We start from the raw sequence: 72,089 nt of genomic DNA, 5'->3' as shown, positions 1-72,089 counted from the left end.
TATGAAACTGCCGAACTGTCTTCCAAAGTGGCTGTACAATTTTGCATTCCCAAAGTGAATGAGAATTTCTGTTGCTCCACATCCTAATTAGCATTTGGTATAGTCAGTGTCTTGGAGCTTTGCCATTCTAATAGGAATGCACTGGTATCCATGGTGTTTTAATTTACAATTGTCTAATGAAATGTAACATTGGACATCTTTTCATACACTTATATACCACCTATGTACATTATTTGGTGAGGACTCTTTTGCCCATTTTTTAAGTGGGTTTTTCATTTTCTTATTGTTGAGTTTTAAGAGATTTTTTTATATTTTGGGTAATAGTCCTTTATCAGAAGTGTTTTTTTGCCAGTATCTTCTTCCTGTCTGTGACTTATCTTCTCATTCTCTTGAAAGTAACTTTCACACAACAAAAGTTCTGAATTTTCATGAAGTCCAATTTATCAATCTCTTCATTATAGATCCCGTGTTTACAATTAGATCTGATCCTAATTCACTCTCTCCTAAATGGATTTTTTTAATCTATCCATCACTTCTGAAACCTAATAATCTTTTTTTAAGGTTTTATTTCTTTTTTCTTTTCTTTTTTTCTTCACAAGTTTCTTTTTAAAAGTTTTTATTTAAATTCTAGTTAGTTAACATACAGTGTAATATTACTTTCAGGTGTACAATTTAGTGATTCAGCATTTCCATACAACACCAGGTGCTCATCCCTAGTGCCCTCCTTAATCCCCATCACCTATTTAACCCATCCCCCTACCTACCTCCATTCTAGTAACCATCAGTTTGTTCCCAAAGACCAGTAAGGGATGAATCACTGAAAAATTTCAAAACAACTTTAAAGTTGTCCATTATACAAGCAATAGTCATATGTTGTGTTAAAAGTATCTATTGTATCAGCTTTATTGAGGTCTAAATTTATATAAAAAATGCACATATTAAGTGTATACAATTTATTAGATTTGCACATACGCATACACCCATAAAACCATCACCACAATCAAGGTAATAGACTTATCCATCACCTACAAAAGTTTCCTCCTGACCCTTTCTTTGTTTGTTTGCTTGTTTGCTTGCCTTGTGGTGAGAATACTTGACTTGAAACCTACCCTCTTAACAAAAAAATTTTTAAAGATTTTATTTATTTATTTGATAGAATGAGAAAAAGAGCATGAGAGGGGGGAGGGTCAGAGGGAGAAGCAGACTGCCTGCTGAGCAGGGAGCCCAATGCAGGACTCGTCCCTGGGACTCCAGAATCATGACCTGAGCCGAAGGCAGTCGCTTAACCAACTGAGCTGCTCAGGAGCCCTCCTCTTAACAAAATTTTAAATGCACAACACAGTATTATTAACTACAGACACTAAGAGATAACTGCACTCCCATGTGTACTGCAGAATTATTCATAATAGTTAAGTTATAGAAACAACTTAAGTGTCCATCTTGGATGAATGGTTAAAGAAAATGTAGTATATACATACGATGGAGTATCATTCAGCCTTAAAAAAAGTAAGGAAATCCTGTCTTATGTGACAACGTGGATAAACCTGAAGAACATTATGTTATGTGAAATAAGCCAGCCATAGGACAAATACTGAACGATCCCACTTATATGAGGCACCTAAAATAGTCAAACTCATAGAAGCACAGAATAGAATGATAGTTGCCAGAGACTGAGAGTAGGGGAAATGAGTTTTTCAAAGGGTGTAATGTTTTAGTTATGCAAGATATACATTCTAAATGTACATATTTGAAGTAGCTTTAGAAATTACAAGTTTGTTAACAACTTATCCTTCATCTCACAAAGCAACTACGTGACTTCTTTCATCTTAGGTTCACAAAATCCCTGGGTACAATCAATTTGAGGATACATTCTTTAATCACAATTATTACTTAATATTTACAGAGTTATACAGAGCAGTAGAAATGGAGACATGCTTGTGGACAAACATTAAATGTACTAAAAGACCTTAATCACTTTATTTCTTTGTGAATTATATTCCTTAGTAATAGTAAAAAGTAAACCTGCACAAACAAGTAGGAAAATTGCTTACAAAACTTCAAGGATTTTTCTTTCAAAAAAACATGTTTTATATAGTGTTCTACCCCTCCCCCAAGAGTGCTTTAAAGCCAGGAGGCATAAGAAATGCTCTAAATAAGATGGAAAGATTTGTAATAAGGGAACTAGAGGAGATTTACAATTTTCTCTGCAGCAGACCCTAAAACCCGAGACAGTTATATACGGTAGTATGACATTATGATGGGAGTTGAGGGAGAGTGAGTTTTTCTTAAGGGTGGAATTCTAGGCTGTTAATTAAACAATTTTTTGCAGGATTTTTACTTTTTTTATGGATGTGAATCACAGTTCAATTTAACGGGAAGATGTATCCTCTAACACCAAATCAATTAAATCTGCACTTAACAATCTTATACTAAAGTTCTTCCAAAATTCTTGTGCAGTCCTTGCAGCCCTCTATACTGACTAACCATCCTCTTTATTTCTGGGTATAATATTTACTTCTAATAATTGCTTTCCTTATCTTTGAAATGAGGCAACTGTGGGGTAAGTTTATCGTGTAAAACATATTAATCACCCTCCTAGGATTTAGAAGCATTTTAGTGTATATCAAGCCTTGAAAATGTCCTGGGATGTAATTATGCCATTATGTTCACATTTTGAGTTATATCCCATTGCTTAATTGTTTGTTGTTGTTGTTGTTTTTAATGGCCTCATCATATCACAGGTTGCCTACTTTGCATTGCAGTCCATGTTTATAAAATGTAATGGAAGTAGAACAGGAAGATGTTAATTGATCTCAGTTATTTAACCTGTAACCTCTACACATATTTGCCTTGTGAACCTACCCAATCAGATGTTTCCACAGCCCCTTGAATAACTGACACTGAAACAGATTAGTAATGCAACACTATGAGGGTTACCTCTATACCATGGCTCCACTGTTTTTTTCCCCACATTTATATCTTAAACCCCTGAAAAATAAGCTCTAACTTGATGGAACAAAATTTCTCTGTCCTTTCATAGACTAAAACACTTTTAATTTTCTTCCTCATTTAAGAAATGATGAAATTTCAATTATTTTTCTACTTCATTTTTTGCAGATAGAATGATAGTTCTCTAAACTGAAATTTTATTTACACTTCGATTCTTGTTGTTGCTTAAGGAGAGTCAGTTCTCCATGCCTGTATGAGGATGAAAATGCTCCTGGACATTTGCAGTTTTTTGAAAGCCTATTTGGAATACAAGAGAAGAACCTGACATGGGTTCGAGAAAAGCTGCTATGAGTTAACAAACCGGATGGTATTCCTCAGAGACAATATCTTGGGAAGTAACTCTTCCAAGAATTCAGGTGGACCACCTAGAGACATACATACCAATCCAAGTGGTTGGGAAAGGAGGGGTCTGTGGGTATGAAACCAAAGAAATAAAAACCAAACACCAATTTCTTTTTTTTTAAGATTGTATTTATTTATTTGACAGAGAGAGAGAGAGAGAAAGCACAAGCAGGGGAAGTGGCAAGCAGAGGGAGGGAAAAGCAGGCTCCCTGTTGAGCAGAGCCCAACGTGGGGCTTGATCCCAAGACCCTGGGATCATGACCTGAGCAGAAGGCAGACACTTAACCAACTGAGGCACCCAGGCACTCCCCCAGACATTGATTTCAAACAAAATATCCAACGAAGGATTAATAAAAGGGGCTGGACCTCAAAGAGGTCAAAATGACCTGGGTGTCGCCTTCCTTCCTTCCGTCCTTCTATCCTTACTGTCCTTCTTTTTTGAAGGCTATCAAATAGTACCATATATACTGTGACCTATTTAATGTTTATATAATGACAGGCACACCTAAGCACACATGCAAAATTGGGCCTCACTCGGAGATACTGTCAAAAGTCTGACCTCTGTATGATTGAGAAGGTAGGCAGGGCAAAATGACCCCCTCGAATTCCCCTGTGATCGGCACTGGTGGATGCTAGTAGTCAGTCCATGGAGATATTTTATTTTAGGTTTGCAACTATTCTTTAGAGGATATCTCTACTCTGAGGTGGGTTGGGAAGACTCAACATGGAAAGAAAGTAGATATGTAGAATTCTGACAAAGATGCTTTGTCTTGTGCTTGTAGACTAAATACATTCATGCTCTGTCATAAGCATGAACCCACAGTATACATAAGCACTAATTTTTAGAAAAATATTATTTCCATGGATATACTTTTGCATCAAAATCAAAAGAGTACTTGTAAATTATATTCCAAAAATAATTTTAGAAGTGCTGATAATCAGAAACCAGCATGTAGGCAGGTAAACATGGCCTTTTTTTACGGTGTGGATATGGGTCTTTGAAATAGAGGAATTATATTGGGTGGTACTCATGGGAACTAGGGGCATGGAAATTTTAGAGGCATTGTTGACAGCCTATTAATTACCAAAATTTTATAGCAGGGCAGACAGAGAGGAGCTAGCCCCCTCTGAGAAAAATCCATAAACCTTCCTCCCCCAGTAAGTATTAAGGCATGGCCAATAGTTTCTACAAATGTTGTTCTCTTTTTATAGGTGTTATAAATGGTATGTTTTCATTTACAAAGTATTTTTCAACCATAGTATAAATGGCTTTTGCACTAGGACTAGGTTTTATATTCTGTTCATTTATTTTCTCTCCTTTTCTAGGAGTTGTAAATTCTTTGATTTTCTCGATTGAGTGCATTTTCTCTTTTTTAAAAAACAAAGCCCAAATCAATATTCACATGAATAAAAGCTGATTTATTAGAATAATGGATTTGAAACCAAAACAAATGGAATGCTGCTGCTGTAAAAGGGCTTTTACCTTAACAATCAAAATAAGAAAATTGAATTAATATTCAAACTTTCATTTCTACAGCCAGTTTGAATATTAATTGCTTGAAGAGTTACAAATTTACTCTTTTTTTAAGATTTTATTTATTTATTTGACAGATAGAGACATAGCGAGAGAGGGAACACAAGCAGGGGGAGTGGGAGAGGGAGAAGCAGCCTTCCCGTCGAGCAGGGAGCCTGATGCGGGGCTCGATCCCCAGACCCTGAGATCATGACCTGAGCCGAAGGCAGACGCTTAACGACTGAGAAACCCAGGTGCCCCTACAAATTTACTATTTATAAACCTTACCCCATTGCTGAAAATCATATTGCCAACCACCATGTATTTTTTCTTGTTAGAGAAAAAAAAGTTCTCCTTCTAGAGTCAAAGAAGATGCATCAAGTAATTTCTAATTGAAAATCACCTGTCATGATGACCGTGAATGAGGGTTCATTGGAGAGTAGGTAGTGTTCAATAGGAAACCATTATACAACCTTACTGTTATGACCATCTCCTGTCTAGATGGGGTTTTTAATATTTTTTCTGGAGTTGTGACAGAGACAATTCTGAAAATTAAATGAACTGTAAGAGTATAGTTAGGAAAAGAAAGAAATGATGCCAAAATTACTGAAATCCAAGTAGTGTGTCTAATGGTGTAAGCCCTAATGTAGGCATCATTGCTCAGGAAAAAAATATATATGTTGTTGAGCCTTTCTTTAAAGAAGAACAATTAAGTGCTGATTTATCCTCCAGAGGTCTCTCTGCTAACTAATAAATTGTTACTCTTTCATATATCTTGCTTCCATCAGCTGAGCACGATAGTAAAATTATGATGATAAAAGCATTTTAATAACCAAAAGAATAAGAATTACATTAGTCGGAAATCATGAAGACAGGTAGAACTTTAGGCAAAGTGAAGCAAAGCTCTTCCTTTCTATTTCTTTGGGTTGCACTGACTGAAGATTAAAATGGCAGAAATTTTATTTGGTACATTTAAATGGTTGGCAAAATTTATCATAGCAGTATAATATAAGCAAATTGTAACAGCCGCTGGCATAGTCTAGAATTACTTTACTCCTTAAACACTAGTTTTGTAGGTTGCCAATCAATGGTCTATGACCTAGATATTCACTGAGTCTTGTTTTGTTTAATCTGCTGGGTACTTTTTTAAATGATAAGCTATAATTCAGTAAATATTTAAAAATTCCAATTTTTAAATTTTTCTTGACAAATTAGAAAGGCCACACCCAAATCTTTATGTGCAAGAAGATTAATAAAGGTTTTATCCTTTAGACAGGGCACTTGCTTTTTTTTTTTTTTTAAGATTTTATTTATTTATTCATGAGAGACAGAGAGAGAGGCAGAGGGAGAAGCAGGCTCCCAAGGAGCAAGGAGCCTGATGCGGGACTTGATCTCAGGACCCTGGGATCATGACCCGAGCCGAAGGCAAACGCTTAACCATCTGAGCCACCCAGGCGCCCAGGGCACTTGCTTTTTTGATTACCATAGTCTACATCTGTTTCTATCAGTTCCCACCATGAAGACCAGCTGTTGATTGGCATGCATCATTTTTCTTGTGCTATTTTTTTTTTAATATATGTAACAGAAGAGTATAGATTCTGTATTAGTTTCCAAGGGCTGCTGTAACAGATTACAACAAATTGGGTGGTTTAACAGAAAAATGCATTGCCTCATAATTCTGAAAGCCGGAAGTCCAAATCTAGGTATTGGAAGGGCCATGTTCCTCTAACACCTTTGGAGGAATCCTTCCTTGCCTCTTCTAGCTTCCAGTGGATGGCAATTTTTGGCATTCCTCAGTTTGTAGCTGCATAACTCCAGCCTGTGCTGTCATATAATGTTCTCCCTGTGTGACTCTATTCTCACATGGCCATCATTTCACAAGAACACTAGTCATATCGGATTCAGGGCCCATCCTACTCCAGTATGATCTAATCTTAACTATATCTGCAATTGTCTTATTTCAAAATAAGGTCATATTCTGAGGTATTTCAGGTTAGGACTTCAACATATTTTTTTGGGGGGGGGGCACACAATTCAAGAGAATACACTCTGGCCTCCCAAAATTCATGTCTTCTCCACATGCAAAATATATTCACCCAATCCCAACATCCCCAAAAGTCTTAACACAAACCAACATCAGCTCTAAAATTGTATCTAAATATCCTCTAAATCAGGTATGGGTGAGATTTATGGTATGCTCCTGTGCTCCATTCTGGGGCAAAATCCCATTCCACCTGTGAATATGTGAAATCAGAAAACAAATTATCTCCATATGATAGACATTTCCATTCCAAAAGGGAGAATTTAGAAGGAAAAGGGGGGGGGATAGATCAGTGGTCTAAAGCAAGTTGGCAACAGAGCAGGGTAAATTCTATTAGGTTTTAAGGCTGAAGAACAATTATCTGTGGCTGGATTCTCTCTTCTCTGGGCCTACAGAGGTGGCCCTGCCCCTTGGCCTGGGCAGCAGCTCATCTCCTGGAACCTAGGAGGACCTGTCAACCCAGGCTTCTGTGTAGGTGACTCTGCCTTATTCTTCTTGCATTTCATCCCACCTCTGTTTTTCTTTCAGTCCAAGCTGGTAGAGTTTCTGCTGGTAAAATATTCTCAAAACTTTTTGTCAGCCTCCTGTGCAATTTATGGGAGTCCAAGCCATCTGACAAGAGGGACTTCCACAGGTCTTTTCCAGATAACCACATCTCTATCCCTGGCTTCTGCTGAGATGGTTGATTGGATCCATAAATCACATACCTAATCTCTTTAGGACACTGCTGCCCAGCCACACTCTGCACTGTTTCCAGAGCGCATTATCTGGAGACACTGAGAATTTCCCAAATTATCAAAGGCTGGCTTATTTTTGCTCAGCAGTTCCTTCTTCAATTTATCTCTTTCTTCTTCCATTTTACTATTTTGTGGCAAGAAAAATCCAGGCTGTGTCTTCAAAATTTTGCTTGGAAATTCTCTCAGCTAAATATCCAAATTCACTGCTTATACATTTTCTGCCACTTCATAAACAAGGATCACTTTTCCTCCAGTTTCCAAGAACACCTTCTTCATTTCTATGTTATCCTTCAGCAGAATCACCTTTGACATCTATATTTCTACCAACAGTCTCTTCAAGGCAATCTAGGCTTTTTTCCATCACATACCTAAAAATTATTCTACCCTCTACCTATGGCCAAGTTCCAAGCCACTTCTACATTTTTATGTATTTCTTACAGCAGCACTCCACTTGTTGGTACCGTAATCTTTATTAGGTTTGTTTGTTTGTTTGTATACTGTAACAAAGTACCACGAACTGACTGGCTTAAAACAACAGAAATTTATTGTCACATGGTTCTGGAGGCTAGAAGTCCAAAACCAAGGTATTGGATTAGGGTTCCACTCTACTCCAGTATGACTGCATCTATAACTAATCATATTTCAATGATCCTATATCCAAATAACGGTATTCTAAGGTACAAGGTGCTGGGACATTCTTTTGGGTGGAAGGCACAATTCAACTGATAAGTTTCTTACCGATACCTTTATCAAAAGTAACAAAATTAAAAAAAATAGACTGAGAGGGCTGCTTGATTTTTCTAGAACCTTGGCCACTTCTCACATACATATTTCTTGTTGGTATCTCTAAGAATTTGGTACAGTGGCTTGCAACCATTATATGACAGAATATAGATACAGATGGATATAATTCTCTAGACTTGAATATAAACATATTCATTTATATGCCAATAGTAATTTACACAATTAAATAATAATGCAAATGTTATATTCAATATACAATACAAGATTTGCTAAGATGCTCCAAAGAATGCAATCCTTAGCTCAAAACCAGTTATGAGTTTGCGAACAATTTACGATCTTCAGATAAAACAAGACTTTCTTCAAACAAATAATGCAATATATGTTAAGAAAGAAAAAAAGAAGAAGAATGTAGCAGCAGGGGAAGAATGAAGGGGGGGAAATCGGAGGGGGAGAAGAACCATGAGAGACAATGGACTCTGAAAAACAAACTGAGGGTTCTAGAGGGGAGGGGGTTGGGAGGATGGGTTAGCCTGGTGATGGGTATTGAGGAGGGCACGTTCTGCATGGAGCACTGGGTGTTATGCACAAACAATGAATCATGGAACACTATATCTAAAACTAATGATGTAATGTATGGGGATTAACATAACAATAAAAAAAATTAATTTTAAAAAAAAAAAGAATATGTGCTAATTAGGAAAATAAATCAATATACATCCATACATTAAAATGCCTTTTAAGATTCTTAGTGTTATTTATTAAAAACTGAAGTTTCTTTGGGGTGCCTGGGTGGCTCAGTAGATTAAGTGGCTGACTCTTGATTTCGGCTCAGGTCCTGATCTCAGGGTCCTGAGATCTAGCCCCACGTCAGGCTCCACATTCACCAGAGAGTCTGCTTTCCCTCTGCCCTTACCCCAACTCACTTGCTCTCTCTCTCTCAAATAAATAAACAATCTTTAAAAAATACCCCCAAAACCTAACGTTTCTTTTTACAATTAACATAGAGTGTCTAAATTACCAAAGCACAAATATCCAAATAACTATTTAATAGATATGGAGATGATTTGTACATGAAACGAAGCATGATATGAACGGTACTTGCTTTTAAATTTAATATATATTAAAAATTGAGGATAACTATTTGCCACCATGGTATCAGAGACAGTGAAAACAATAAATTCTATTCTATAAACAATTTAACTTGTGGAAGTTTAATCTTCTTTAAATATAATTATAATGAGTTTTCTCAGAATCATTTCACTTTCTCCCCAGTCTTCTTTCTCTTGCTGTGATTATTATTACTATATTACAAAAGTTGTGTTAGTTTTCCTCATGATCAAACAGAATGATGGTCAACAAATGTCCAGAATGATCTCCCTTTTAGCCCCTTGTTATTACACTTCGCACTGTCCCAGGATGGAAATAAAATGGGTTATAGGGAAATACTTAAGTTGGGAAAAGATCGAATTTAAAGACCGATTTAGTTTCTGAAGGTGATGCTTTTGTTTACAAGTTTTTCCTAATACACACACTGCTTTCACTGCTTTGACCCTCACAAACTGCATTTTTTTTTTTTTTTAATCAAAATGAAGTTCTGGGAAGTCCTCATTTATCCACATTGAAATTGGGTTCGTTTTTTCACGAGTCACAAAGGGATCATTATATGCAATATTATAGTAGCCAATGCCAGCACTGAACCGCCAAACAGATCCAAGTAATACATAATTTAATATGCATTGTGGTTGCCTTTTTTCCCCATTTTCCCTGGCGGTCCCTATTACAGACTCTTAATCCTTCACTCTAGATTTGGAGACCAGCCTTCATGGCCTCATTTTATACACCGGCCTCAGGTCGCTGTGCTCCACAGTCCTCAGTCCTCAACAACCTCCAGCAATCCTGCCACGATCTGTTATTCCCCAGAACCGCTTTCATTGAACCTAAAAGCACGTCTTCTCTCTGAACAGCTTCATCAGATTAAAATGCTAACGTCGTGTCCTACTGAAATGTCAGAAACCTCATCCATTTCCTTTTTATAAGCTGCCTGTTTCTCCAATGAAACATATTTATGAAGTGCTGCCTGACATACCAAGACAGTTTTAGAGGAAAAATCAGAGGCATATCCAGGTTTTGAAACTTAGAAAATTAGATGTGTCCTCTGTAAGAAAATGAAAGCATAATTACAACTGTTAAATTAAATCTCAAAATGACTATATAAATCACGACAAATAACACACTGCAGAAAATTACAAATACTGCTAGATCACAAAATCCAGAAAAATATATTTTTACCAAATAACTGTCTTACCACCTCTATAATACTTCTTACATTTTGATGCATTATTTCTGATTGCCTTGTCAAACGAAAACAATCTTGTAATATCATTGTCAATGTAGAAATAAAAAATATAATTCAGGCTTTCTTCTAGCATGGTCAATGAAGACTTTTATTAGTTATTATTCGGAAAAGTTTATTTTGGTTTCAAACTTGTTGGAAATGTCATATAAATTCTAGGGTTATTTCCAAATTTGCCAAAACCTCTTTTGAGCTTCTTTCATGTATGAAATTTAAGATTTCAGGACTTTTTTTTTTTTTTTGCTTTCTTATACAATGTCTAGTATTAAATATTTTTTTGAAGTAACCACTATTTGTTGATTAAATCCTTTATCTTTTTTGGTTTAGCATTATAATTTTTAATATTTTGTGTTATTCAGCTGGAAATTAATATGAGTCTGTAAAGATATAATTGGGCAAGTCATTTGGCTGAAGCAAGAATATGATAAAGGCATAGTCAAGCAGAGACAAAGAGCCAGGTAGAGTACAGTGTATGGCTGGGAGGTAAGTGGGCAAGAGGTGTGGAAAACATATGTAGAGCCAGATAAGGAGATGGGTCATCGTGCCAAATTCTGTAAGTGACTAGGGATCAACCAGAATGCTCTAAAATAAAGCAGATGATATTATATATTGTTAAAATCATTAGCATTTATATCAGACAAATTAAAATTTAATCTTAGTGCTGTCCTTGTTATCTTATGAAAACTTGTTAGCAATGACTGAAGTATCCACAGAAGTACCTGCAATCTCTCCCTCTGTCTGTCTCCTGTCTCTCTCTCTCTCTCTCACATACACATATCCCAAACTGAATTTGTATCCCCAATTTAACTTTCCTTTAATTGGGTTCCCCAAATGACCGTAGTTACTCAAAGGAATGTGTCAAAACAAAAATTGCACCAGGGAAAGTTAAACAGGAAGGGAAGATTTTATTCAAGGCTATTGCAATAAATGAGAGACACCAAAATGCAATCTGAACTCAAGGCTATAGAAACAAAGGTGGAGGAGCTTTTAAGAGCTGAGATGGGAAGGATCATATGTCATCTGTGCTTGGTAACTGGCCTTATGCAAAGACAAAATGAATTTTCTCATACCTTCATGACAGGAGGTAGTTTTACAACTTAGAGCAAGATGCCTCCCAAAATTAGGCTCCTACCTACAAAATTAGGCTCAAGTTCTACAAAGACCAGGAGATAGGTGCACTATCTTCCTTGATGATCTCATTCTATAGAGGGATGAATCCCATGTCCTTGAGAAAAACATTCCTGGGTTGTAAAACTGGCAAGAGGCTTTTAAAGAGATTTATTTCTAAAAAAGGGGCAGAGAAAAAAGTTACAATTACAAATGTTATAAAGCAAAGCACTAGGATCAGGGAGTTCAGTACCTAGAGTCAGGAAGAAGGCTGTCTGTTTAGTCAAGCTGAGGGGAACTTTGAGGCCATCTTGGTCACACCCAGCATAAAGAGAATTGGGAGAGAAGTGTCTGAGTAAAACGACAGTGGACTGAACCATAGTTAAAATATTTTTATAGAAGCACTGCCATGAGAACACATTTCTAGGGCCACTTCAGTGCCTTTGAAGGGACCTGAGTAAATGAAGGACACTGACATTCAAGTTTCTTTCACACCCAATATATCTACCTCTGTGAGTATGTGGGAGCACTGAGTTAGGCAGAGCCAGGTTCACATCGCAGCTCTGTCATTTCTAAAATACTCTCCTGAACAAATTGCTTGTTCTTTCTCTAACCATCATTATTTACACTACGCCAACAGCAGTTTATGAAAATTTGGCTTCCTAAATGGTTCTTAATTCTTCTCTTCCATATTTGTAGCCACCATGCTGGTCCAGATCATCATGATCTCTCATTTACAACAACGCTGACACGACGGAGTCACTGTACTTCTGCTGCCCTCACATGATTCCCTCACCACAACCACAGTGATCTTTGAAAGATTTAAACAGTCTGTCACTCACCTGTTTACAACTTCAAAGATATTCCCATTTCACTTCTAAATAAATCCACACTCTATCCCACAACCCACAATGGCCTAAATGACTTATTTCCTTTATCCAGTATATTCCAGAAATTCTGACCTGCTTTCACACCTTGAGCATGTTAAATATTGTCTTGTCTGGGCATGTTCATAGATTGATTCCACTGAAAAACAGCATTTTCTTCATTTTTAATTATTATCAATATGATGGAGAGAAACATTTAAACTTAATTTGATTATTAGTGAGGTAAAATAACTTGATCATCTTGGATTCTTTTTCATATGTATTTTTCACCTACATTTTTTATTTATTATTTCTGTCGTGCCCAATGGTTTCCAAAGGCTTTTGTATAAGTTTGTGTAATATTTTTTACATATATTGCAAATGTATTTCCCAAGTTTACATTTTGTTTTTATTCATTATTTAAAATATTTTCCCCATGTTTTAAAAGTTTAAAAGTTCTATGTTGTGAATTCTTATATAGTTTCTAGCACATTCTTTTTTAACCATCATTGCATTTAGGTGGGTAGAAGTAGTGAGAACGTATATTCTCTTACAGTTGTCCTATTTTTCTTAGAGAAATAACAAGCAAAGTCATTAGCTGAAAGTTCGGATGTTTTGAGGGAAAAGAATAAGTCTAGGAAAAGAGGCAAAGGAAACACCAGGTTTGCTGAGCCACACTAATGGACAATTTGACACTTAGGCATTTATGTAACAAATATTTACTGTGCTCCTTCTAGATTCTAAGTGCTCCCCTAGGCTCTTGTGATACAACAGCAAATAAAAGAGATTTCTGGTCTTAGGGAACTTAGGTTAGTGGTCATGAATTTTAAATGAGACAACTGTGATTTTCACCAGCCAGTTCTATTGGGAAGTTTCATTCACAAAGTAGAGGGAAGAGGAAGGTAATTAGAGTTGAGGTTTTGCAGATATTGACATGAGATGAGAGAAAGGTAAGGAAATTGAGGTTAGACAGAAAAAAAAAAAAGAAAAAGATTTAAATCATGAACCATGGAGTTTTAGCTGGTAAGGAACAAAGTAAAGGCATCAGATTTGTGAAGGATAATAAAAATTGGCAGTATTAATGAAAGGTAGATCTTGATGGAAGTCAAGAGATTGCTTAAATCAGAACTAGGCTGGAATAAAGAGGTTGTTTGGAGAACAGGATTCTTGAATGTGAACTTAACTGTAGTAGCAATAATTGATCATGATAATATGAATGACAGTGATTCTTGATTCTAAACTGTACAAATTGAAACAGATGACAAAACCCCAGTGTGAGTCCTGAGCTTTTGTAGTTTATAAGTGCTCCCAGATGACTCCAATTTACAGCAAGAGCAGAAAACCTACCCTGTAGGAATGAATGGCTGAAGTAGCACGGAAGTTGAAAACATTCCAGGAACTGAGAGACCAGAGAAAGAATCAGCTACATATGTACAAGGACTTTCAAAGCATCAAGATTCACAACAGGACTAGTGTTGAAGAGAGTGATGGTGATCTAGCTCGAAAGAAGGGTAAGTGATCCCAAAGTGGATAGTAAATTTAGAGCTGATGGCATGCGATTCAGAGCTGGGTGGTTTTGTTCTGTTTTGGAGAGAGGCGAGATGGAGAATGGCTTTGAGGCATCATGAAGAATGAAAAGGTCTCGTACCCAGAGGTTTGAGGGATGTGAGAAACAAAGAGCAGAAACAAAAACACCTAACATAAGGAGGCAGCAGAAAACAAAAAACAAAAAACAAAAAACAAAGAACAATGTCTATGTTTAGGGACCCTGACCGTGAGATCATGACCTGAGTGGAAATCAAGAGTCAGACACATTTAACCAACTGAGCCACCTAGGCGCTCCTGTTTTGTTTTATTTTTAAATAATGCACATTCTCCCAAAAGATCTGATTGTTACATTAAAGCCTAAAAAGCAAATTAAATTAAATTTAAAGGTGATTACTATGATCACTACAAATGAATTACATGGAGATTTAGGTAGCCATTGCCCGAAAATTATATTTTTAAACTTTTTCCCTGAACCATAACCTCTCGGGCAAGGAATCCGATGGTCTCTGTGCTTATTTCCAGCCCTGATAGAGACTTTAGTCTCCCCATTGTCAACAAGGATATTCTTTCTTTCTCCCTCATGAGGAATGCAGGCTTTGCTCTCGACATTAAATGATAACTATAACATATTAAGCTCTCCCTGTACTGTACACGATCCTCCACAGCCATGAGGAATGCTAACTCTAGAGTCTCGAAGACCCGGGTTTAAATCCTACCTCTGTTACTCCCTAGAACGTGACCATGGACAAAGACTACAATCTCAGATCTCTAGTTTCTTTGTTTATAAAAGTGGGCTACTATGGTCCTTACCAAATGTTGGGGTTATGTAAAGGAGAGAAGCCACGTGGAATGTATTATCTATTCATTAAAATTGCTACTTTTCTCATCTGTCTCTGCCCACAACACTCTTGTGATGTAGATGTTATTAGCATCACTTTATCGACAAGGAAACTGAGGAACACAGCCAGCACATGGCAGGACCAGGCTGGATCACATGTATCTGCTGCTGCACACTGCAGCTGACTTCTTTTCAGTCGGTGATGGTAGCAGATCACCCTCTCTCTCAAGACTGACTCGCAAGAACAGAGAGGAAGAGGGCTCATTAGCCTAGAACTTCTTCAAGAAGAACCCCTCTGAAGCGAAACTAGAGTTAGCATAGGGAAAGAACACTTTGTCTCAAGTGTCAGCATTTGGCAACAACCCAATACCCCTTTGATCCTGGATGCTCAGAAAACCCAATGGGGCACAGGATCACATATTCAAATTAATTCCCAGGATATTTACATATATACATTTATATTTATATTTGTATATAATGTATATTTATATATTATTATAATATATAGTTTCTGAAGGGGTATTTATCAACTAAATTCTAAACTCTAACAATTCTACTGATACAATTACTAATAAAAATAAATAACATGGATTGGCTGGCTAAACTCAAGGAGCAGGGATTTAGCAATACAGAGACTTACAAAGCAGGATAGCTTTTATGTTACATTTATGGAGAGCAGCTTCGGTAGCCACTGTTCTTTAGAAATCTATCTGGGAGGACAGACTAAAAACATGGCACAATTTTCTGTGATGCTAAACCTAGTTATATCTTTAATATCTTTAATAAAATTATTTTTAAGTAAAATGGATTAAGGTTAAACAGATTGCCTGTGTTATACCTCCGCTTCTAAGCAACATTCAAATTCATTCTTTTTCTTGGGTATGAAAATGCAGACTCTGCATACATTTATTTTTAAAACTAGTTCTAAAAGAATAAATAAAATTAAAAAAAAAAAGTCTCTGACGATAAATTTGACAGCTTCCCTAAAAGAGAAATATCCTTTCTCCATATATGATCCAGATATCATAATAAGAAAGTGAATATGACATAATAACCGTGTGCTTGTTACTATGATGTCAGGCAGTCCTGAGCTAAAATTCTGGTGTTATGACTTGTTTAAGCTCTCTAAGCTTCCGTTCCTGCATTTTAAAAATGATAATAATGTAATTAACTCATAAGATTGTTGCAGAGATTAAATGGATAATGTCTTAATATAGAATTAGCAGATAGTGATCATCCTATATTATCTGCTATTAGTTGTTGTAGGAGTAATAAGATGGCGGAAATATTTTCATTTAAAATACTCTTCATGGGGCACCTGGGTGGCTCAGTTGGTTAAGTATCGGATTCTTGATCTGGGCTAAGGTCATGATCTCAGGGTCACGGGATCAAGCCATCCTGTCGGGTTCCGCGCTTAGCAGGGAGTCTGCTCAAGATTCTCTCTCTCCCTCTCCCTCTGCCCCTCCCCCCAAAAAATAAATAATAAAACTTAAAAAATATAAAACAAAATAGTCTTCACAGTTTGTGACTCTAGGTAAAGAAAGATTAAGATTTCCTCAAAACCTCAGCACTAAAGGATTCCAGATCCACCCTCTCAGAAGTCTGAATGGGGCTCACCCCTACTCATTTCCAGGTCTGCATTTCCAATGTAAGGCTCATTTTATTAGTTGTAGCACTGCCACTTTGGTCTCTCTTTGTTCTATATCCATCACTCCTAATAAAGAAGAAATTAAACAAAAACAAACAAACAAAAAATGCCAGGTTAGAAAATGCTAGCTGCATTGTTGTAAAGAAAGCGGTCAATGAAAGCCACATCCAGAGCATTTCTAGCTTACCAAAACAAAGTAAGATAGAAGGCATGGCCTACATGGAGGACATATTAAGTGCAAACAAATTAGTCAGTGGGAGAGAGTAACTGCCTATCTTAGGCATGGGACTGGGCATTGTATATTTGTTATACATTTTAATCCTAGAGGAAGGTTCTGGTATCCTTTTAACAAATAAGGGAGAAAATGAGAGACAGGTGGAGGCTATGGAGGACAAAGGATACACAAAGGCAGAGAAAGCATCCTAACCGGTCTTTCCTGACTCCACTGATCAAATTCTTTCTTCTATGCCAAGCTGCAAATTCTCTGAAAATGGTAACTGACAGTTTTCTTTAGATGGAAGAACTTTTCATTCAAAAGCTGGAAAGCTTTCAGAGCAAAGGAGGATATATAGTATATTTCCCACTGCAATGCATAAAGTGTACATTACACCTTATGAAAAATGGGAAAAGAAACTGCTCTTTAGTCATAATTACTAGGGTCTCTTATTATAATGGGAAATACCAAGTTTATTATTTCCCTTAAACGTAAGTGTGTGTAGGGGCGCCTGGGTGGCTCAGTCGTTAAGCATCTGCCTTCGGCTCAGGTCATGGTCCCAGGGTCCTGGGATCGAGCCCCGCATCGGGCTCCCCGCTCAGCGGGAAGCCTGCTTCTCTCTCTCCCACTCCCCCTGCTTGTGTTCCCTCTCTGTCAAATAAATTAAAAAAAAACCTTTAAAAAAAAAAAAACCATAAGTATGTGTATTTACTTTCAATGAAGTAAATGTGCCATTTTTGTAAGTCAAAAGTTATCAAACACTGGCAGTTGTATGCCATTCAATCAAAAATAGATGTGAGAAAAAATTTTATCCTTGTTAATTTCACATTTTATTTTATTATTTATTTAGTTTTGTTTTTGGGTTTTTTTTGACAGAAATTTAAAAAATTTTTCAAAATAAATTATATACTGGATTCATCACTTGCCAATACTTGTCAAGTGATATACTTGAAAATGTGATTATACTCCTTTAGAAAACAGAAAATGGGATATGATTTTTCATAGTGAAGGTTTAATTAAAACTTTACCTTTTTATCCTAAAGGATTTTGTCTTTATATATGCATGTGTGTGCCTCTGTATATGTCAGCCGAGGGTCTCATGGAAATGAGCAGAAGTGAAATAATATTTAGGAAGGACAATCAGGAATGTTCAACAAGGACTTGTTAGTACTTACAGAAAAGGAGATGGAAAGTGTGAATGCTTGTTGATAAAACTGTCATTTTAACTCCATTGAGAGAGTCTCTTTTCCCCAAGCTGCCTTAATGTCTTAAAATACATCCTATATTAGATGAAAAAATGGAGAAAGTAATCAGTATTATTCCAAAAATAAAGCATAGAACCTAATAATAGATGTGATTGCTAGAATTTATGATGTGAATAAAAAATTGTTGCACTTACAAGTTTATTAGGCAAAATGTCATAAGCTAAAAATATTTCTTCATGTGATTCTGCTATAAAGAAAGGAGATGAAACACATAAGTGCTCTATAGTATAATTAAATTATTTTTGTTAGTGGTAGTAGTATTGATATTATTGTTATATTCTAGGCAGTAGGGCATGAGGGGTAATGACACCTTTTAATTAAAAGACAGTGTAGAAAATCCTTCCCCAATTTATTATGTCTCTTACATTTGTAAAAATCTCAAGTGAGGAACATGCTCTGTGGCACTTTACCCCTTGAATTGATCATGCTGTCTGGCAGCAGAAAATGTTTAATTATCCTCAAACTTGATCTCCTGCTTCTGCTAGATAGAACATTGTGTTCAGAGCTGGGTAAGAAGTCAGACATGTAAACAATCTATTTGCATTAGCTCTTTTAATCTAATGTGTAATTTAATTCTTGCAGCTTCTCTCTTATAATACTATTGACTTTCTTAAGGGACTGGTGATAGCAGAGCCCTAGTTACCTTTCTCTACAGTCTCCACTTAACTATTGATTTTCAAATGTATTAGGGCAGAAACTAGGTGAATTTACAGCTTCAGGATATCCAAATGCTTTATTTCACAAACAATAGTTAGATATATGATCTAGATATTTGAAGAGGTTAGATACAAAAGAATGCCAGATTTTTAAAAATAGTATTTTTAAAACTTTGGGGCACAACTCAGCTTTAGGATCAATCAGAATCATTTTACTTCACTCATTACTTACATTAAGTGGATAAAATTAAGTCTTAAGAATTAAAATATATTTCTTAGATTTATATTCACAAAAAGCTGAATTTGTTCTTCCAGCAGCTAGCTTTTCATTCTGGATCTCTACACACAGCAGACCATGTAGACTCTTACGTTTCTTAGGAGCCTCCCCTCAGGTATCTCAGGGACCCTCACTGACAGTAAAATTACAAAAGCGCATTTCACAAGAGCCATTAATAAAAATGAATAGTGACATGTTAAATTTGAGCCAGCAACTTACTGATGCAATCAGTGGGATATAAAATAAGGTGGGGGTGGTCACTCATACATTTCAGGACAAGTAAGAGAGGCCCTGGTGTTTATCTGAAGGGTTCATTATGAGAATTGCCAGAAGATTCCTTTTAAGATGGAAATTAATATGATGATGGTAATATGAGATCTCCATTCATCTTTAACTGATAGTCATGATACCCACCTAATCAATAGAGGCAGTTTCAAAAAGGACTCATATAATTATAAACATAGGGACCAAATTTAAATCATAATTTAGTTGAATAACAAAAATATTTCAGGATTAATTCAACTAGAGCATGTTATACTCCAGAAGTAGAATATAAATAATCTACAGATTTCTATTTCACAAATGCAGAGAATTTTTTTTTAAATTTGATGTGGATGAATAAAAGTATAATCGTCAGCTAAATGAATAACTCATTGTACTAAAAGGCAAACAAAAAACATTGCGCAAAGGAAGATAATCCATCCATCTTCCCAATGTTGTGTATTTCAAATCTTTAATAGAAAACATAGTCATTCATTTGAGTATTCAAAAGTAATGTATTACTGCACTCTAAACACTGGGAATAAAGATATCTGTCTATCTATCTAACTATATGTGTGTGTGTATATATATATATATACACACACATACATACATACATACACTTCAGGAGCTCACTGGCCCTAAGGGTAATAGACTAGCAAGCCAAATATATGATATTTCATGATGAGTAGCCTAGCTATATTATGCTATCAAACCATAGAGACTGATCATCCAAACTCGGCCTGGGAGAAGAAGGGTTTTAGGAGTTTATACTAAAACTGAGCCAGGTCAGAAAAATAAGAGTAAGTTCTAGAATGAAAAGGAAACAATCTTTTAAAAGACAGCAGCATACATATTACGCTTGTTCAAATTTTATGTCTTCTTCTAATAGACAACTGAGGTCAGGATTTTTTTCTATTTAACTTTTATACCTCTGATTTTATGAAATATTTTCATATAGTTGGTATTCAATCAAGATTATTAAATGAATAAAATTAAATAAGTAAGTCCATCGGATCAGTCACTGAATGTATATATATGCAAAAACTGAAGATATATACTTAATAGGATATATGCTGAATGAAGATCAGCAACATCAGAAGAGACTGAAGACAGAAAAATTAAACCAAAGAAAAAGTATGATATGCTAAATAAAACTGACTTATGAGAAGTGATGTTGACATATGTCAAAAACAGGAGTTTAGAAGTACACTGAAGATTATTTGAGTTGAAATAAGAGGAGCAAGAAAGAGAAATAAAATCACAATAGAGGACCAAGCTGGAGGGACTATGTGCTGTATTTCTGCTATTGATGAGAAACCTGTGATAGCATCACATCAGTGTTGAGCAACTTGAAGAGACACAGAAAGAGATGGTGAGTCTCAGATGTAAGACAGACCATTTTAATTAACATATAAGAAAATTAACTGTTGGGGCACCTGGGTGGCTCAGTCGGTTAAGCATCAGACTCTTGATTTTGGCTCAGGTCAGGATCTCCGGGTCCTGAAATTGGGCCCCAGGTTGGGCTCTGTACTCAGCAGGGAGTCTGCTTAAGATTCTCTCCCCCTTTCCATCTGCCCCTCCCCCTGCTTGCAGGAGTGCTCTCTCTCTCACTAAAAATAAATAAATAAATCTTGGGATCTATTTATTTGGGCAGCTTGGGATCAGTGTTGTAACAGAAGAAAATAACAGAGAAAATATATTAATTACTTAGCTGTCTTTCATTTCTGACTATTCTGTCCAAAGAATACTCCTAATGTGGTAAAGGAGGTAACAAGTGGCATTTGGTGTGGCTTGAGTGCTAAAGAATACATGGTCTTCCAAATAAGACACGTGGATTTAAATACTTTGACTTGGGGGCAAATTATATTCTCTCAGCATTAATCTGATGGAGAGATAAAATGCCTGGACTGATGGCAGTGAACAAAGCAGATGACAGAGAATGAGAGCTAAAAGAGGAAGACTGGAAATGAAGATGATCCTGATTAAACCAAAGTGTACCCACCAAAATACAAATTTTGGGATTCCCATTATTCTCAAGGAGAATTCTGTAATGGATAATTTAAAATACTCCTCTCTTTTGAGAGGGTTGCAAATATGAAGGAAAACCAACTTGGTTTTATCTGGAGGTGGTCATAGAAAACTAATTTTTTAATTCCTTTGCCCTTTCACTTCCCTGCTTGACAACATTTACTGAAATTTTTCTATGTGCAGGCAGGAGTAAGGATTAAGAATTCTCGGGACACCTGGGTGGCTCAGTCAGTTAAGCGGCTGCCTTCAGCTCAGGTCATGATCCCAGTGCTCTGGGATCGAGTCCCGCTTCGGGCTCCTTGCTCAGCAGGGAGCCTGCTTCTCCCTCTGCCGGCAGCTACCCCTGCTTGTACTCTCGCTCACTCTCTCTCGCCCAAGCTCTCTCTCTCTAACAAATAAATAAATAAAATCTTTAAAAAAAAATAAGAATTCTCAAAAAAGAAAAAAAAAAGTGATTCATGGGAAGCACCACATTTGGGTTCAAGCAATCAACTGTAAGCATAAACAGTTTTACTCGTCTTAGAGGTGGGAGGGAACTTTTTTTTTATTTTACAATTTATATTGTTCAAAAAGGGCCACTGCTTTATTGAAAAAATTCAAAATCCTCTTCATTTTAGAGATACTTGAGGTAGCTGTTTGAAATTTAGCCTGAAGAACAGAAGGAAATCTTCAGAGGGAGCATGACAACTCTTCCTACAGGTGGTGGTGGATTGTCATGTGGAAAAGAGACAAAAAGCAGGATCTAGGAACCAACAGGCAAAAGGTTTATTTGATTCATTTAGAATGAGAACAGTACTTAATCCTCTATTACACAATCCGTGCAGAAGCTAGAGACTACTTATGGATAATTTCTTGGTGAGAGTATAATGGTCAAGTTTAAATGACACTTCATGTTACTCTTTTTTTTTTTTCTTTTTTTTTTAAAGATTTTTTTTTTTATTTGAGAGAGAGAGTGAGAGAGAGAGAGAGCACAAGAGGGGGGAGTGGGAGAGGGAGAAGCAGACTCCCTGCCAAGCAGGGAGCCCGATGCGGGACTCGATCCTGGGACTCCAGGATCATGACCTGAGCCGAAGGCAGTCGCTTAACCAACTGAGCCACCCAGGCGCCCCACTTCATGTTACTCTTAAACCTAGAATTATAATACTCTGTTAAAGTTTTTGTAGTCCTTTAATAGTCCCATGTTTAAAAAGTTATTTGGAGTGGACACTGGCAATAAGTAGACTCATTTAAAAATCTTTTTATAGAAATTAATTCAGATTTATATAATCTTTAAAAGATATAATCAAGAGACCATATAATTGTCTATGATTTTCAAAATGGTTTATTCTTAGAACAAAGCTCATTGTTCATATTTCCTATAGGACAATTGGTTCAAACAATATGAAGAGTATTCTGCTAGAATAGACAGACTAATAGACTCCTATTATTTTTAAGTGCTGGCTAGGCTTCAGACAGAGCCTGTGAAGCTTTCATAACAGGAGATCTTCTATGATAGTACAGTATCACTTTTGGAGGTTTTAGAGATTCATCCCATCATCCATGTTTCAGATGGTATATAATATGATATCGGCATGGGTTCATCCATTCCTATGGTTGTTCAAAATTTCCTCTTGTGTGTTATAATAGTTCAGTCTCCTACTGCCATTGGAATAGCTTCCCCATTGGTAAGTAATATTTTGCACAATTTAATTTTATGATGGTAATTAGTGCTTTATTGTTTCTTTTTTGTTAAATAAATAAGGTCAATAACTTTTATCCTTTTGACATTAGTTATAAATGCTGGATTATTTCAAGAAATTAAATACCTATATATTCATTTTAAGTATTTTCTAATACACATCCTATGCTACTTTCAAGTGCTATTATTAAATATTATGAATAGTGTTCTCAAGAATATAGGAGATAATCTTTTCTTATTATCAAATATCATAAAAATATAACTGGAAACATTTCTCTCTGATTAACACTATCTTTACTAAATCAAGCTGAAATCACTTAGAACTATGATTTTTTTGAAAACTAAAATAGATTTTACAATTTCTTATTCTATTAAATGCACTGTTTATAACAACATTTTTTCTGGTTTATTTTTACGAAATAGAAACATGTTTTAATCCAACTGGAAGTATTTAGATCAGTTCAGGGGTGATATGGCAGCTTTATGGTACCAACTTTTGTTTTGCTACTCAACTGTCTCTATCTAAAAGAACTGCAAACCCAAACCAGCTGCTTTAAAATGATTTCTTAACCTCTAACAATTCCTGCTTATATCCTATTGGCAACGATGCATCACAGGCCACTGTTAGTTGTTAGAAAAGGTGGGAGGTTAGGAAACTGATCCAGACACATTGCTGCCCCACACCATAAATGGGTTAATATTAACACAAAAGAAGAAAATGAACGTCATAAATGCAAATAATTGTCTGGCATAGAATTGAAGGGACTAAAAATTCCAAGGAAAACAAGAGTGTGTGAGTTAGTGTCTTGAGAGATAGGCTAGAAGAAGGGGCACCCTTAGAGAGAAGCTGTCTCATATCTAATGCTTCTAGCCATTGTGGTCAATGGTTCTTTAATTCATACGATGCTTGAACAGTAGTTGAAATACTAATTGAACTATTATTATGAATCAAAAACACTTCAGGAAAATTCCTTGAAGAATGTCATTGCTTCAGGTACTGTTCAGCTCATAAAGGAAATAAATACATGAAAAAAGAATAATGAAAAAAAAAAAAAGAATAATGACATAATACCTTTGCCCTTAACAAGTTCACCCTGAAACAAGTGACAAAAGAACAGAAAGCATAATGATATAAGTACAAATAGGAATATCTATAATATTCTACAGGAATAAAAAATAAACAATTTGTTCTCACTGGAATGGGGAAAGGTCAAATAAATTAAGGCAACGTGGAATCAAAGAGTGTAAGAATTTTTAAAAGGGTCAAGGCTTCACAGAATGTGGTTAGCAGAAGCCATCCATTTTTCTAACAGATGTATGTAGACATGGTTTTATAAACTTTTTAAAGGAAACTTCAAGAGGGTAATTTCAAAAAAGATTATATGTTCAATGCTCACTGATCCATTAAATTGCATAGTTTCCCATATCCCATGACTTAGTTTGTCATAATTATAATTTGAAGATATTTCTGAAAAGGCATATAATATTACCATAGTCCTAAAAATGACAACCCCATGGAGAAGATTATAGCAGAAGGCTAGCAGATTATTCAAGGGTTGTGAACTTGGTTAATAGAATAAGTCAACTTTCATACTGAAAAACATATAACACTAAATGATATCAAATGGGCATATGAACTCTCTAGCTTCTTTTTCACCTTTTAATAGTCTACCTTTATATGCCCTACATCCCAAATTGACATCCCTGAAATCAAATCCCATCATTAATTCATTTAACTATTAATACACAGAAAACAACAGGACAAAATTCTTCACAGCATCCTGTGACTGGATTCAACTTCAACGATTAGAGCCTTTGTCAGTTTCATTACTGAATGATTTTTTTTTAGGTATTGCCATCTGCATAGTAAGTTAAACAGAAATTAGTGACCTACAATTACCATTCTAAAACTATTCTTACATCTGAATATCCATCTCAAAGACAAAAAGAAGACAGGAAAATAAAAGAAAGGAAAAGAAAAGTTTTAAAAGGCATCAAAAATAATATTAGCATAAATGTTTAATATTTTCCCCAATGTATAACCTAGGTAACATAAAAGTCAAATATGACATGATTTTTAACTAAATGTAATGGATTTTTTTTTCAAATAATACTCCTGGAGACCAACTACTTAAGGAAGTAATAGCTATAGTGAGCAAAAAATAAAGTTACATTGGTTAAGCTTTATTTTACCACATCATTTGAAAGACTTGAAAAAAATGAAGCTAACCACAAACACAGATGAACTGTATATACAACAAAAACATTTGGTTAAAATAAGGAACTAAGATTTCTGAGAATGATAAATGTGTTTTCACTTTAATAATAATAACTTTTTAATAAATTGATTTACTCAGAGCTTTAATGTGACAATTTTTACCACTATGGGGCACATGAAAATAAAAATGGTGCAAATATTTTGCATCAAGGAGAAATCTTATTGCATCTGCATTTTACACTCCCATTTTCTTAGATATTTTTGAGAACAGCACAAGACTTAATAGGACCTATTATTTATTTATTTTTTTTAGATTTTATCTATTTATTTGAAGAGAGAGAGATGGTGTCCAAGCAGGGAGAGTAGCAGAGGGAGAGGGAGAAGCAGGCTCCCTGCTGAGCAAGAAGCCCGATACGGGACTCGATCCAGGACCCTGGGATCATGACCTGAGTCGAAGACAGATGCCCAACCAACTGAGCCACCCAGGTACCCCAGGAGCTATTCATTTTTAAGCCCTGTTTATGTCATGAAATGGAGGAGAAACGCAACCAAAAAAAAAAAAAACCCCACAAAGTTAAGTTTTCCAAATTTTATTTATTTATAATAAATGTCATAATGTAGTATACTCTATCATAACTCTATCATAACTCAAATATTAAGCTAACTTTGAAATTCAGTTTTTAGTTAGCTTGAATTATTAGTTGAAAATGAGAAATTAACAGTTATGTTTGTGAAGATTTCTTTTAATACTAACCCTCACCCATTTTATTTTTATTTGAACACATCAGTTACCTTGGGCATATTTAACAATTTTTATAGAGGCTTTGGAAAATCTAATAAGGCTCCTCTCTGTCGCTGGCTTTGCTCACTTAACCTCATCTCCATCTTCTTGAGCTTGAAAAGCAGGGTTTTCCATTTTATATACAAGAAAAAATTATAGAGAGACACTTTAAAATAAAAGGCACCATTTTTAAAAAGAGTTTATTTTTCAGAGAGAGAGCGAGCATAAGCAGGGGAAGTGGCAGGCAGAAGGAGAAGCAGGTTCCCCTGAGCAAGGAGCCCAGTGCAGCACTTGATCCCAGGACCCTGGGATCATGACCTGAGCCGAACGCAGACGCTTAACTGACAAAGCCACCCAGGCGTTCCTAAAAATTATTTTTGTACCAAAAGAGATGGAACAGATTATCTTGCCTTTCACGGAGCCATAGGTAGCTTTATAAGTTACCCGTAATTATGATTTAAAACAATGCGTTTGCATAAATCTTTCATTGGCTGTCTTAATGCCATTTGAATTTTAACTGTGACTAAATATAGATCTGTCCTATGGAACAAGTGACTTGACTTTTCTAAGTCTCAGTTTTTTTATCCATAAAGTGGGGATGAAATTTATCTTGCAAGGTTTTTTGAAAGAGTCAGAAAAGATAATAAAGGTAAATCATTATAATGCTTGACCCATTAAATATTAAAATGTTATTCATCTTCTCTTCTGGCAGCTAAAATCTAAGTAGCTATGTTTGTTATGCATCATTTTGAATCAGTAATTAGAAATTAAATAAAAGGATATGTATTGATTTCAACAAATCAAGTATATATCATCTTTTGCAAAAAGAAAAAAGCTAGCGTCTTGATATGAATACTCTAAAAGTCAGCAAATCTGAGACTCAGGTGATGTTTTGTTGACACTGTAATTATACTTAGTCTACTTCTGGGGTTCACTCTTAATTTTCTTAACTTGAAAGTTACCACAATTAATACAGCTCTCTAAAAAATATTTTGTTAAAAAATAAATCTGATGGAAAATAAAGTAGATATTTTTGAGAACAGCACAAGGAAAATTAGGAATAAAGTTGAAAGGAGACAAAAGACTGAGAGGAAAAAAATTAATCACAGTTATCTTCTGCTTGCTTTTCCCTAAAAAAAAAAAATCACTTAGATAATAGCTATTTTGGTGTGAGAAGAAATGTGTAGGATTTCTGCTGTTTTAAATATTTGAAATTTTATTCTCTTTTGACATAAAACAATGGAACACTCTGATAATCTATACCATGTTGGAAAGTATAAGAGAAAACTGCTTAAACAGTATTTAGAAAACAGTACCAATAAACCTTATTACAAGCATTAAATGTGTTTAAAAAGTTGGTATTAATTCATACCTGCAATTGTCAAATGTGTATGACTTAAATGTTAAAATTCCATGTTATTTTATTTTTTTAAAAGATTTTATTTATTTATTTGAGAGAGCGAGAATGAGAGAGAGAGATTGAGAGAGAGCACATGAGAGGGGGGAGGGCCATGGGGAGAAGCAGACTCCCCACTGAGCGGGGAGCCTGATGGGGGACCCGATCCTGGGACTCCAGGATCACGACCTGAGCCGAAGGCAGTTGCTTAATCAACTGAGCCACCCAGGCACCCCAAAATTACACATTTTAAATAGTCTTCTTAATTATAAACCCAGCCTTTCTGTAGTCTACACAAACCAGATAAGCAGCTAGGATATTTAAGAGTTAGGGGATAAATAATAAACGTATATATTATACACATATATTATTATATGTATGTGTATAACATATACATATAAAATACATATGTATCAGTTATATTATCTAATAAAGCCATATTCTGTTAATACAGATATGGATTTATTCCAAAAGTTTAATCATATGTATCATTAATAGTATAGCTGTTGCATTTTCCAATATTGATAAAGTTATTCAAGTTTTTCATTTTCACGGACTCCAGACGAGCTACCAGATGCTGAAACTCTCCTTCTGGGTTAAAGGTTTGTTTCACATCTAAACTTTTCCTGTTGAATGCTAAATATCTGCTGAAAGTCGGTTGAACACATAACAGTTTAGGAGTTGGAAGAGTTTGGTTTGGACAGGCTGTAACATCTAAATCTGTTACATGTGGTGACTCATTAACTCGGCTTTATTAACTACAAACACCAGAGTCTTTCTTGTTGACATCTTTAATCAGTAAAGGAACTAGTTGTAGTTGTCATACTATAAGCTTATTCAGTCACTGTTGAATTGCACCATTTCGTTATTTCTTTTACCAGAAAAGCTTTGGTGGAGGTCCTACTGAGATCTGGTATTCTAGCTTCACCGAGGCTCCCTCAAAAACTTGTTTGCTTTGTTGTCTGAGGACAAGCATTGGTGCTCTTCTATGTTCTTTTGGAAGGATGCTCAGCAGCACAGTACAGGTGACTTCTCCTGTTCTGCTCATGGGAACACATGCAAAAACCCTGCATCTGAAGCTGTTCCCACTTCAAAGATGAATGAACGAAAACTCTTGTCAGACACCATCATTTTGTGAAAGTCGCCTGATTAAACTGGTCTTCCACTTATAAAGCAAGACATATCAGGAGCTGGTGGTCCACTCATGCTGCAGAATCTTCCAGTTCAGTCAACATATTCTCTGGCACTTGAATGAAATATGGTGGGTAAGATTTCTTCTGAATTGCATCCTGATCATTCACATTTCCCTCTGAAATTGGAACTTACAGTTGTGCATGTTCAGAACTGTGCTGTGGCAAATCTTGTGCCTCTCTGCAATTTTGAGCTTGAAACACAGCAGCTACACTCTGTGATCCTAGCAATCTGCAACCCACCTCCTCCTCATATGTTAGCCATTGATTTCCATTGTGATGAAGGCTGTCCTTACATTTCAGCTTTCCCTCCAAATCTTGACTCAAAGCTTCTCTTTTGATCCTTGTGTCTCGTGGTTGGGAGTTCCTGATGTGGGCCTAGAATTTGCAGTTTGAGATGGCTTAGCATTTATAGTTGACCACCTTAGGGTTGACGATAGTTGGAGTCCACAGTGGAGGGGATTTACTGCTGTGGTAATCAGACTGTGATGGCAATATGGAGCCCAGGAAGCTGGCTGAAGACTGGTTATAGGTGGCTATAACCCTTTGGCTCTGGTTGGAACCAGAAAGGTGCTGGAGAGAAGGGAAAGCAGAAGGGGACATGGTGATGTGAGAATTCACTGTTGAAGAGGTAGAACATCTTTTCTCTGTGCATGGGTTAGGCTGGATAGTGGAACACTGGTCTGGCTAAAAGAGCTGGAGGTTTCAACAAAACGTATTCTTACATGCATTATCTTTCCTGAAAATTCTAATATTAATTAAACAAAATGGAAGCAAAAAATATTTTTTTAAAAAAAACAAGCATGGTCTTTCAGATAAGACTTCTACTCAAGTGCTTAACAGGGCTTACTATTAAAATGTATTTTAAAATAATAACTTGAGGATGTAGAAGTATGCATTAAATCCCACAGATTCTTTGCTTTGCAAATGGGCTATAATTTGGAGGTGATAGTAGTTTCCATTTTACTTGAGTTTGTAAATATTGCGATGGATGTTTTAAATTATAAATGCCCAAGACCTCCTTGAAATATGTTTATTTTAAAACCATTCCAATTATTTATTTTGTCATATGCTGATAGGTGAAAACAAATCAGTAATATGAGGTAGAGATCAGTAGTCAGAAGAGGTTAATTTAAATCAAATCTTTCTGTGTATAAGTCTGTTCCAAAAAAAGTTTTACTCACAGTGTGTGTGTGTGTGTGTGTGTGTGTGTGTGTGAATGAATGAATGAAAGAGTAATGTAGTGGGGAAAAAAGCATGAGTTTTGGAATCAGAAGACCTATTAGACCAACTTGGAATACCTATTTGGATGCCTTTAGGCATGTTAAGCTTTGTAGACTTTGATTTTGTTTTTAAAATGCTAGAACATGGGCTATAATTTGGAGGTGATACTAGTTTCCATTTTACTTGAGTTTGTAAATATTGTGATGGATGTTTTAAATTATAAATGCCCATTATTATCCATATGTGTGGCTCTGGCCAACCATACCATGTTGTGACTTTCATGGTACTTGTGGCACAATGGATATTTAGAGTGTATGTCATAGACTTTTCATAGTCACCTGGCTTTGTCCTCAATAAGTATCCTGCTAATAAACTCTACCACTACAATTTGGTCTCAAGATTTTTTTAGAAAAAAGTTAACCTTTATTGAATGTCCATTTACTAGAAATCATTCTAAGTGCATGTATGCATATTACTTAATTAATGTATATGTATAATACCATGGAGTATTTATTTTTAATTCCCATTTTTAACAAACAAAGCAAGCTTGGGCGCCTGGGTGGCTCAGTTGGTTGGGCGACTGCCTTCGGCTCAGGTCATGATCCTGGAGTCCCTGGATCGAGTCCCGCATCGGGCTCCCTGCTCGGCAGGGAGTCTGCTTCTCCCTCTGACCCTCCCCCCTCTCATGTACTCGCTCTCTCTCATTCTCTCTCTCTCAAATAAAAATAAATAAAATCTTTAAAAAAAAAACAAAAACAAAACAAAAAAAAAACAAACAAAGCAAGCTTAAGAATAACGTACACACACTGGTACTTAGGAAAGTTACAGGACTTTGGGGGTCAGAAAGGACATACTTAGAAATGTGTATGTTGAAGATTTGGATGTTAAAAGAAGTTAAATTGAAGTAAGTGTAGAACTGCTGAATAACAGTCTAAGGTGCTTGGAATGAAACTCACTTAGGAGTCATAGAAGATTATTTATGCTGAACCAGAGGTGGCATTGGAAAAAATATGGGAAGACTGAAAGAGCAATATATATACATCCTTCCTCTGAAGCCTACTTTTGTTTGTAGGCTTCATTATCATGCACTTCATTATCAAGAGAACTATGTCACCAATAGAATATATTTCCCAATGTGGTGCAGTAGGTTGAATAACTGGCCACAATCTTTCCATCCTCCTTATGTTTACATCCTTTCAATGTAGCTTGGAATCTCTTTCTATTAAAGAGTGGAATTTCTTTTTCCATTTCTTGAATATGGGCTGGCTGTATGACTTGGTTGGCCAATACAGTGTAGTATAAGTGATAGCATGCCAAGTCTAAGCTCAGGGGCTCAAGAATCCAGAGTCACTTCTATTCTCTCTTGGAACCCTGCCCAGTTGTCATGCAAACAAATTTCAGCTGGCCTGCTGAAACATGAGAGACCATGGAGAGAAGAGACATTCTTCCAGCTGCAGTCATTCCACATTGCCACTTCCAAGCTGACTTTACTATTGAGCTCAGACATATAACTGAGCCAGTGAAACAAGAGTTGCCCAAATAAGGCTAACCCAACTGCCAAATCACAGAATCATTAGTTAAATAAATGGTCATTATTTTAAACCTTTAACACTTGAAGTGGCTTGTTATGCAGCAAAAGCTAACTGATACATGGTCAATAGCCCCCTGGTGGAGGAATATGGTTACATTAGTTTATCATGCAGGGAATCTATATGCATTCTGAGCCTATAGGTTTCATTGACACTCTATCCAACTGTAACATAAACTTCTTTTTCACCAAATTGTATTAAACAAGTCAGAGGTGTCTGTCTTACTTCTTTAAGTTGTAACTTAAAATGAATATGCATTGTAATTTCACTCTCCAGTGAGTTCTGGCTTTCTGTTCCTGACATATGAATGGAAGGTGGCTTTGTTGATTGTCCAGTCCACTTTTGGAATAATCAAAAAACTGACTTCTGGTTTTAAGTCATTTTTACATTAGGATGCCACACAACTGTCTAAAATACCAAAGAGAAGAAAGGATTTCTATTGCATACAACATTTTGTACATTTTAGTTAGGCTTAGTGTAACTCCAGATTGGGAAGCTTTGTAGCATTTCACATATTTGCCTTTCTGTGCACAGACTCTGTGTATATGTGTGTATGTGTGCATCAAAGAATGAATGGCAATATAAAGCAAATTGTCTTTCTTATGCTCCAATGTTAATTAAAACCAAATGTCCCTTCCACAATGTAGCTAATATACTTTAATTATTCTGTCTTGTGCAGTTGTGACAAAAGGGAACATGCAATTATTAAAGAGAAAAAAGTACACATTGTACCAATAATTGTCCATATTGTGAAATAGTATTGCTTTTCTCCTGTGAGTAACTTGAATTGTTGCCAAATAATCCTCTCCACACCATTTAAGTAATGTAAATTATTCTTTAACAATAATTTACCTTTTTATTGAGTTTAACTGAAACATGTTTATTTCCATTTACCTTCTTTCCACAGTTTTAAACAATGCAAAGCCAAAAACAAAACAATAAGTTTTTAATGTTCTCTACTGGCATAAATTTTTTTCTTTTTTAAAAAAATTTTTATTGTTATGTTAATCACCATACATTACATCATTTGTTTTTGATGTAGCGTTCCATGATTCATTGTCTGTGCATAACACCCAGTGCTCCATGCAGAACATGCCCTCTTTAATACCCATCACCAGGCTAACCCATCCTCCCACCGCCTCCCCTCTAGAACCCTCAGTTTGTTTTTCAGAGTCCATCGTCTCTCATGGTTTGTCACTACTGGCATAAATTTTAAACATAATAAAGTGAGTGTTATTTTACATAAGAAAGAAGGTTGGTAGCAATCATAATTACCTTTAAATGTTAACCTTTTCCTTTCAAACATGGGAAAATCTATTCCTGAGATTAATTTTCTTCTTCTATTAAATTAAGATAAGGATACCAACAAAGATGGCAGATGGAAAGTGGTTGAAAGATTAATAGGAAACATGTATAAAGTGACAAGGTTACATAATAATCTTTCTTATAGTGCTCAATAATTATGAAACAGAAATAGAATCTATTAAAATAAATTCAGATTTCCAGATATTTGAATTGTTTCTCTGTCTCCCACTCTCTTAAATTATCTTTCTCTGGCTTCTAAATTATTTACTCTACCAAAGAACACTTTTTCTTCTTCTAAATGAGATGGTATGATAAACATTTGAGGACCTCACTCAAATCAAATGCTGATATGTCAGAAAAAGAAACTCACTAAATAAAACATAAGGGTGTCTAGGACAACCACCAGAGACGTTGTGTTCTCTTCCCAAAGGAGGAAGTTGATTTTCCCCCAAAAGCATTGATTAAAAGGATAACTGAAAGGAGGAAATGAAGCAGAGACCAATTTCAGTCCAATTTTGGTGGTCGTTTTTCTGCAGCTCTGTTCCAAGCCTATTATCTAGTATTCTGATAGTGAGGAGTCCGCTCTGGTAGAGGCTTTTTGATTCTGACATTAGCTCCTGTGTTGGCTTCAGAGGAAGTGGCTACCCTAGTGAATCAGTTCGTCATTGCTGTGGGAAGTGTTCTTGTAGCCTGAGTGAGAATCTGATTTTGGTCTTCAGCATTTCTATCAGTTTTGTAGTCACTTAATTCCCTGTATTGAATTTCTTTCTTGTTAATATACCTACAGAGTTTTCTTTCTCTTGGATTAAACCCTGATTGATACTGCTTCAAAATATTTTTGATAAGGCAATAAATTTGTCCAATACAGTAGGATTTCAGGAGAAAATGATTGAGAGATTAGATTCCGATTATAGGTATTCTTTAATGCCTCAGTAACAAATTGGAATTCACTCTGAAATTCATAACAAGCCATGAGAGGGGTCTTTGAGCAGAGAAGTAGCATGATTAATATGTATTTTACAAAAATGAATCTGGAATCTGTGCATGGAGTAAATGGAAGTATGCTAGGCCAGAAGCAAATGGTTTGATCTGATGCAAACAGTTGGAGCTAGTACCAGTTACAGCATGGAATAATTGATAATTCTCTGAGACAATACCCCTTTCATAAACAATAGGCATAAAATATTTTCAGTACTATTAGAAAAATAACCAAGAAGAACCCATTTTATTTTTTTTTCAATTACAGCCAACAGCTTTCATTTTGTTAACGGCATTGTAACAGGTTTCCCAGCTAACCCATGGGCATTGTAGTATGTAAATGAATAGATATGGGGTGCATACATCAAGTATCCTTACTCTGACTGAAAGTTCCTGGCAAATACATCAGTTCTTGAAGCTCAAATACACCAGTTATTTTAATTAAACTGATGGAGCATTGGCAGAATCAAAAACAACTTGAATATTTCCCAGTAATAAAACCAAGTGCTCAGCCTTGTATACCTACTCAGTACATGTTAATTTTCTTACTCTCCATTATATCTACAATACTGAAAACTCCCTGATATTCCAAGACAAAGCTAGGCATGTTCTGAGGCTAGAAGGTGCCCCTAGGTTTAGATATTTTGTCTATGAAATACCCAGGCAACTGTATAACCATTGAAGGAACTGCCTAAGCACCATTTGAGAAGATAAATATCCCCTGGTGCTCCAGGAAAAGTAAAGCACAAATTCAATTATGGGGCCAGAGAGGGGAGAAAACTTTCTGAGGAATAGAGTGCTCAAGATGAGCAGTGAAACAAAAATGGAAGAGTGGAATGCACGGAAATAGTATGAAGAAAGGTAATAACCAGTATGGGAAAAGAAAGATATAAGAATTTAAGTGAGGTTGAGTCTATATTGTGGAGGAGAAGAAATGGCCTGCTGAGAAATCAGTATTTAATTGATGGACTATAGAAAAACTTTAAAGGATTTTAAGTGGTAAATTGATAAATAATTTACAAAAACCCTCTAGTGTCTACATGTCATTTCCAGATGGAATTCCTCAGAAAGACAAGTTTAATTTTGCCTGTGCAGGGTTGGCCTATAATATAAAGGTTTTACAAAAAAAAAAAAAAAAATTGCCAACATTTGCGAAGTTGGATATATTACAATTATCAAGCTCAGACGTCTGGCTTTTTAATTTTTTAAATCAGAAGATATGTAAACAGCATGAACTCCTACTTGGCAACTGTAGTAGGTTTAGAGATGAAGCCTTACTTGATTTCATATTTTGAGGCAATGGCATTACCACTGTGGCTCCCTTTGCCCTTTTTTATACTTTCCACCAGAACATTTTACTTATCCATGGCCTCATTATATCTGAGAGATATGAAATCTGATTTATGGAACTTCCTATATCCCACCCCATATAAATCTGTGAGATACTTTAAACAGCCCAATATATTTGGCCACCATAGGATTTTCAGTACTATTATCCATACAAGTTAATAGACTGTTTATTTCAGGTCTGTTTTCCTGGGCAATTGCTCTGGTTAACAATAAGTGGGAATAAATGTGGATAAAAGAGATATAAGTATAGAAGCCAAACTTTACATTTGATTATGCTTTCATATTTATTACTTGAAAGAAAGTTTAAATTTGTTCCCTGTGTAACCAAAGTGGAGGGAAAAAACTCTAATTTAAAAATCGCATACTCACTGAATGCTAATTTATTACATTCATCAGTTATAATAAAATGTGTCTACATGTTTAATTTTGCTCTTTCATATTTAAATATTGAATGAATATTTATTTTATCACTATAGTGAAAAGTTTTGCATTAAAATGATTACTTTTTTATTACAACAAATAATAATTTAGCTAAATGATTGTCTCTGTATGAAGGCCCTTGATTAGGCTTACATGGGTCCTTGATCACAAGAAAAGTCAGGAGGTTTTGGAAAGTTTGGAGATGCCTAGCTGAGACATTTAGAATACTACAATTTTGACACTGTCGGGGTTTTGTGATTGCTTTCTGACTAACTAGAAGGTAAAGTCAAGGGAAAGGCAGAAAAGAAAAAGGACACAGCTGGGCATGATGTTCCTTCTGACTGCAAAATCAATTCCTGGCACCTGAAAGAAGCAGAGAAGGATAAGGGATTTCCGTATCTTAGAGATGTGCTGTGTCAACCAGAAGCTCAAGCAAACACGGGGAAAATAAAAGTAAATGTTTCTAGATTTTGTAACTTTCATGTTCCAATTTGCTATGTTTGCACCACTTGTTTACAAAGCCACTGAGTCAGGCCCACAAACTTAAGATTGTTTGCTCACCAAAATAATTTCAAAAAATAAACCAAGTCTTTAACCATTAAACAAACAAAAAAATATATATAGCGTTAAAATAATGCTGCTGCTAAGTGTACATGTAGTGTGTAGAATTATGGTTTTCTGGTGGTAGCTTTATGTCATTTTGACCCAGGCTACCTACCAGGAATATTTCACAGATCACCTCTGATGGCCCTTATTTGAACATGCGCGCGTGCGCGTGCATGCACACACACGCACACACACCATGAAGAGAGGAACATATGAAAGAAATGGTATCCAAATGAAAATTCCAGGTTATTAGCATATAGGCTAAATCTGCACTATGACATAGGGTCTGGTAAAGGCTGTGATATAGTTCACAGTGTAATGAAAACACTTCCTGTTTCTTAAATGTTGGCTTTATTTTCTCTATCTGCCTCCTAACCAAAATCAAAGTAAAAGGGCAAGTGACATCATCAGACATGTATAGTCAACTGCAGTATAACTACATCACATGGAGGTGGATGGTACACAAAGGAAGTGGAAAATAAAGAGGAATGGAAAAAGCACAATGGCTGGAGTACAGTTTGATCTCACCTTTTAAAAAGTGTAACCCTATCAATGTCTTGGACTGATGCAATTTGATCAGCAGCTTCTCTTCTCTGCAGGAAGCGCTAGTACGGAGAGGGGGGAAAGAAGCAGAAACACTATGCAACGCCCCTCTTTTGCCCTGCTCCCCTCATACAGCATGTTCCTATTTATAAGTTCTGTTTATGTCTTCATTGATAAAATCAACTTCCTCGAATAATCAGCACACAGACTATGTGTATCCAGGTTTATAGATTTAAAATACATCCTGTGAGAGTCTATTGTTTCTAAAGAAAAACAAACAAAAAAAAGCATTCAGATAAAGGCCATAGTGTAGAGATACAGAATTTTAGCATTTGCCGTCTCATTTTGAGATGCAGTTCTGGACTTTAGGAATTTCAAATTATTCCTGTGATTTGCAGACAAAGCAAAGTTCAGTGAGGCAGTATTCTTCATTAAGAAACATTTAACTCAGTAATGGTCTGGGCCAACTGGAGAATGAAGAAAAGCAATTTAAAAGAGCACAGGATCTGTTTTAAGAATAATCACTCGTTCACCATATAAAATGAATAATTTAGATGGCCGTTAGCCACAATTATTATAGGTGGGCAAAGGCAAATAGAAAATTGTATAATTTCATGGATGTTAATTGCATTTTGGTTGAGGAAGAGAAATTCATGCACTCGCTGAACTGAACTATAATATTAAAATGAAACAACTATTTGGTTGCTTGTGAACTCATCAGAGTTTTAAATTGCATATTGATCTTTTTTCTAATTTTTAATGTATTATTATAAAAAATATATAAATATACCAAGCATCAAGCTTCAGTAATTAATAAGTCATGGCCAATACTGTTTTACCTAAATGTCTACACAATTTCTCCAATCACCCCACCCAGATTTTTAATAAATATTTGCACATCCTATCATTTAATCTGTAATTTTTTATATTGATTCATTTTATGCTGCTATCATGTCAATTCTGAGTTCCTCTCATTGTTTTCAATGAGACTTCTCAAATGACTGAAGCAAAGGAAATGAGCCACATCTACCAAAATATATCAACATTCTGCTTTTCTTGCATGAGCATAGTTTTGTGGCTATTACAGTGGCTGATTGCTGAGATAAAGTTATTTTAGGTTTCCTTGTCCTTATAGTCATTAGTTCCATATATTACTTATGAAAGGGCTCGATAAATGCTTGTTGAATGAGTTCAGAGTTTCTATATTTTATGACCAATTACTCTCAATTCATGTCACTGTTACATGTAAGTAGATACTCATAACACAAAACCTGTAACAGTACCTACCTCGTATCATCAGAAGAAAATGTGAGTGCATATGGAGCACTTCGCACAAGCCCTGGCTTGTGATATACTATTAAATATTTGAACTTAATATTTATGTTTTTGTTTATTATTGAAAGTGATTTTGTAATAGCAGCCACAGAGGACTGAGGATCTGCAAACCTCCCTGGGGCAGACTTGCCTTCCTGATCATTCATGGAAAGAGAACTCTTCAAAATCTTAAAAACACTTTGGAGCTTGGATATATTTCTTCTGTACTCAACTGATATCAAAAACAGCCTTTTATCAATCATACTTAAACCATAGTGACAGAATGATAGTTTTGTCTTCTCAGTGCAAGACTTCCAAATACTCTGGATATCTACAATGCAGATATTCTAAGAGTGATGATCAATAGGTATGGCTCTCTTCCCCCGACTGCCTAGAATCACACTAATTACCTCAGTAGGACACTCTTGCTCTCTAGAGCTTTAATCTCTACATAGAAGAGTGTCAAGTGGGAGAGAAACTGGATAGGGGAGTGGGAGTGTGAATATCCTTCATTACTAAGAAGAGTGCATTAATAAATCAAGAAGCATTATTAAGAAAAAATAGAACTAAATCTTTGATTAGATATTTCAGCGGCATTAACCATTTTCTCTCCTGCGAGACACTAGCAGTCTGGTTGAGTAATGGACTCTAACAGATGGAACAATTCCACAGCAATGGAACACCACCTACTGTAGTTCCAAAATATAAATGTTGTATTACATTCCACAATTAAAACTTAACTAAATAGATAGATAATATGTATGAGAACGGATCTGCAAAAAAAATCAGTACTCTTTAACTAAAATATAATTAGATTTCATCCTCAGAGACTGTGATTATGTAACTCTGAGCTAGATCCTCAAGAATTTATGCTTTTAAAAAACTCTAGAGGCAATTTTGATACACACTCCTTGTTGAGTGACGAGAAAAAGACTATGATGTGAGCTGCATATGTACAATACAGAATGTAATATGTATGCAAAAATGATGTCACTTTATGTCTCCAGGAGTTCCCCAACTGGTCCTCTAAAATTACATAAGTGACTAGTACCTATCAAACACTCAAATGATATTTGATTAATTAGCCTTTTAATTTTTATGAATTAACTTTTTATTTATTGAACCATTGAAAGTGAAGTTAAATTTTAATGGGGCCTCTGAGTAGAACATGGGTCAGAAAATTGATCAAATATTGTTACTCACAGAAGATTAAAAAAGAAATTCATGAAATGCAAGAACAAAAATGTAAGGCTCAGGTTTATTGCATGAGATATACTGAGTTTAGGTGAAATCTACAACAAGGAGACTTGAGGTAGGCCAGAAAAGATACATAAATATTTTCCACATATGCATGTATATTATTTTAAGAGATCTTTTCGGAAGCATTATTAAAAATTAACCTAAAATTAGCTTTTGCTAATGCATTAGAAACTCAAGAAATGTCTCAAACTATTATGAAAGTTATATTAATCATTTTAGAAGATTCCAACATATGTCAGAGTAAAAACATGTCTTAGCCAACTCTATAAAAATTAGTTTCATACTAACAGATTTTCTCCCAGTATATTGTTCAGACATATCCTGTTTGTTTGCCTTTTTTAATCAAATTATTGCAATGAATTTCCATATAGTAACTAAATGCATGACCTGCCACCTATAACCAGAATATACTTATCATACAATATTTTCACCTAATACCCAATACACTTAAAATTTCTGAAATTATAGCTAAATTGGATAGCTTACATTTTACGGCAATATTAGGGTCTGTATTGTTTGCAGCACCAAATTTTGGTATGTCCTAAGAATTCAGCTTTACATTGAAATAGAAACACCACAGAAAATCAGTCCTATAATTGTGGAAAATGTGCCAATGACTGTATGTGTAGTTTCTGCCTAATACTATAATCTAAGGGACAACATTTACCTCTTGTCTAGGACCTCTTTCAAATATGGAGATGGAAGCAAGAATCAATTAAATATCAGGCAAATATTTGATCATATTCTGAACCATGTTAATAACTTAAATTGATTTCATTCCATTCTCTTGTTGAGCTGCCTGCATGCCTTTGTAAACTTGGGCATGGTAGAGGTTAGGGCTGATTTTTTTGAGAAATGTATATAATGATCTTTATTTTCTGTGTAAGTAAACAGATGATAGCCAGTGGTAACCCTGAACAGACTTCATAATTATAGTGGAGCCCATTTTGTGATATCTTCTAACTAATGAATTAGTGAGGAAAACTCAATAAATGCTCAGAGTTCGTCCACGTTCTTTCAGTTATCTGTCTCTAATGCCTCAGGCAATAAACCAAATCACATTTAAATAAAAATATTTTTAAAAGCCATTCTAGATATTGCTCTGTCCTGACATGCTTTTTTGCTTCTAAAATGCTCCAGGTGTTCATATCCTGAGAATTGTGTAAGCCAATCTTTGATAGAAAATTCCATTTTAGAGGGAAAATAGCACAGGATAGAAGTGGCAATTTTTTTCTACCCAGGTCTCAGTGAAAAGTAAAACTTCACTTACATGAAAATGAAGGTATCATCTACAAAGATTTTTTTTTCTGAGGTATATATATATTAACAAGATTGTAAGGAAATCATTTACTGATGTTTTATGGATAATCATTGCATATATTTAAGTTAAACAGGCATTCATTAAACACCTACAAGGGATGAAGCATCCAACTCAGTACATTACACCTGCCTCCGAAAAGATTATATTCTAGTGAGAAAACAGAGAAACATGTCAGCATTGAAGACGGACTCTTAGCATACCTGGAAGGTTTCAGGATGATGTTTATATGACCTTTTTTCATCAATAAGACCTATCTCAAGTATAAATATATAATTACTTATATAAGCTTACTATTTCTAGATTGGAAGATCCACGAGGACAGAAAAAAACCTCTGTTTTAACAGTTTTACCACTAGAGTCCAGCATAGTATTTAGCACACAGTAGGAACTCTGTTAAATAAATAGCAAGTCATATGAGTTCTAAGTTGTGATCAAAAGATAAGTGAGACTGAGCAAAAATGTTTGCTGGGAAGGGCAAGGTTTAAGTAAAGGAAGGAAGGGGTAGGATATTAGTGACAAGGCTATGTTAGACTGAGTGCAGATCACAAGCCAAGGTTTGAAGCAGGACCGGCGAGGAGTGCTACAAGTAAGAGTGTTCAGAACAGGGCATTCCTGGACATGAAGCTGGGAAGCTGCACAGGACCACACTGAAACATGATAGGCTATGGGTCCCTTGGTTAGGCACTAAAGTCCATGCCAGAAGGAATAAGATGGCATATACGTTTGTACTCATACTATCACTACCTTCTCAAATAAACCAAAGAGCCTTAACTATTTTATCACTGATCAGAGCATACTTTCACAAGAAGCCAGGATGGTCTCTAAACAAACAATGGATAGAACCCAACAACTGAAACCTTTTTTCCATGCCTGTTCAGGATAAGATGAAGCTTTACAAGTTTCTCACTAGGGAAGTAATAACATCAAATCTGTGGTTTCACTTATTTTTATTGTAGAAGGGTGACAAAAGATACTGAATGCAGATACTGAATGTAATAGTTCATATGAAATATGAATATCCTATATTAAGTAAAAATGCCATATTCAGCCTAATTTTGTAACTTGATTAATGTATCCATTTGGCATTTTATTTTAGACTTAAATTTTTAAGATTATATTTACGTGTTTACATTACTTCTCATTTTTACTCTCCTCTAGTAGGATTTGTAGTTTATTTTCATTCCACAATAGTTTTTTTTCTCTTTATATACTCAGTAGGATTTCCAGGCATTGGACTTCCCTTCTGGAAATTGGGTTAAATATTTTAATATCCAGGGTCTTTTATAAATGGCTTACTCCTTCAAGTCTTCTGACATACTACTCTTATACTGTACTTCACCAGTCCTAGATTAAAACAGAGTTTATTTTGGGCTTAACTCATTGATTAGTATTTTTTTATAAAGACAAATAAAACATATCCATTTTAACAAATTCCCTATAATCATTTTCATTTTACTTGCCTGGAGATAATGAGATAAATTCATTAATATTACCTCCATTTTCGGGCGCCTGGGTGGCTCAGTTGGTTAAGCGACTGCCTTCGGCTCAGGTCATGATCCTGGAGTCCCTGGATCGAGTCCCGCATCGGGCTCCCTGCTCGGCAGGGAGTCTGCTTCTCCCTCTGACCCTCCCCCCTCTCATATGCTCTCTCTCATTCTCTCTCTCATAAATAAATAAAATCTTTAAAAAAAAAAAAAATATTACCTCCATTTTCAACTTTTTTTCTTTCTTGAATATAAAGTTATTTGTCTATATTTTAAAGAAAGGTTTACTATGTGTTTTAACTCTCAGATATGCTTAATTTTATTCCAGTGCATTTATTTTTCAGATAGTTTTGATGAAAGGGAGCACAACTGCCTATATGCATTGATTTTTTTCATTAAAATGTTTAAAAAATTAAAGTAAGAGAAAGCTAGTGTCATACAAAAATATATTGCACGGAAAACTAAAACCAAATATCCAAAAACTGTCCAACAAAGGATAGTAAAGCAGAGGTTAAAAAAATTGATTTCACAATTTTCTTATATTTATCACTTCACAAATATACCAAGACCATGTTAACTTAAGAAAACCTATAGTCAGACATCCAATAGTTAATACTTTTTTTCACTCTCTGATATCTGAGTGTGACTGATCTTTTTTGTTCAGCCCCATGCACATAAAAGGTATATATCTTTAGGTAATATTTCTATAGCAGAGTTTCCATTTTTCTACTTCAAGAATTCCAAATATATATCCCTAATGACACTAGTATCATATCATTGATCAAAAAATTTTCCCCATAATCATGTTAACAATATCATCTACTTAAATGTAAGCCTTGTTGATTCTTCCCTCAACAAATTTTTCAATGTCCCTGAAAATAATAAGATTTAAAAATCTGTTTCTTATCATACTTTCACACACTAATTTTAGCATCATTGATAAATCTTGGCTGCAATATTGATTTCTCTTTTGACGTTTGCCTAATGGTAATTTTCATTTTCCCCTGTCCCTACCACATGCTACTTCTCCTCCGTTTATTTAATGTTTAATTACTCATTTTTAAAAGAAAGGTTGTGAATATTTAGATTAGCCCACAGCTTATTCATAATTTGCATATCCATAATTTATCATAAACTATCCATAAATTAACATTGTTATTGATTTTTTGCTCACAGTGTCTCAGGTTTGGCCGCTGCTTCATGTTGGTGCTTATCTCTTTTTTTCAATAACTATATATTTTTGAGCACTTCATTAATTAGCATCATCAGCTGTTCTAGGCTCATCTTGTACTTTCCCTAACCTCATCCTGAAATGAAAGATTTTTCCAAGGAGCCCTGATATTTTTTTAACTGGCAAATAATACTTAGAAACCAAGGTTTAGACAGTATGTGTGCTCACTAGTGCTAGATGCTAAGTCCTGTATACTAAGATACATACAGCTATGTATTATCTATCCATTTCTGCGTGTGTGTGTAGACTAATAGCTCTAATTCCAATCTATCAATCACCACAGTGATCATTTTATCCTTCTTCCTTTCCTTTTTTGTAATTCTCCTCTGATATTGTAAAACCTGGTTATCATTATGCACAATATATTTACTTACTTTAGTAATACACATAAACAAACATGTACACACATGAAGGTGTTTCAGAATCACAAATAAATTCCCCCGTAAGAAACAAATGTTTTAACTAGAGTAAAATATCTGTGTATATTTTGTTTAATCTTAAACCTTAAAATATACAAAGTGCTGTTTTCCAAAATTATATAGGTTAGTTCTTCCCAACCCTCTTCACTATGTTTTGTCATTCACTTATAATACAATTAAGTTCCTTTGTTACTGTGTGTGTTCAATCCTGGATAGATCCATTTCCTCATCCTTCTTGATTTTAATTATTTACACATGGAGGGTAGGAGGATATGGAAAACATGAGTATGGTTCTAACAATAAATAACTGCTATGCAAGTGGGATATATGTAGTAAGTTCCATATACAGTTTCTTTAGGTAACGGTATATATAGTTTGTTTAGTATTACCAAATTTCCCTCCAGAAGAGGTGTATCAAATTGCATTCCTACCAGAAATGTATGAGTATGCTTGTTTCCTTACAACCTCATAAATGCCACAGTTTTGAATTTTTACCAATATGATAGGTGAGAGAGTTTGAGATTTTTCCTTTTAAGGACCATTTCTATATCTTTTTGTGTGTGTATGTGAATTTCCTGTTTCTTGTCTTTTTTTTTCCATTTTCCTTTTTTGGAATTTTGTTCCTATGCCTATCAGTTTTTAAGATTTTCTTATATATTAGAGGTTTGAAGACTTCCAGTTAATATTCTAATTATTTTCTTCCATTTTTCAGCTTTTGATTTTGTTTTTGGTATTATTTTCAATGCAATTTACTTAAAGTAGTAAATTATATCAATATTTTATTGTCCTTAAATATTGAGTAAGAGCTCAAAATCCTTTACCTACACCAATGTTAGAGAGAAACTCACCCATGATTGTGGTACCTGCATGACTTGATGTTTTTACCTTACATCCCTAATCCATTTGCAGTTTATCCTTTGTGTGGTATGAGATATGGATCACATATAATTCACTGAAGAATAGGTTTTTTGCTCCAACAGTATGAGATTTCACATATATGATATCCAAAATCTCCATATATTTTGGTGCATTTCTGGGCTTTTTACTTAAATCTAATAACTTATTTCCTTTATATCACTACTTAATTTTCAATTGTAGAGACTTTGTAAGCATGTTTTAATATCTCATAGGTCTAGTTCCTCTACGTAGTTTTTCTGAGTGCTTTCCTATCTATTCTTTCATGCTTGTTTTCTTATATGAAATTTAGTGTCAACTTGTTCAACCCCATAAAAAATTAGGTATATTTCTGAGGATTAAGTTTAATTTATAAGTTAATATGGGGAGAACTGATACCTTTACAATGTTGACTTATCCTACCTATGAACCAGGAATGTCTTTCCATTTTCTCAGTCTATTTTTATGTCTTTCAGGAGTATTTTATAAATTCCTTCATAAATGTTTGAACATTTCTTCTTAAGTTTATTCCTACATATTTAATCATCTTCATTGCTATTGTTAATGGAGATTGCTTCAGTATAATGTAGCTTCTTATTAGTTTTGTGTATGAAAGCTATTGATTATTGCATTAGTTTGCTAGAACTGCTTTATAGTACACAAACAGATAAAGGGCTGATATCCAAGATCTATAAAGAACTTCTCAAACTCAACACTCAAAAAACAAATAACCCAGTCCAAAAATGGGCAGAAGACATGAACAGACACATCTCTAAATAAAACATACAAATGGCTAACAGACACATGAAAATATGTTCAACATCACTAGCCATCAGGGAAATACAAATCAAAACCACAATGAGATACCACCTTACACCAGTTAGAATGGCAAAAATTAACAAAACAGGAAACAACAAATGTTGGTGACGATGCAGAGAAAGGGGAACCCTCTTACACTGTTAGTGGGAATGCAAGCTGGTACAGCCACTATGGAAAACAGTATGGAGGTTCCTCTAGATATTAAAAGTAGAGCTACCCTATGACCCAGCAATTGCACTCCTAGGTATTTACCCCAAAGATACAGATGTAGTGAAATGAAGAAGCACCTGCACCCCAATGTTCATAGCAGCAATGTCCACAATAGCCAAACTGTGGAAGAAGCCAAGATGTCCTTCAACAGATGAATGGATAAAGAAGATGTGGTCCATATATACAATGGAATATTACTCAGCCATCAGAAAGGATGAATACCCACCATTTACGTCGACATGAATGGACCTAGAGGGGATTATGCTAAGTGAAATAAGTCAAGCAGAGAAAGACAATTATCATATGGTTTCACTCATATGTAGAATATAAGCAATAGCACGGAGGACCATAGAGTAAGGGAGGGAAAAGTAATGGGAAGAAAAAATCAGAGAAGGAGACAAACCATGAGAGAATCTAGACTCCAAGAAACAAACTGAGAGTTGCAGAAGGGGGTGGGGGTGGGGGGGTGGGGTAACTGGGTGATGGGTATTAAGGAGGGCATGTGATGTGATGAGCACTGGGTGTTATACGCAACTAGTGAATCACTGAACACTCCATCAAAAACTAATGATGTACTATATATTGGCTAACTGAACATAATAAAAAGAAAAAGAAAAAAGAAGATCAGTATCCAATGACCTGGAAAGAAGGTTGTCTATACATATGAAAAACAAAACAAAAACAGTTGCTGAGCAAACATACCAACTGATTCCACTTGTAAAGACAGTCCTGCACAGGCACAGACACAGACACATCTGCATTACCTGGAGAAAGTCAAGGACCAGCCCAGACTGTGTCACAATGGGTGGCCCAGGAGAAGGCAGGAGAACTCTTCTGTCTAACTTTACGTAATCATATGTACCATCTCAGAATTGGGATTATAAGACATTTCAATTTTTTATGTTTTCCTACACCTTTCAAATAAATGTTAAAAAAAAAAAAAAGTACAAAAACTGAATGGCTTAAACAAAATAATTGTCTCAGGGCGCCTGGGTGGCTCAGTTGGTTAAGCGACTGCCTTCGGCTCAGGTCATGATCCTGGAGTCCTGGGATCGAGTCCCACATCGGGCTCCCTGCTCAGCAGGGAGTCTGCTTCTCCCTCTGACCCTCCCCCCTCTCATGCTCTCTCTATCTCATTCTCTCTCTCAAATAAATAAATAAAATCTTTAAAAAAAATAATAATTGTCTCAGAGTTCTGGAGACTAGAAGCCCAAGATCAAGGTGTCTTCGGGGTTGGCTCCTTCCGAGGCTGCTGAGGTAAAATGTGTTGTATGCCTCTCCCCTATACTGAGAAATTTATTATTTTTATGTTTAAAATTAGAGGAAGCATTATAGGATTTTTAACAAAGGTAGTAAAATAAGAATTGCTTTTTAGAGATTGAAAAGAGGAATTAAAGTTTGTAGGCAGAGGGAGCAATTAGGAGATTACAGCTTCTAAGTGAAATAGAATGAGTATTTGTAGGTAATATATCCTACCAGTTCTTATGAAAAAAATAAAAGAAACCTTGTTTGCAGATTGGGTGGGAGAAGAAATCTGAAGTAAGCCTTGGATAACAACCTGGGTGCTCTAAGAACAATCAGGGTAGCTTATAAGGTGAATTAGTCTGGGGGGTAAATGGTAATGAGTCTAGTTTTGTCCATTAGTTCAATATTTAGTTGAAAAGAAGGTTGTGTATCGTTTTTCAAAGAGGTGGCATAAAATAAAAAGAAAATAAAAGAAAGCCTAGAAAAGAGGTCTGGGAAGCAGACACTGCTGTTTAAGATTTAAGGAGTAAAGGGCTCCAGGAAATGACACGGATGAAGGGAAAGAATATGATTTCCAAACAAGTTCCACAGTAATGGTCAGAAATAATGAACAAATGAAAGACAAAAATTCCACTGGACTTTACGATATATTACAAAATATTTAAGTTGAAATGGTGAAAAACCTGTACTACCAGGGATATAAAAGTTGAATGATGACTACTGAGGAAATACAAGGTGAGATAGTGGAGACACTGATTGTCTGCCTTTTAAAGAAACTTAGCATTTGAGGGAAGGGAAAGCATTAGTCAGAGAGACTCAAGTATTAAGGAAGGAGTGATATTTTATAACTAAAAGAAAACTGAACAATTTAATCAAATGAGTAAAAGGATCTAAGTTTAAGGTTTCCTGTTGATTGGTTGGTGGTGATTGAAAAGGGTCTTTGTCATGCCCTTTGTAATTTACTACAGTAAAATTCTACATGGAAGTGCATTGTAGTCAAAATAAGAGAAAAATGGAATCTTCACTAGATAAAAAAAAGCATAACATTTTTGGAATAATTTAAATATGCAAATAAATAATTGCTATCAGTTGTGATTTTTCAATAAAATTTAATGAGATTAATATGGAGTAAGACTAATACTTAGTCAAACCACTGACAGAATGAATTAGTACTCAGTTACAAAATATTTCAATTATGCTTTCAAAATTAATGACTCCTAATAGTTTATTTTTAATTTAAATAAATATGTGAAGCAAAAGCTTTTGAATGTGTGATTACTTACACATTCTGCTCCCCCATCTTTAAGAACTTAGCTTGAAAAAAACAGAAGATTAAAGACACAAGAGCTAGAGACAGCAGATGGCCACACACACACACACACACACACACACACACACACAAAGGGGAAAGAGGCACAGGCTCAGGGCCATGTCACCTTAAAAGAGCCACAGTAGAATACTGCAGAACTGGACATAAAATTTTCAAGAATAGTCTTTGGTTGTCATGTACGTGCTTTTTATTGCTCTTTCTCCCTCTATCCCTTCCACTCCACTTCCTTCCTATCTCACATTAAAAAAAAAAAAAAAAGTCATCCATTCTGAAAATACACTTGCAATGGCCTGATGTTGAAAAAAATCCCTTGTCATGTGTTTGTTTACAATCTGTATGTCTTCCTAGGAAAAATGTTTATTCAGGTTCTCTGCCCATTTTTTATATAGGATTGTTTTTTGTTTTTTTTTTTTGGTATTGAGTTGTGTATTTTATATATTTTGGCTATTAACCCCTTAATGCATCTATCATTAGCAAATATTCCCCATTCAGTAGGTCCCCTTTTTGTTTTGTTAACGTTTTTCTTCACTCTGCAAAAGGTTTTTATTTTGATGAAGTCCCAATAGTGTATTTTTGCTTTTGTTTCCCTTGCCTTAGGAGACAGATCTAGAAAAATGTTGCTATGTCCGATGTCAGAGAAATTACTGCCTGTATTCTCTTCTAGGATTTTTATGGTTTCAGGTCTCACATTTAGGTCCTTAATCCATTTTGAGTTTATTTTTGTGTACAGTGAAAGAAAGTGGTCCAGTTTCATTCTTTTGCATGTTGCTGTCCAGTTTTCCCGTTATTTATTGAAGAGACTGTTTTTCCCCCATCGTATTTCCTTGCCTCCTTTGTCACAGATTAATTGACCATATACGTTTTGGTTTATTTCTCACAGTCTGGAGGCTGAAAGTTTGAGGTCAGAGCACCACCATGGTCCAATGAGGGCCCTCTTTCAGTTTTCACACTTCTTGTGTCCTCAAATGGCAGAGAAATGGAGATTTCTTCGGCATCTTTTATAAGGGCAATAATCACATTCACAAGGGCAGAGCCACCTAATCCTCTCCCAAGGGCCCAACTTTCTCCGGGGTTAGGTTTCAACATGTGAATTTTGCGGGGGTACATTCGAACCTTGGCATAATTTATATTTTTCTTATTATTTATGTTGAGATAGATTCCATCAGATGTGATTACTTTAATGAGGGAGTAAATTATAAATAATGTCATTATGTTGATTGGCCAGTTAAGGACTTTGCATAATTTGGAGTATAAAGTATTTCAGACAAAAGCCACTGTGATACCAAAAAATTCTCAACTGAACCTGGAAAAATAGAAGTTGAATGATGGGACATAAGAATATAATCAGAACTGAAAGCCACATTATGATTGGTCTCAGATTCTGAAAGTGTATTGTTGCATTTGCACACATACACACACACACACTCTCTCTCTCTCAAATAAATAAATAAAAGCTTAAAAAAAAAAAACTACTATGTCCTAAGCTGTGGATAAAGGAATGAAGAAGGTATGGTTTTTGCTTTCAAGGGGCTTACGATCTTCAGTATCCTCCCGAGATGGTTATGAGCAAGTGAGCAAATAAATTTTGTGAATGTGCTCCATAAGTTGTAAAGTGATAATTAAATGTTTCTTGTCATTCAGGAAACATGTGAGTCAAATGTATAAAGTTTCTTACCCAGAGAAGGTGCTTGATACAGATTAGTTTCCAACTTCAATTTTATGGTTTTCTAAGTATAATTAAATATTTATTAAGAAATTTAACAAATATTTGTTGAACTCAAACTAAGTACCATATAATATTCTAGGAAGAGGACAAGAGTAATCAATTATGACCCCTTGGATTCTGAATTCAGTTGGTAGGTGGTTGATGATTCATGCTACTGAGATGAGGAAGAAAGGCACAGATTGAGATCAAAGATTATATATTGCCTTATTATGATGCTTGAGTTACCTACTTGACAACAAAGTAAAGAAGTTAAGATGTAATGGGCATTTTGTTAAGTATTTGAGCACACTGGAAAAATCTTTGCTAGAAATATAAATAAGTGTATGCATAGGAATATGATATGTGTGAAGGGAGAGTCTGAAAACATGAACCATACATATACGAAGTTTTACTGTTATGAAAAGCAAAGAAATGGAACGATGTCTGGATATTTAATTGCTGTCAAGGGGAGATTTAAAGTTTTTGCATATAAAAAAAGTCTCCCAAATGACTTTCAGAGAATTTTCCAAGCATCTGTTTACTGTAGTCAGTGTTGTTTTTCTTTGTTAATATAGTTGAAGCAATGCATAAAATGCTTATTAGCAAATGCTCATAAATAATGTAAAAGTATTTGACTACAAATATTGTATGGTTCAATCAATACTCCAGCTGAAACAAATTATCCTAGATTAGCATGTGATTGTCTTGGTTTTTCCTAAATTGCTACCTTAAATTTTAATGGACTCTGGAAATGAAATAGGAGTTTAGAAATAAACAGAAACAGGTAGATTTTAACTGTATGTTTTTCCTTATTACTTCTCTCTTCCTTTAGTATCTGTGACCACCATCTGCTCAGCTTCATATTACATTTATCTGTTTTCCCTTTTAATCTGACTCAAAATTCAATTATGATCTCACCTTAATTAAAACAGCAAGAACTTTATGGACATTATCATTAATGCTAAATGGTGATTTTTCTTGGTGCATATATATTTCATTTGAAAATGACCACAGATACCCCAAAAGTAGTTTCTCTATAAAGAAATATATTCACAAAGAAAAACAGAATATACTGAATCCTATCTAAGAACCCGAACTAATTACTATTGGTTGAATTTAAAATGTAGTTATATGGCAGATGCAGGCAGGAGAGGAGTTGTTCATCTATTTTGCATACACTTCTTGTTTTGCTGTGTGATACCTTTAGGGTAGCCAATCATCCAGGTTGTCTGAGGACTGGGGTTTGAGCACTAAAAGCCTGATCCAGGAAATCTCTCAGTTTTAGGCAAACTGTGGCCCCTGGTCACCACACATTCTACAGAGCACTTTTAAAGAAAAAAATACAAATGGCTAACAAATATTTTAAAGACTCTATTTAAACACTAGTCATCTATTCAGTATATTACAGTTATGTATATTTTGAGAAAAACAGAGTTTATGACATCTATGTAAAGAGTTGCTTCAAACCTGTTTTAAGAAGTGCATTGGCTCAAAGAAAGTAATTACTGCTTTATAATAAAGATGTATGGTACAGTCAGGTGATTTTATTTTTCTAACCTACTGTCTCTAAGCCTAGGCCAAATCAATATTTCTCAATTTGTTTTCAACTTTAAGGCTTTTGCAACTAATGCAACACAAGAGTGCAAACCACAAAGAAACAAACTTCTGAAATTTTAAAATTTGGAGTGTTTAGAGAAGGAGTACATGCCATAGACATTATTCTGAAGACACAAAAAAGCTTTTTTTCAGATTACAAAAGAAGCAGGAAATTCCACAGCGGTTGCAGAAATGTTACTTACATCTTTCCTCAACATCATCTCTGATGCGATTATAAATATTCAAGAATTTGCCAATATTCAGCATTACATTCTTGATTCTCACTTTTTTTTTTTTAATTTTATTATGTTATGTTAGTCACCATACAATACATCATTGGTTTTTGATGTGGTGATCCACGATCCATTGTTTTCGTATAACACCCAGTGCTCCATGCAGTACGTGCCCTCCTTAATACCCATCACTGGGCTAACCAATCCCCCCTCCCCCCTCCCCTTTAAAACCCTCAGTTTGTTTCTGAGAGTCCATAGTCTCTCATGGTTCATCTCTCCCTCCAATCACCCCCCTTTTTCCCTTCCTTCTCCTAATGTCCTCCATGCTATTCCTTATGTTCCACAAATAAGTGAAACCATATGATAATTGACTTTCTCTGCTTGACTTATTTCACTTAGCATAATCTCCTCCAGTCCCATCCATGTGGATGTAAAAGTTGGGTATTCATCTTTTCTGATGGCTGAGTAATATTCCATTGTATATATGGACCACATCTTCTTTATCCATTCATCCTTCTCACTTCTGACAAAGATCACCTTTCACAATATAGTGAATTTCAATAAAACCCCAGGACATGTCAATGAAAGGGGAAAAAGTGACGATAAGCAAAAAGCTTAAATGAGACCTTTTTTAAAATTTTGGAGACAGGCAATAGCACAAAGATAATTAACCTGGTTTTTGGAGATATCACCAGACTGAAAATTATTAAAGAAAAGAAAAATCTTACGGCAGCAACACTCGGAGGATTGTTCCATCTGTCTTTCAGGGAAAAGCACATTACCAAACATACTATAAAGCATTCTGACTGGGCCCAAATAAAAATTCAAGATTGTCAAAATTCCATCGCTGTATACAAAACTTATCTAAAGCAATCAAGTAAGCTACAAAACCAAAGCACTCTAAATACTAATTCTAAATTCAATCTCTGCAGCACTACCTACCTTGTACTTCAGCTAATAACGCTTTCCTCATTCTGCTCCTACTATATTGGCTCCAACTACCCTTCTGTCTAGCCAGCCTTCCTCCAATGTCTGCTAACCATCTTGATATTTCCCTCACTCCTGTGCTAAATGAAATGTTCTGACATTTTAGTATGACCACTTTATAATTTACCATGACTCTCTTATACGTTATACATGTATACAATTATACATATGTATATCATCAGCTTATATAATAACAATAATAATAGCTACCTTTTATTGAGTACTTTTTAAATATCAGGCACTGTGCTAAACACTTATATTTATTATTTTATTAAAAAGAACACTTCATGGGCGCCTGGGTGGCTCAGATGGTTAAGTGTCTGCCTTTGGCTCACATCATGATCTCCAGGTTCTGGCTAACCACGTCAGGCTCCTGGCTAAGCAAGGAATCTGCTTCTTCCTCTCCCTCTGCCTCTCCCCCACCTCGTGCTCTCTCTCAAATGAATAAATAAAATCTTAAAAAAAAAAAGAACACTTCAAGGCAGTTTTTATTATATGTTCTATTTTACATATGAGAAGACCAGAGGCTCAGAGAAATAGTTACTTGCCTCATTCAGCAAACTAAAAATGGTGGGGCACCTGGGTGGCTCTGGCAGTTAAGCATCCAGCTCTTGATTTTGGCTCAGGTCATGATCTCAGGGTCATGAGATGGAGCCCTACATTGGGCTCTGGGCTGGGTGTGGAGCCTGCTTAAGTTTCTATCTCTCCCTCTCGCTTTGCCCCTCCCTCCCTCTCTGTCTCTCTCTCTAAAAAAAAAAAAAAAGAAAAAAAAAAACCCTTAAAAAAAGAACACTACAAATGGTAAATTAGAAGCTGTAAAATAAGATTTTACTATGTGAGACTAAATATACATAGTTTTTCACTTTCTTACTCAAAGAAAACATTCTATACAGGTTTCTTTGGATGATTTTTAAAGATCTACTATCCAAAAATTAGAAAGTGCAGCATGACTAGAATACCAGTCTACCTATTTGCCACTCCTCTAAGCAAAAGTTCATCCATTTTTTGGACAAACACTACAAAGAAAGTGATAAATTAGAGGAAGATCTCATTCACAAACTAACTTCAGGGAACCCAGAATCTTCTCAAATAGTGTCCTTAAACTCCTCACAGAAAGAGCTTAAAAGCCTCTCCGCTTGCCCTGGAATAAACAGACTTCTAAAATAATAAAAAAAATAAGTATCTATGTCTGTATACACATTGTGTGTGTGTACAGAATTAGAAAAAATGATGAGTAGAATTTGAATTAGAAAAACAATATGTTGATAAGCAGATACGCAGACAGTTAGATAGAAAAATAACTGATTGCTACTAAAAATTGGCAGTGATTATGACATCACACAGTGTGGCAAAATCGATCACAGGAAAACTGGAAAGGAAGGAAGGGAGAGAGGGAGGGAGGGAGGAGGGAGGGAAGGAGGAAGGAAGGAGGGAGGGAGGGAGGGAGGAGGAAGGGAGGAGGGAGGGAGGGAGGGAGGAAGGAAGGGAGGAAGGAGGGAGGGAGGGAGGGAGGAGGGAGGGAGGGAGGGAGGGAGGGAGGAGGGAGGGGGGGGGGGGGAAGGAAGGAGGAAGGAAGGGAGTGAGGGAGGGAGGGAGGGAGGGAGGAAAAGACCTATAAGTCAGAGGGGAAAGAAATCACAGTATGCATTTAGGAAGCACTAAAAATGCGGCACTATTAAAAGCATGCTTTGGTTATTGATTCCTTTTACCATCTAAACTTGACTAAGAATACCAACTGATTTAACTTCAGTTTTTATTCAGTAGGCAATTGGTAGAGTATAAAACTTATGTATAAAATACTTTCATACATGAAAGGAGTAGCTACAGGAAGAGTGTATGTTTGAGTTCTATTTTCTCACTACCCCTCGGAGTATTTTCAAAGCAGCTTACATTTTGTTATACAGATGATACTACAGTTATTTATTTTTCTGTCAAGTTTCTGTTACTGTCACAATTTCACACTTGTAACAAAGCGCATGTGATTCTAAGTCTTATATATTTTATGGCTTTTTATTGTTTTGTGTACATGTTCAATAATCACTATTTTTCTCAAATTTATTTCCTTCCTGCAGTTCTGGCCAGATATATGAGTATTATTTTTCTTCAGTCGGCTAGGGCTGTCTTTGCTTTTTGTCTTGGTATGCACACTTTCAGATTATTCCAGATTATTCCTTCTTAATAGATTTTCATATGCACCTCTTCAGTCATTTTCATTCTCTTGTGTGCTTGTCGCTTGTCCCAGCATTCTCCTTGTACTTCACACTCTTTCCCTTTATTGGCTAGTTTTTCTTTGAGGACATTTATTTCCTATCTATAAAATCCATCTATCCTAAAGCCATTTCTAATTCCCTACCAAACTGAAATCTATTCCATCTCTGCCTCAAGCTAAGTTTTTAGTTTTATGTTCCTCCACGCCTCAGCCTAAATGAGGTACAAGTAGCATAATGAACTCCGACCAAATTTCAAGGATGGCTTATGTGGCAAAGCGAACAGATCCTGCTTCCATTTCATAAGGTGACAGCAGCCAGGAGACTCTTCACTAATAGAAAATAAAGCAAGTGGGGAAAGAGTCATTGGCATTGAGGCAGTGTTCATAAAACTTAGAGAAAACTCTGCTGGAGATCATTTCTTCTCTCTGGACAATTACACTGATTACAAAGCATCACAAACAAATATTAAAACCTATTATCAGAGACACAGACTCCAAAAGCACCTCTCAAAGGGAAATAGCAATGTGGTTATCGCAGCTTACTTCCTTTTATTTTTTCTTTTTGTTTTCAGTTTCATAAATCACATTTTAATCTTGCTTCCCGTATTTTCCTAAGATCTCTCTGATACAGGAAGCAAGATTAGAAACAAAATTACAAAGATAATAATGAGAATTACTCTTTCTGGCATTCTCCATGAAACATACCCACAAATAAAAACTTCCAGCATATAAATAGTGAATCACTGCCACATTCTATCTAACTCTTTAAAGATTAATAACTGTACCTTTATGAGGATTATAAGGAACAGTTAATCTTTAAGAGTGAAAATTACAAAAAATAATAAAGTTATTACAGATTTAAGGTGTTACTATGATAGTATGCTAAAAGCTTGTTACCACTTAGTATTAACTATGTGAAAATTAATGCAAATTCACAAATAATTATTGAGCATAGACTATTCTAGAGACATGCTCCTGAACCCACAAGAAATGCATACTACTTTGTACTTACTACTACGTAAGTAGTTGAAGACAGACAGCCAAAGTTTTCAAGAATTCACTATAAATTGTAGGAAAGATTAAAGGTTTCTCAAAGCCTTTGTGTATTTTAATTACTTTTAACACACATTCTCACAGCTTTATATGAGAATCATCTAGCTCATCAACCTAGCTCTTTGTAACACATTGCACAGTGATGGAGACTAAAATATTGTAATGAAGGACCTTTTACAGCCACAGTCAGAGATGATCCAGGAAGTATGAGTAACTCCTTTGTCAGGTTTTTCTATCATTATTCTCATAATGAGAACTAGTTTTTCGCTCCTGGTTCCAAGCAGTATTTACATACCTTGTAATGATGGCTTCCAACGTATGCTGAGTGTAATAACCTGTGCTCTTCAGAAAACGTCACAAGGCATTAAAAGAGAATTGTCCATGTCAGTTTTAGGACTGAAAGACTTCTCTGATGGCAGGTCTAACTGCCACCTGCTACAAGTTCTGGTTGGCAAAAAAGATGCTGTGTCATATCATTAAAGAGCCATGAAGCTACATAAAATAATCTCACCTAACAGTGGCCATTTCTGGCTTGTTAAGAGCAGCATCCCTTCGAAAAGATCATTCTGAATTTTGTCACTAAAAGTTTTTACTGACATAAATAAGATATAGCTTGAAAACTGGAACTCGTGCTCAATAGTCTCATAATTTTAAAAATCTACTTAAATATTTCTGGCTTGGCTTTAACTTTGGATGGAGAAACAGTAAAGTATGAATTTGAAAGTACTTTATTTTTTTATTTAAATTCAATAGAGATAGAATTTAGTGATTCTTCAGTTGCATATAACACCCAGTTCTCATTCCTTCAAGTGCCCTCCTTAATGTCCCATCACCCAGTTATCCCATCCCCATACCACGTTCCCCTTCAGCAACCTTCAGTTTGTTTGCTATAGGTAAGTCTCTTACAGTTTGTTTTCCTCTTTGTTTTCATCTTATTTTTCCTTCCTTTCCCCTATGTTCATCTGTTTTGTGTCTTAAATATGAGTGAATTCATATATTTGTCTTTGTCTGACTGACTTATTTCGCTTAAAATAATACCCTCCAGCTCCATCCACATGGTTGCAAATGGCAAGATTTCAATCTTTTTGATGGCTGAGTAGTATTTTATTGTACTTGTGTGTGTGTGTGTGTGTGTGTATCACATCTTCTTTATCCATTGAAAGTGCTTTAAACACACCTGAAACTTCATCCCTTTTCTGAATAGCATATAGAAAATGGAAGGCTGTCTTCTCTAAATTAGACATAAATATTGAGTTTACACACTAATTACTAGACCGGATTATGCATATTATGAATAACTAGAAGGTAGATAGAGTTAATATGTCACATTGTTACTATTTATTATCCTGGAATTTCAAATAATTGATTATATCTTTCTAAATATTAAGCCCACAAGAAAATAGTTGGTTACCCAGTATAAGGACACATGATTACAATGAGTCCTCAAAATGCCTGCACCCTTTTACCACCTGTGTTTACTTAGTATTTATTCTTTCTCTCTTGTTTTAGGCCTTGGTTTTCTAAAAATATTGTCATTCTAGGAGCTTCCAGGCCAGGTTCATGGAAAATGATTATGTGAGTACCTTTTCTTAATATGATACATTCTTGTTTTAAAAAAATGTGGCCATGTTAGCTGTTGATTTACATATACAGACTATTCCTACTTTCTCCTTTTACAATGAAGACTAAGGACACAAATTTATTTTTGAAATATATTAAACTATTTTTGCTATTGTTCCTCTGTTTTTCGCTTAAATTCTTGCTTCCTAATTATCCTCTGAGGTAAGATATAAGTAGATGATGGATAAAATGGAGAGTATAAGATAGAGTTATTATGCCTCCCAAATCAAACAAACATATTTTTTTAAAGTGCATTGACATATGCATTTATTTTCCTTTCTCCACCCAAATGTTTTTATTTATTGTTTATATTTGACAAATTCTTCAGAGAGATTTTTCTCAGAATGATGCATTCAGAAATGTTCTACATATTGGAATAGGACCTTAAATCAAGATTAAGCATATCAATAAAAGTCTAAACTTGAATTGGATCTTAGCATTCTCGACTTCAAATCCTTTCTTTAACTGCCTGGTGCATGACTTTTGAGAAGTTTTTTTTTTTTTTTTTAATATAATGAAAGAAAAAGATATAGTATTTCATTATTTTGCAATTTCTATGACAGAACTTTCTTGTCCTAACATTATTTTATCACATACAAAGTTAACACTCTCTTGTTAGTAGATATATCTTGCTGGAGGATAAGCAGAAATGTGCATATTCCTCTCTAAGTTGAGTTTGGCTAAAACAATGATTTAGTAGAGAGTCAATGAGGAATTAATTTTCAAAGAGCTTGTCTTCATGGTTTAATTCTTAAATAATATTAGTGCCATTGTGACTTGATTATAAAATTACTTGAAGTGAATTGTGTAAATGATTGCTTGAAATAATTGTGTCCACTGACACGCCACCTGAGAAAATTGAAAATACCTTCAGTTGGATTTGAAGTGTAACTTTTTTCCAAAAGCACACTTATTCTTCTCAGTATTCTAAAATAAAATGAAGTGCCATGATTTTCACTAAGTGCTACATCTGAGGAATGATATGAGATGTAAAAGATAACACAAGTTATTTGAAAGCATTCTTAGGAAATTTTTTGAAGATTGCCATGCTGCTGAAGATTGCTAAGTATCCTGAAACAAAGTAAAAAACAAAAACAAACACTAATATAATCAAATAAGACTTCACATGGTTATACCTGCAACGCTTGTGGGTAGAGGAAGCATAGTATTACATGGCAATCCCCCCAAATCATAAGAGAACAAATGACTAAAATTAACACGTATCAGCTTTTGGGAAATAAAATATTACCTAATTTAGGACTGGGAGCACACTTAAGAGTATGACAAATGTAACCAATCCCTAGGATTCAGAAGTACACATGTCTTTCCAAGTTGATATGCTTTATTTAGACATAGAAGAGAACCACTATGATTAAATAGGATTGATTTTTTAAGCTTTTAATTTCTTCCGAATTAATTAAAAAGTGCTTTGTAACTATATGATTATACAACTTACCAAAGGATGTTACTCAAAATAATCCCATTTATACTCATTATATACTTTGCTAAAACATTTGTTTATAACCTAAATGTAAGCTTAATATATAGGGCTATTGTCTATCTTTAAAATAAAAATATCTTATTTCTGATTATATAAATAATATATGCTCATTATAAAGCAAAATAAAGTTTACATTATATGGAAAAGCTTAGGGTAAAATGTGACAATTATGTGAAAAACAAGAAAAGTCTCACTGCTTCACATCCATTATCAATGACATTTTATGGCCCTACTCTTTCATGTATTTTTAATTTAATTATGTATGCATGTAAATGCACTACTATCAAAGTTGGTTCATATAATTTAAATTTGTTTTTTCTTGTGGGCAGTTGTGGTAGGCAGAATAAGATGGCCTTCATGATTCTTGCCCCCTGGTATTCACATCTTCTATAATCCCCTCCTCCCCTTGAGTGTGAGCAGGACCATTAAATATGGTGGGATATCCCTTATGTGATTACAGTACGAATCTGTTGACTTTAGGTGAAGCAAAAGAAAGATATTTTGGGTGGGGCTAACCCAATAAAATGAACTTTCTGAAGGAAAGTGAAGCACCAGAGAGACACTATCCTGCCGGCCCCAAAGAAAAATCAAACTGCCACCATATTAGGAGCTGTCTATCACGACATGTGGAAAGGAAATATGGGCAACAGCTAGGACCTGAGACAGCACCCTGCTACAGCCAGAAAAAGGAAGGGATCTTAGTCCTACAACCATAAGGAACCAAATTCTGTTAATAACCATGCCAGAGCATTCTAAAAGGACCTCAAGCACCAGAAGGCAGCAAAGCAGCAAGCAAAACCTTGACTGCAGCAGAGGACCTAACTCTTACTCAAATTATGAATCACAGAATCTGTGAGATAATAAAATGGTGGTATTTTAGGACATTAAGTTCATAGTGATTTGTTGTGCAGCAAGAAAATGTTAATACAACAGATTTTGACAAGAATTTAATTTTTTATTCTTACTTACTTTGATGCTTACTTATTCTGCCTGTTACAAGTTCAATCTACCCAAAATACCTACAAAATTCATCAAATATCTTTTGAGTTTTTATTTCAGTAATTTCAAAGATTATACATTATAAACTATTTATCTGACCTAGAGTAGCAATATTTTTTCCATGAACCCATGTTTTACTTTAATAGTATAATTTCTATAAAAATATTTTTCATAGATTCAGATTTAAAATTTTTTAACATAGATAAAACTTCCTTCCAAGAGTTTCTTTTGTTTTTTAATTTAAGTCTTTAATCCATCAAACTATTTTTTAATATGTCTGACTTAATGGTCAAACTATATTTTCTGCCAGAAGACTAAGCACTTGTGCCAGCAACTTTTACTAAATAATTCATTTCTCCGCTAAATTGAAATACCAGATAGACATGCATTTTTTTAGTAACACTGCTAAAAAGGTAGAAGAATCTCTCATCAAAATTATAAAGAGATTAAAAACAGTTTTTAAAAGTGTTATACAATTATAAATTATTGACAATTATTGAAAATAGTTATACAATGAATTTGGGAGAATTTCTTAAAATATCTCATTAATAATTTATGATCACCATAATTAAAATATTACGTGTCAGTAGGTTCTTAATGAGATATAGAGCATTATTGTTTATCACATTAATTTGTTTGAATAATTCTACCTTTGATTATTATATTCACATGTTGTTAACTCTGTGACAAATCTAAGGTTACTAACATGTAAATTAATTGGACACATTTTCTGTGGAGCAGGAATCACTAAAAAGTGAACTAGAAATAACAAGATTTTTATGACAAGAATTATTAGCTACTCTCCCAAATCTAGGATCTTCTCATCTTCCTGGAAACAGTTAAGAGTCTATTTCCAAGGCTCTATTGAACTTACTTCTGGCCATGTGACTGCTAGCTAGTGGAGTGTGAGCAAAAGTAACTCTGTGCCTGTTCCAGGCCATAAAAATCCTCCTTTGGAAGCTCTTCCATGATCTTTTGCCTTTCTCTGTAACTGGAATGGAGATAAGTCTGAGGGCAACCCTATGATTACCTGAAGGAGGGCCATTCTGCCAACCTGTTACCTGCCTGGCATTTTTACATGAATTAGGAATAAATTTCTATTACTTCCAAATAATTTATTCATGTATTTGTTTGGCTTTTGTTTTATTTTTATTTTTTGCTCTGCAAGTTAGCCTGCTTTTAATACGTACCAATTACATGCTAATCAATATCCTAAGGAGTTTTAGGTGCATTATTTCATTTAAACACTTAGGAACACTACAAAGGAGACACAACAATATTCTGAGAATTACAAATAGAAATGTGCATTTTCAGTACCTCTTGTATTACTTTCTCATTACTATGTTATTATTTTATTCACACATTTAATGATTAAGATATTAAAGGAGCTGGTAAACACTACTCTTAAGAAGGGAGATAACATTAAAAATCTTTTGAATGGGTCAAATTAAATATATTTAAGAAAGATGAGCTGGAGGAGATCTTGCACACCCATTGAACTCGCAACAAATTCTTCTTGAGTGTCTAAAGCAGTTTAATAGGCACTTTTCTAGATAGAAGATAAGGTAGAGATCCCATTAAAATGGAAAAGACAATATTTTATAGATGATAAAACTCAGATATTTATCGAAATTATGTAGTAAGTCTGGAAACATTCCCTGGATCACTTGACAATTTATATCTAGCAAATGATGAAGCCAAGAATGTAATCCATGTGACTTGACTTGAAAGCTTACCTTCTTTAGCAGAGTGCTAAACTGAGTACCTCTTTGTATTTTCATACGGCCATAGATAGACTCTAATAGATACTCAGCACACCTTAGCTGCTGGCAATCAAGTCTTCTAACAGGACTTTGTACAATGATACATTAACTCTAAATCCAAGTGAAACTTGGAAATTCATATTGTGAGGCTAAGCGATGCACAAATATATAGAACAGATGTAGGAGCTGGCTAGACAATGGAGTTCAGAATAAGAGTCTAGCTAAAGATGCACAGCTATCATCAAGAGGTGCACAGCTATTAAAGACCATTAACTGGTTACCAGAAAATAATCAGGAGCATGAAAGATATAAAGTTAAGTCAGTTATATAAGAATCTGGAAAGTAATCAGAAAATAGAAATGTTTCACAAGATGAAGTCCTTTTAGAAAGCCAGAAGGTAGTAAAGAACTAAGACTAGAGGAGCAGAATAAAACAAAAAGGAAGTTGAACTTGTAAGAGACCTCTCCCAAGCAAAAAGATGCTGTGTTCATCTGGGTAGGCTTCATTATCATAAAAAATACCTAAAAAATGTACAGTGTCTCAAACAAAATAGAAGATTATCATTTGTTTACATAAGAGTCCAAAAGAAGTGTTATAAACAGTGAATAGTTCTTTTCCCTCAGTAATTTACAGACTCATGCTCTTTTCAACTGGAGCTCCACCATCTCCTGGGATCTTACTGCTATCTGCACCAAGTTGGAAAAGAGGGAAAACAAACTAATATGGGAGGTTTTGAAGTGACATTATATTTTAATAGTTTTGGGAGTTCAACTTGTTATGGCAGTAACCCTACCTTAATACAAGTGATTTTTTTTTTTTTTTGCTAAATAGTATAATCTATAAGTATAATCTATTAGATAAATCAATTCAATTAACATTGCATTCACAAAAAATTCAGTCAAATGCTCATACCTAAATACAAAAAAAACTTAAGAAATGTTGGCTAGCTGTGTGTCCAAAAGAAGTAGAAACAGATTTTGCTATGATGCTTATCTGCTTAATTTAGTACAGAAGTCAGATCCAGAGTTGATCATTTCCTAATCCATGCAAACTAGGCTAAACCACCAAGCTTAGGGCTTGAGGTTGGACAAATTGTAGCATTACTATTTTGCCAAGATATTAAATATCTCACATAAATACAGATGGGAACGTTTGGACAAATTTATTCTGTTCTCTTTTATTTTTCTCTTGAAGAGTGTTTTTATCTGTTGTTTTGAACGTAGTTCTCTCCCACCAGTCATTTGAAACTTTTACTAACATCTTCTTTAGTTTCCTGATATTAAACTAAAATATAGACACACCTACAAGTAGAGACCCTATATATCTGCAATGTAAATTATCAAATGACATTAAGCATCATAGAATGTTGTGTTAAGATAGGTAAAATGTGTTATGTGCATTCACACACACACACACACACACACACACACACACAATGGCAAGCAAAATGTAAATCTCCTCTAACAATAATTGGTTAATGGTTTTAAATATGAAGTAACTGTGCTTTAGCCTAATTATTAAAGGTTACTGATACCTCCAAACAAAGTCAAATCTAGAGTGTCCAATATCCCTGTGTGTCAAACAGCATTCTACATATTGGACAGACTAGAAGCCTACACTGTCTAATCCAACAAAAATGAAATTTATAGGATATAATGTTCTTACATAAGCAGAGGTTTTGTTTTATTCCTGTACCTAGAATTGTATCTGGGACATGGGAGATTTCAGCAAATACTTCTTGCATAGATGGTTACATGGACAGATGATGGAAAGGTGGGTAGTGGATAAACAAATGGATGGATCTTTTAAGAAGAAAATTTTACATGCACTGATTTTTGGAAAACAAACATAGGCAGAATTTTCCTTGCCAGCTTACTAAAGAATGGCAAAATCTTATTCCCTCAATGAAATAATATTCAATAATGCTGCAATGGTAACACTTGTGTTTTTAATCTGGAGATAAAGCCCTACTTCTGAGTGCTGACAAATGGTTTAGTACATTAATATGATAAAATTTATTTTAGAAGAATCACAATTATAACATAAGTAGTTTTTGTTTATTATGATTGTAAATATTTAATATACAGTCTCCTGAAAACAAGAGAGCAACTAGAGTTACTTAGTGATATGTGCTTAAGAGCACTAATGTATCTTGAAATAACAGTACTCAGGCATGTACATAATAGTTAAACAACAAAACACAAATGGGAAGAAAAAGGACTCAGGGGGTAGTTTATAATGGGATGTTAAACCTTTTAGCTCAAGGTCACCAGTTTAGATCTTAGGTAAATCATCAGTCTTGACATATTTACCAATTTGTGGAAATAAGATGAAGTAATTCTCTCAAAAGCAGTTTGTTTTTTTTTAAGATTTTATTTATTTATTTATTGGACAGAGAGAGAGAGAGAGGGAACACAAGCAGGGGGAGTGGGAGAGGGAGAAACAGGCTCCCCGCCCAGCAGGGAGCCCGACGCAGGGCTCGATCCCAGGACGCCGGGACCACCACCTGAGCCAAAGGCAGACGCCCAACTGACTGAGCCACCCAGGAGCCCCTCTCAAAAGCAGTTTTATTAAAAATCAGGATGAATCGGGGCACGAGAATTTCATGTTATGATTATTCAAATGATAATTATTACTATTCAAATGATAAAGGATGAAGAATTTGTACCACAAATATGTTCATGTGAAACTCTAAAATATTCATTAACTACAGGTTGTCACATTTAAATATTGCCAGTTATTAATTAAATGTACTTTAATAATTAAATGAATATAAATATATATATATATACATATATATAGTGTACTGGAAGTTACTCTTATATTTCACTATAAATGATTGGTATATTGGGGCACCTGGGGGGCTCAGACGTTAAGCTTCTACCTTCAGCTCAAGTCATGATTTCAGGGTCCTGGGATCCAGCCCTGCATCAGGCTCCCTGCTCCGCGGGAAGCCTGCTTCACCCTCTTCCACTCCCCCTGCTTGTGTTTCCTTTCTCGCTGTGTCTCTCTCTGTCAAATAAATAAATAAAATCTTAAAAGAAAAAAAAATGATTGGTATATTGGTAACACAGACATGAAATAATTGGAATATAACTAAAATAACTAGAAGAGAAAACTTAAGTCATTGGTAAATTCTTTTAATTACCATGAGGAAAATGACTTCTTAAATCTAAAATCGAAACCAAAATCTTTGCTCATAGTGATGCCCATTAGTGGTCAGTAGCTGAAATTTCAGGTTTAGAATCCATGTCTTATGAGACTTCTTCAATCACTATGCTATGCATTGAAAGTAATGTAATATTGTGTATCAACTATACTTCAATAAAAAGAGACAATCTCAGGACCCTGGGTGGCTCAGTTGGCTGAGCAGCTGGCTCTTAGCTTCAGCTCAGGTCATGATCTCAGTGTCCTTGGATCAAGTCAAGTCAGGCTTCCTGCTCTGTGAGGAATCTGCTTGAAGAATTCTCTCACCCTCTTCCTCAGCACCTCCCCCTGCTTGCACTCTCTCTGTCTCTAAAATGGATAAATAAATCTTAAAAAAAAAAACCCCAAAAACTCAATCTTTTGAATGGCATAAAAATTGCATGGATGTACTTTAATTAATTTGATTAGTCTTTTATGGACATTCAAAAAAATCTTACATGTATATGGCCAACAGCATATATAGGATAAATACTTAGAGATTAAATTGCTGGATAAAAGAATCTGTGCATATTTAATTTTAATTAAGATGTCAAATTTACTATATATAAATATATGTGTGTGTGTGTGTATAGGACACACACACATATCCGTTAGCAGTACACAAGAATGCCTGTTACCCTTTATACTTGCTAACACTTTTTGATTTTGGCAAAATGATAAATAAAAATAAAAAGGTGTCTACTTAAAAAGATACAAGTGAAAAAAATGAAAGCTGAGTGGAAAATTCTCTAATGATTTCCTTACTTGAATTTTATTTAATTCAAAAGCATTTTCCTACTACTTCTTTTTAAGATTAAAAAAAATTATGCCTCCTACTTGTTTTGAATTCCCATAATGTTTATAAGGTTGAAGTTACATCAACAACATGTATATTAAATACATCCTTCCAACAGCATGGAACCTTTTTCACACATTTTGTGTGGGCTGTGATGTAGAGTTCTGGAGTATAATCCAATGTATCTTTATAAATACAGAGGCATTTATAAAGACTCCCACTATTATGTGAATAAAGCAGCATCTCATACTAATGATGAACTCTTAGGGGAAAAAGCATTTATATCCAGATAAAAACACATATACAGTCATTTTCTTTTCACAGTTAACAAACATCAGATGATTTCTTTTATTTTTTTAATTACTTAATGCCCCTATATTTTAGTGATTTTTAAAATAGATGTTAAGGGAAGCTGCTATAATGCTCTTTCAAAGAAAATTAAAGATCAATATAAAGGCCACAGGGCTTGGCACATAGTAGGCATAAAATATACTTTGTAGTTAAATTATTTTTGAATCTTTCGCGTGCATAAATGTATTTTATTTAAAATGTGTCTGAAATACAGAATATTATGACAGAAATAAAGCTTAAGTAAAAGAATGCAAATTATTCCATAAAAAATTATACCTTTGCTTCCTTAGTGTCTGAGAACAGTATGAGTAATATGAATAACTGCTTTGCACATATTGTACCTATTATTAAATACATCTGAATAGCATACAGGATCTACTAATTATGGAAATATTTTGTTATAATATTCAGCTGGACGATTTGAATAAAATTAAATTACAAGCTGTACAAAACACAGATAAAGCTTGTTCTGCCTTATATTTTACAGGGTTATACTTTGTGCTTTCCTTTGCTGTTTTTTTCATTATCATTATCAACTCACATTTTCACATGTAGTTTAGCCAAGTTTAAAATAAATTAACAAATTTATCATACCTTCTTATGTACTATCTTTCACACCAGAAAATGATATGAAATATTTTACCATAACAATTATTTTTCACACGCATCATGTAAATATTATAGTGTGTCTATAGACAAGATAAATGTTTGGACAATGGCAGAAAGATCTGGGAAGTGCCTGATCTTGGTCATGGGTATCTAAGCGGCTGGTGCTGTTTTAAGACCCAAAGTTGGTGACAAAATATTATGACCTCTGAAAGATTTATTTAAACACAAGCAAATCCCTCAGAATAGGATATGGCTTGGCTTCAAAATCAGATGACCTGCAGCATGTCAGTGAACCAATGTCATTCTTTCATGTGTTCTTTTCTTCTCTATTTCTTTAAAATATTCTATTTCTCCAGACTTGTTTCTTTTTTTATTGTTATTTTAATCACCATACATTACATCATTAGTTTTTGATGTAGTGTTCCATGATTCATTGTTTGTGTATAACACCCAGTGCTCCATTCAGTACATGCCCTCTTTAACACCCATCACCAGGCTAACCCATCCCCCCACCCAGCTCCCCTCTAGAACTCTCAGTTTGTTTCTTAGAATCCATAGTCTCTCATGGTTCTCTCCAGACTTGTTTCTTTAAACCTCCTTGTGGTCCCTTAATACAGTATCTATGTCTATTTTCCTGGTGCTAAGCTACACAAGATACATACCAATGTGTATATAAATAATCATATGCCTCTTATTGATAGAGCAATCAATCAATACCAATACATATGCATAAAGTGTAACATACATTTAGTACCTGAAGGTATTAAGGAGGAAACTGGCTGTGTATTTAAGGCCTTTCAAGTTTCTAATTTTGTCATGTCAGCCTCTCACAACACTTAAAAATTCAAATGGATTCTTTCTCCAGCCTTTTTCCTTATGAAGCCCAAATTTTCAGAGATTGGCCCATTCCCAGAATTAATCAATCCCTGCCCCCCAGGGTAAATGCATCTGAAGAACACCTCATGTCTCAAACTTTAGTCACTATAATCCTGTTGCCTTCTCAGTTTTCTGACAATTTAAAAAATTCATCTAGCGGGCGCCTGGGTGGCTCAGTTGGTTAAGCAACTGCCTTCGGCTCAGGTCATGATCCTGGAGTCCTTGGATCGAGTCCCACATCGGGCTCCCTGCTCAGCGAGGAGCCTGCTTCTCCCTCTGACCCTCCCCCCTCTCATGTACTCTCTCTCATTCTCGCTCTCTCAAATAAATAAATAAATCTTAAAAAAAAAAATTCATCTAGCTTTTCTAGTTCTTTTGAGTTGAAATGTTGACTTAACAATCAATTACTCCATCCTACCAGCAATGGAAAGACTATTGCCAACATTTTAGATATATATGTAACCCAGACCAAAGCATGGGAACAAACAGGAGTATACACTGAGAACTAATTCATGTGAAGAACAATTGAAAATGTTGCGTGTTTTGCACAAAAAGCAAAGGATTAAGTCATGAAAACCAAACTCAAAATTTGAATGCCTGTCATATTGAAGACAAATTACTTATTTTGGCTTAGAGAATAATTAAAACCTATAAATGGATATGGTAGAAATAAAAGATTTCATCTAAATTTGAGAAAATTATTTCAATGATATCTCATATGGTAGCAAATTTCCAAAGACTGGATGTATTTAAGAAGACATTTAAAGGTAACTTTTTCTAATGTTTCACTACTATATATAATGTCCAACCAGATAATTTCCAAGGATCTTTTCAATTTAGAATTTTGTCATGTATATTATAATTGACACTATGAGACATGTCACAGGTATTTAATAAAAACATGATTTCTTGGGCTTTGACACAAATAGTATTTTGATAATTCCCCACTTCATCTCTTTCTTTATGAACTTCATTTACAATTGTTGATGAGTTTATTAGTTTCCTGTGATATACATGTAAGTACATTTAACTGAAGATCAACTACAGATATAGAATTCTGAGAAAAAAAGCTAAACATAATTAGGGATTAGAGCTTTCAAAATCACTTAGGTATTTTAAATTGTTAACTAAAAAAACTGAATTTTTAAATATGCATTTCCTCATTTCTTAAGGAAAATTATTTTATGCATGAGAAAAATTTTATTTCAAGTGCTTATAATTTTTTTTAAAGATTTTATTTATTTATTTGACAGAGAGAGAGAAAGAGAGACAGTGAGAGAGGGAACACAGCAGGAGGAGTGGGAGAGGGAGAAGCAGGCTTCCCCATGAGCAGGGAGCCGGATGTGGGGCTCTATCCCAGGACTCTGGGACCATGACCTGAGCCTAAGGCAGACGCTTAGCGACTGAGCCACCCAAGCACCCCTCAAGTGCTTATAATTAAATAAATTCCTCTATAAGATTCACGGACATAATTTATTTCAGTGAGCTACAATAAATACAGGAAAGTTTACATATAAAGCAATTTTCAACTAAAAGAAAGAGACTTTGATTTTTTTTTTTCTTTTAGAAAGAGGGAATGAGGAAGGGAGGGAGAGAGAGGGGTGGGGGGGCAAAGGGAGAGGGAGAGAGAGAATCTTAAGCAGGCTCCACATCCAGCACGAAATCCAATGTGGGGCTTGATCTCACGACCCTGAGATCTGACCTGAGCTGAAATCTACTGCCAGAATTCTTGTTAATTAGGATAAATAACCAATTGGCAAGATAAAATTAAGGTAGTAGTTCAGCAAAGAGATCATCCGACTATGAATGAATGAATGAATGAATACATGAATACATGAATACAGAAGAAATTTTAGTACCACTAAGTAAATGCACTAACAATTTTCACATGTCTAAGGATAAGCTGCTAAATATTTTGCTTTGGGTTTTTGAGTTAATAAAGCAGAGATGTCAGTGGAATATTTAATTCAGTGGCCATGAAATGGAAACAGATGATTTGATTAGGAGAAGCAAACAAATGCTTGAGAGAATTTTATCCTCTAAGGCCTCATAAATGGACATTAATATTTTTTTAAAGTTTTCAGTTTGGGGGCGCCTGGGTGGCTCAGTTGGTTAAGCGACTGCCTTCGGCTCAGGTCATGATCCTGGAGTCCCGGGATCTAGTACCACATCAGGCTCCCTACTCGGCAGGGAGTCTGCTTCTCCCTCTGACCCTCCCCCCCTCTCATGCTCTCTCTCTCTCCCTCTCTCATTCTCTCTCTCTAATAAATAAATAAAATCTTTTTAAAAAAGTTTTCAGTTTTAAAACACAATATTCATTGTGAAAAATCATGACTCTCATGCAAATATAACATTAAAGTGTCAAATCCTTTATTCCATTAATTTATTAATAAAGAACCAGTTAAGATATTATGATAGCTTCAAAGCTAGGTATCTATAGGTAGTGTTGGATAAGATTGTTGTGTTAGATTAAAAAAACTAGTTAATATCCAACAAGGCCACACAATGTAATCATAGGGTTGTTTCTTCCCATGGAAAGAAAGTATTTGCATCTCTACCAGACAAATTCTACAAGCTAGTCATAGGCTGAAGAGATGCAAAATAAACCAAGAGAGAGAAATGTCAAGCTCAGTATTGTACTGAAAATACATCCAGTAATTTCTTAATAAATCTTTAAGGCTCAAGACAGCACTAAAGGAGAATGAAGATACCCCTGGAAAAACAAAGAATAACAAGAAAATGGAAGAATTATGCTGAAATCTAGATCAGCAATAGCAAAATAAAGAAAAATAATAGAACACTAATGAAAAGGTTAAGCAGGAAAAAATGTTTAAAAATAAAATTTCAAAGTCTTGGGGCACCTGGGTGGCTTAGTTGGTTAAGCGTCTAACTCTTGATCTTGGCTCAGGTCAGGATCTCGGGATTGTGAAATCGAGCCCAGCCTTGGGCTCCGCACTGGAGTTGGAGCCTGCTTAAGATTCTCTCTCTCCCCCCCTCTGCGCCCCCCTTCCCCCTCTAATACATAAATATATATATAGGCATATAAATAGATAAACTGACAAATAGATGAACAGATAGGTTGAGAGATGGATGCCTGAGACTCAGTTGGTATCCTTTATCTGTGTACAACAGAGGTCTACTAAGTTTATTTTAAAACATTCTACATGCCAAATGCAAAATAATGCTAGGATCCCCAAGACAAGAAAAATATGAAATAAAAAAAAAACTAATGTCATTTCTTTCCCAAATGAAGGCTTCTTAATTCAAACACCTTTGAACTGCAGGAGGTGAGGGTAACAAATTTTTTAATTATATTTAAAGTTTTGATTACTATATAGAGTTAATAATTTAATTTCTTAATCATTGTGTTTTGTAATAAATACAACACTTTATATTTCCAAAGGATGATCAGTAATTATACCAGATACTTTATTGTTACATCCTATAAACCATGCTTGTTTAAATGCCAGTTACCTATTTATTTTTTTCCATGCCCCGACCTACCTCCCCTCTGGTAACCATCTGTTTGCTCTCTATAGTTAAGAGTCTGTTTTTTGGTTTGTCTTTTTTCCTTTGTTCATTTGTTTTGTTTCTTAAATTCCACATATGAGTGAAATCATATGGTATTTGTCTCTCTCTGACTGGCTTATTTTGCTTAGCAATATACTCTCTAGCTCCATCCATGTTGTTGCAAATGGCAAGATTCCATTCTTTTTTATGACTGAATAATATTCCATTGTGTGTATATGTGTGTGTGTGTGTGTGTGTTTGTGCGTGTGTATGGCACTTTTTCTTAATCCATTCACCTATCAATGGACATAGGCTGCTTCCATAGTTTGTCTACAGTAAATAATGCTGCAATAAACACAGGGGTGCATGTATCCCTTCAAACTGGTGTTTTTGTATTCTTTGGGTAAATACCTAGTAGTGTGATTACTGGATTGTAGAGTAGTTCATTTTTAATTTTTTGAGGAACCTCCATACTGTCTTCCACAGTGGCTGTACCAGTTTGCATCCCCACCAGTAGTACATAAAGGTTCCTTTTCCTTCACACGCTATTTAAAAAATTGTAAGTGTAACTCCCATCAATGTATCATCTCTATATTATGTTACTCATATTTTATTTTAAGACAAGATACAAAAATCAAAATACATACTCATTTACTCACACATTTATCTTTTGCATTTCTACCAGAGGAGAGGTGGTGGAAAGCAAATCTTCATGGAAAACATATTCCTAATATAGACACCCAAGTCACTTGGTATGGCTCGTGGATCATTAATGACTAAATATATTTATTATTTCTTAACTTCTCTTTATTTCCTTTCTGTTGACCTCTTACTTCTGCT

The 72,089-nt window shown here is 35.0% G+C and overlaps 1 pseudogene; it reads right to left on the bottom strand.

The window, feature by feature from the left end:
- Window positions 1-27,998: 27,998 nt before the first annotated feature.
- LOC116632006 lies at window positions 27,999-52,762 on the bottom strand (annotated as a pseudogene).
- Between the last annotated feature and the right edge of the window lie 19,327 nt (window positions 52,763-72,089).

This window comes from Phoca vitulina, unplaced genomic scaffold (genome assembly GCF_004348235.1).
Source record: "Phoca vitulina isolate PV1807 unplaced genomic scaffold, GSC_HSeal_1.0 scaffold6, whole genome shotgun sequence".
NCBI lineage: Eukaryota > Metazoa > Chordata > Mammalia > Carnivora > Phocidae > Phoca > Phoca vitulina.
Note: the sequence above shows the minus strand (reverse complement) of the source record. Positions and strands in the feature narration are given on the sequence as shown.